Here is a 72,089-nt window from a genome sequence, read left to right on the forward strand (position 1 = left end):
GCAATGGGCCAAGGGATGTGGGCTGTCCCTAAAGGCTAGAGAAGGACAAGCAATGGATTCTCCCCTAGAGACCTGTGTGGGATTTCTAATCTATACAACGTAAAATAACGTATTTGTGTTGTTTAACACAAACCCTAGGTTTGTGGTGATGTTACTCAGCATTAAAAAACTAATAAATGTGTGGTACACACTTTTATTCAGTTGCAAGACCAACCAACCTCTGCCAATCTGAGCTGTTTAGAGGCCCTCCGGGAAGAACGGGAGCTGTCGATGCTCTTCTGTTAATTCAAGAAAGATTAACTACAAAAAGTTAACCCGCCACCCTCAAAACCTAAAGAAAAGGAGTGTCCCAGAATGTATTTCTGGGTTATTTAAATCCCCTTACCTGGTGTGTCTGTCCTCAGTGCCCCTGGGTGTGTAGGGCTCTTTGTGTAATCTTTGGTTAGAGTTCCACATTGCAAAATTTAGACTTTACCAATAGACTTAAAGTTATCAGTGGAATTTTTTTCCTTTCCCACCTTCATTAACACATTAGTTTGTAGTAGGCAGAATGACGACTTCCCAAAGCAGCCCAAGTCTAACCCCCAGAACCTGCGGACATCTTAGGTTACACAGTGGATGGAGCCCCTTAAGGTTGCTCGTCGGCCGACCTTTAAAAAGAAAAGATTGCCCTGAACCATCTGGGGGGCCCAGCGTGGTCCCAGGGTCCTTAGAGGCCGCGGCAGGTGCTCTGCCAGCTGACTCCTGGCCCCACCCCGGGAGTGTCCCCTGACCCCAGCCTCCCGGGCTTCTCTGAACAGGTGCTCGCCAGGCCCTCGCGCCGTCCTCCAGTCCCTCGCCCTTCCCGGCTCCCGCCCAGCAGCCCCTCGGCCGGGCCCGCGCTGGGCGGGAGAGGCGCTCATGCGCTCCGCCCGGCGGGGCAGCACGGGGAGCGGGGGCGTGGGAAGGCCGCTGGCGGGGAAGCACCCCCGCTCTGAGCGCCTGCGGCCCCTCTCGCCCGAGCCCGGCCAGCCCGGGGCACCGAGCCGCAGCCAGCGGTGCTGAGCGCTTCCCGCCTGTCCCTCCACCAGGCCAGGGGGCTTGACAAGGGGTCCGCGAGCGTGCACTGAAATTCAAAAAGGCCTCTTCGTGGGCCGGGCTGGCGACGGCGGGTGTACTTATTAAACACCACACAGTACGGTGTGGAGTAGGAAGGGGTCCGTGCTTTCCACCCGAGGGGCAAAGGGGAGGGCCACGAGCCCCGTCCCACGTCTGTGCCAGCGCAGGGCCCGCGCGCGGACGCGCCAGCCGACGCGGGCGCACGGGGCTGCCCCTGAGGTCCAGGCCCAGCTCAAACCTTCAGCCAGCACAGGGGCAGGCAGGCAGCGTGGGCAGGCAGGCAGCGTGGCCACCCACGCCACCCGAGGACAAGCCTCCGCCGGCCGGGGACGAGAGGAGGCCCGGCCGAGGGGCGCAGGGGCCCTGCGAGCGGGAGTTGGCGAGGCCGCGGGTCCTGCACGAGCCGGGGCGGGGGGGGGGGGGGGGCGCAGCGCGTCTACCTCCTCCAGCCAGACCGGCGCCAGGCCTCGGATCCAGGCTGTGGGGAGGGCACTGTGTGTAGTAACTTGTCCCAGCGGCAGTAAGTCGGGAAATCAGCTGGAAGAAGGCCTGCCATTCCGCGTCCCACTTGGAATGTATGGACAATCTGTTGGTAAAAATGACTCTGAGCTATAATTTCAGTTCTGTAGTTTTTTGTTGTTTTTAATCATTTTGTTACTGACACCTCCACTGAGAGGCCCTAAGAAAAATATGCTTTTCCCCCTTGCTGTTTCTGCAGTAGCAGAGGTTATCCAAGCAGGAACTGGACCACGGAGACCTGGTGAGGGATCAGGCATCTTTCTGGCAGTTCTGGGATAAAGGTTGCATGCCTTCCAAAGTCACGAATAGAGAGGCCCTGGAGTCTGGGGGTGGTTAAATCAATACTTTACAAGGGGGAAGCGGATGTGGCTCATCTGGTAGGGCGTCTGTCTACCATACCGAAGGTCCAGGGTTCAAATCCAGGGCCTCCTGGCCTGTGTGGTGAGCTGGCCCATGTGCAGAGCTGCCATGCACAAAGAGTGCTGTGCCATGCAGGGGTGTCCTCCATGTAGGGGTGCCCCACATGTAAGGAGTGCATCACACAAGGAGAGCTGCCCCCCACAAAAAACGAGAGCCCGGAGTGGTGCCAAACACACAGAGAGCTGACACAGCAAGATGAAGCAACAAGAGACAGGAATTTCTGGTGCTGCTGACAAGAATACAAGCAGATACAGAAGAACAAACAGCAAATGGACACAGAGTTGACAACAGGGGAAGGGGAGAGAAATAAAAATAAATCTTAAAAAATGCATAATAAAAAAAACAACTTTACAAGGAAAGCCCTTGAGAACAGGCACGTGGAAAGAGCGTGGCCAAGAGCCAGAGCACGCAGGAGCTCTCCAAGCAGCTGGGAGCCGGCGCTGCCACGGGCGTGCTTCTCTGGCTTGGTGGGCGGGTCGCCTACAACAAGCCCTTCACATTTATTTTTCATAACTTTTGTTTGATCCCCAAGGGCACTGGGAAACAATCCATGGTAGATGGCTTTGGTCTTTTAGGAACTAGAGTCCAGATACCTTACAACAGTGTAACAGGAATGTGTGTAGATTCCTGAGAATCTAGTACATGACAGGTATAAAAGAATTCTTACATATTTGTGGAAGAAAGGAAATGTTAAGTGTAGCCTAGTTTGTCTCCTTCTAAGGGAATGGGTGTGAAACTGAAACGAGGAGGGGGTGGGCAAATCTCAGAGAGTGCTTCTAGTGCCAGAAGTAATTGTCCATCCCAATCTCTGGCTGGGGCTTACAATGTAAATACACTTTACTTTGGTAATAGCCAGTTTTACTGGGTAAAATCTCAGTTTTAGTGAGTAGGAAAAAGTGAAAAATTTTCAGAAGGGACCCAGCCCTATACTTTGTTCACAATATTCGCAGGGGCAGGGTCCCACTCCAGTTTTGCCAAGAGTCACACCTGTTTTATGCGATCACTACTGGGTTGCCCGACCTGTACCCCTTTATTCCCAGGTATCAGTCTGTGCACCAGAATTAAGGTTATTAAACAATTTGATTTAATCGAAAAAAATTAATGCTTTTCTGTCTGGGTAATGTGGAGACATGGTGTGTACCTGAGGCGTGTGAGGTATGCACAGGAAGTTAATAGCCAAAGAACATTCTACCATGTTAAAAAAACACTTTAAAAACAAAGTTCTTATATTTACATTCCATTTGCAGGTATTACATAAACCTTTAGAATTAAGTAAAGCTCTTAGGATTTTGTTGAGGGAATAGTTTTTTTTTTTAAGATTTATTTATTTATTTATTTATCTCCCCTTCCTCCCCCCACCTCCCACCGTTGTCAGCTCTGTGTCCATTGGCTGTGTGTTCTTCTGTGTCCACTTGCATTCTTGTCAGTGGCACCCGGAATCTGTATCTTTTTGTTGCGTCATCTTGCTGCGTCAGCTCTCTGTGTGAGGTGCCACTCCTGGGTGGGCTGCGATTTTTTTGTGCTGGGTGGCTCTCCTCACGGGGTGCACTCCTTGTGTGTGGGGTCCCCTATGCAGAGGACATTCCTGTGTGGCATGGCACTCCTTGCGCATGTCAGCACTGCACGTGGGCCAGCTCATCACATGGGTCAGGAGGCCCTGGGTTTGAACCCTGGACCTCCCACGTGGTAGGCGGACACCCTATCGGTTGAGCCAAATCCGCTTCCCTCGAATACTTCTCTTGTGCTCACATCTTAAGTTTCCTCACAGATGTGAACCACTGAAGGGCCATGGTATTGATTTAATTTTTTTCCAGTGTGAGGGGACAAGATGGTTTAACATCTTTCAAAATTCAGTCACATGTCCAGAAATGGAATGGATAGTTAGACCATAACATTAAAACAGGGTTCTCAAAGCTACAAAAAAGGAAAACAACATTCTTAAGTCTGACCAGAAGGAAGAAGGGAATGGAAAATAAAGCAATCACACACTAAGTCTTGAAAATCCCTTTGTCACATTTTAAATGTATTACTAAGGGTAGGGGGATAAAAATATTAAAATCAACCCTTTCACTTTTGTTTCAGATAATCCCTGCCTTTGCAAGCATTCCTATTTTCTTTAAAGAATTCCTAGAGGAATCAACCATAGAAAAACTTAGCTAAAGATGTAATTGTTTACATATTCTGGTAATAATATAGCCTGTGCATGAATTCAAAATTATCTAATTCTGTATCCAAGTGTGCCTAGAAATCCAATTAAGTAATATAGGCCCTTTAGGCTTTGAATGTTCAGAAAGGATGTGTATTCAAGGTGGCATCCAGATGGAATGTGGGTGATATATTAATTCAAGCTTACCTGGAATGTGGGGAATATATTAATTCAAAACCTATCTGGTACTCAGACAAACACTTAGCAAAGAGTTGTTTTCTTTCATAAAAGCACCATTTAACTTCCCACCCTTATATCTTTTCTGTATAAAAGAGAATCCAAAATTCTATTCGGGGCTCGATTTTTGTCAGGATGGGAGTCTGCTGAGTCTGGCCAGTCGAAATAAATCATCTTCCTTCTCAGAGTTCTCGTGTCCTGGCCTTCGATACCGCGTACACCTGACTTCTCTGCTACTACAGTAACATCAATACTCTTTCAGGAAAGGACGACAAAAAGGTGGCAGTAGAAGTTGACATAAAACAAATCAGTTTACACCTTTAATAATTTACAGAGTAATCTAAATTCTACAGGTTGGGGGGAATTAATTTTTACAAATCTTGAGGGGCTAATATGCCTAAAGTGCTTGGCCCTGCCACTAATTCACTCTCTCGATTACATGTATTTTGTATCTAAGTCCAATCATTTTATGCCTTCCTATTTAGACTGTTGGTTTGTGTACTAATTGCAATGGTTTAAACCTGTGTCTTTTTTTCTTCGTTTTTTTAATACATATTTTTTATTAGAGAAGTAGTTGTGAGCTTACAAAACAATCATGCACAATGTGCAGCACTGCCATATATCACCTCTCCTCCAACATCTACACTGTTATGGAACATTTGTCACACATTATGAAAGAACACCATCAGACTACCACTAGCTAAGTTCCAAGGCATACACTTGGTATATTTTTTCCATACACCCTCTATTATTAATAATATAGCCTGTGCAAGAATTCAAACTTATCTAATTCTGTATCCAAGGGTGCCTTGTTTCTAGAAAGCCAATTAAGTGATATAGGCCCTATAGGCTTTAAATATTCAGAAAGGATGTAAACTAAAAGTGTATTCAAAGTTACATCCAAGAAAGCGGATTTGGCTCAACGGATAGAGCGTCTGCCTACCATATGGGAGGTCCAGGGTTCAAACCCAGGGCCTCCTGACCTGTGTGGTGAGCTGGCCCACGCACAGTGCTGATGCATGCAGGGAGTGCTGTGCCACACAGGGGTGACCCCAAGTAGAGGAGCCACATGTGCAAGGAGTGCGCCCTGCAAGGAGAGCTGCCCAGGAGTGGCAGCGCACACACGGGGAGCTGATGCAGTAAGATGACACAACAAAAAGAGACACAGATTCCCGGTGCCACTGACAAGAACATAAGCAGACACAGAAGAGCACTCAGCAAATGGACACAGAGAGCAGACAACTGGGGGTGGGGGAGGGGAGAGAAATAAAAAATAATCTTTAAAAACAAAAACAAAAAAAGTTACATCCAGACAGAATGTGGGCAATATGTTAATTCACACTTACCTGGCATGTGGGTGATATGCTAATTCAAGCTTAGCTGGTTTCAAACAAATGGCTAAACCCTAAAAAAACTAACAGAACGTCTTTTTGACCCCTAAACCTCTCCTGGCCCCATCACCTGTGTCTGTTGTACAAAAACAACTTAAAACCCCTCCTCAGGGATCCGCTCTTTGGACAGGAGTCTGCCAGGCCCTGCCAGTTGTAATAAATCTTCCTTCTCAGAATATCCTGAGTCCTAGTCTTCAGTACGCGATCACTGAATCCTCTTTGCTTCCACTCATTAACACTATGTGTTAGTATTGTATCTTTACTATTGTTCATGAGAGAACACTCTCATAGTTGTACTGTTACCCACAGTCCATCTTCCACCTAAACCTGTGTCTTATTTGGGTTACTAGCTATTCAAAACACTTTGGATTTAGCGCCAATAATTGAACTCACGCCTACAAGACATTCCTAGAGAAATAACTGTTTTCCTGGTTTGCTTTAATTTCCAATCCTTAATATTTATTAGAATCCTCACTTGCAAAACTATTTTCTTTACATAATTATTTTCTTCCAGTTCCAGGAAACAGAAAATGTCTGTTTATTGTGTCCCGGAATGAACAACTTAATACAAATAACAAACACTATATACCTTATGTTTATGTCCAATGTAAGAGCAAGACAAACATATCTCTAGAGTTAGTCAATTTATCAAGGGACTTAAAATATCAATAACAGATTTAGGATAGACTTTTCTTTTAAAAAGCTCATGCTTCAAATACAAGTGACAAGTGAGAAATAATGATTAGATTGCAGGATTTTCAAAAGACCTACAAATAGGCTCCAGGAATTTTAGCAAAGAGGTAAGACAGACCGTTATTCAGACTATCAGAGCCTTACAACTTAGCCAAGGAAAGCACACAAACGGCAAGACAACAGCGCCTTCTAGGGGCAGAATTTTTATTTTCACAACTTCCTCAGTAAATTAAAGGACAGGGAGCTAGCTCCCTCCACTCTGATTGCTAATAGTAGCTATTGTTATTAGTTCCCAAAGTACTAATAAGCCATGGTCAAGGAGCTAATTATTCAAGGCTAATGGCATAAAAGCTTTCTTTTCATGTCCTTTGTCTGTCTTACTGTTAGCGTTTTCATGAGTTATAGGAATAGTGATAAAACCCGACCATTATATTTCGCTTATTTGAAAAAAAAATTCTGATAAAATGAAGAGAAAAATTTGAAATTAATTTCAAGCATGAGGCTTAGACTTTAAATATAGATTTTTCTTTGCATTTTTCTTAGGACTTAGTTTTTTAATTAATTTTTTCCTCATTTTGGGAAAAAGTCAGTCAGTGATTCCCAGGCCTTTCAGATATGTAACCTAACCTATTTAGTTTAATCCTATTGGATAAAAATTAACTATTATAGCGTTTGCTGTGCAGAATTTTTAGGTTTCCTGCCCTGCTCTAAATCTGGTGTTAGTAGACATGCTCCACTACTACTTACTGTGTATATCCTAACACATCCCGAACTGTTTCACTGGGTCTCTTTTTCCCTTCCTTCATCCCAGATTAACCTGTTCATTTGTTAGTACCTGTTGAGTTCTAGAAAACGAAGTTAAGGACTGGATATTCTATTGTAAAATGTTAGCGAAATGGTTAGAAGCAATGTTACTTTTAAGTCCTATGTATTGAGATGCTGCCAATCCCTTAGGCCAAAATACACTTTACTTTGCTACTTTATAAAATTTTGGTAGAAATATGAGTATTCTATAGTTAAGTTGGCTTTCTAAAAAACTTAAGTAATTTACTATATTTGAAGGTTTTATTTTATCCTGCGGTTAATTTTTTTCAAATTTTATATCCAAGTCTGTTAGAAATGGACGACATTCCTTTAGCAAATGCTCGGATTTACGATGACGTTCAGTTTCGCCTGGTCTTTCCCTTACGGAAGATCAGCTTTAAGGTGGGGCCGCCATCCTACCCGGCCGGCGGAGGACAGCAGCAGGGCGGGCAGGAACCTTTGAAGTTGTCTGACACGGAACTAAACAAGAAAATAATTCCAGAGCACCGCAATATAGCAATTACTTAATGAGGAACTGACGGTTAATTCTCTCGGACATTCTAATAAGCAAGTTTCTTAACCTCCCTATGCCTATTTCTCCTCATCTGTCAGAGCAGAGGCCTAACGGAACCCACTTCAGCGTTGCTGGTGGGATGAGCCGGGCAGCCCACGGAAGCCCTGGGCCCCACGCGTGGCTCTTGGTACTCAGCGGCTGGGGGCACGGAACTTCCCAAGGCGCCCCCAGCGCCTGCAGCCCCCTCAATCTCGTCAGGAGTGGAGGAGCAGAGAGCTGGGGTTTATTCCTCTGTACCGGACACTTTACTATATAGACTTCCACTGACGACCCAGGCCGCCACACACACCTCCGCGCCCGCTCCCCCTCCTTCCCTCTATCCCGGATTTGCCTGGGTCCAAACCCAGGCCCGCGGCCCTCCTACCCTCTGCGCCTGCGCCGCTCGCGCGCCCTCTCCCCTCCGCGCCTGCGCCGCTCGCGCCTTCCTTCCCCGCGAGCCTCGGGCCTGCGGACGAGCCCCTCCCATTTCCCGCCGGGGACGCTGGGAAGCTGTCGGGGGCTGTGCTGCAAAAGCGTCGCGAAGCCGTCCGTCCTTGACGGCTCCGGGCCCCCTGGATAAGCGGGGCTCGCGGGCGCCCGAAGACCAGTATGGAGGCGCCCGGGGCCGAGCCCCCCCGGGGTCGCTGGAGCTCGGTGGAGAAGCGGGCCGTCGGTGCCCCGGGCTGCTGAGCTCGCGGGCCGCTGGGCCATGCTGGCGTCGCGCGTGGCGCGCGGCTCGTGGGGGGCCCTGCGCGGCGCCGCCTGGACGCGGGGGGCGCGGCCGGGCGAGAGGCGCGCCCGCGGGGCCCTACTACCGGGCCTGCGCGCGCCGTGCCGCCTGGGCTGCTTGCGCGCCCTCGCCCCGCGCTGGGGGCTGCGCCCGTTCGCGCTCGGCCCGCGGCTGCCCGGGGCCGGCCCGCGAGGCCACTGCTCGGGCGCGGGGAAGGCGGCCCCGGGGCCCGCGGCCGGAGGGGGCGCCGCCGCCGAGGCCCCGGGCGGCCGGTGGGGCCCGGCGAGCGCTGCCAGCCTGGTACGTACCGAGGAAGCAGGCGGAGGGCCGGGCCGGGGTCGCCGGCCCGCCCGAGGCCTGGTCCCGGGCGCGAGTAAAGCGCCGGGGTCGGTTCAGGCTGGACGCTTCCGCCTCAGAACTTCCAAACGGCCTCCCTGGAGAGAAGTTACGGGCAGGTCATTCGGTCGGAATGAATTTCAGGGGCGCCAACCGGGTCGGCCGTATGTTTGGTCACCTTCAGTCTCGGTGGTCGAGCTTGAACTCCTCCCCCCTTCTATCCGCACCCGTGGCTGGAAGGGCCTCTGGATATTGCATTGGTAAAAATGGCCTTCGCTTCTTGTCTTTAACCAAAAGTTCGTTTTTAAGTTTCCGAAGCGAATCCCTCATGTTTAGGGCAAGTGCGAGAATCTTCAAAAAGGTATGCGATCCTTTCTCTTTGCCTGCGCAGGTTTGGCTCAACATCATTTGTCCTTTGGCCACCTACGTATGCTGGATGGAGGGAATTAAAATTATTTAAGTCGTAGTTAAAAGATCTCTTAGTCTGGAATGAAAGAGGAAAATTTAAACTCTGTTCTTGAGGCAACGGAGGGAAGTATTTGTCCATTTAATTTCTCCTATTGCCTACCTTTTACCTGTTGAAATACTGCCCAAGCTAAAGACACCCGAGCAAGTGTGTGGGAGAGCTTTTGATGTCATGTTAGCTAGACTCATGCAATTATTACATCTTCAATTGTTATGTCTTCACTGGGCCCCTGCACTGCTATCATCAGATGTACAGCATGGGTTGAGGTGGCCACTTCCTGGCAGGGGTCTCAGCTCCACTAATAGCTAAAGCATGTCGCCGTTTGAATGCTGGCTGCTTTGAAGTTGCCTTATCCTGGCAGAAGTCCTTTCCAGAACGCCAGTAGTTGGTCGAGTATGCCACAGGTTATCTGGTTGTGTAATCTGAGATTAGCTCTCTTTAATTTTAATTTTGAAGCTTCTACAAATGTAGTAACTAGGAACTAATGAGGTACTTTATTTTAACGAATGTTTTATGGTGAGCTATAAACAACCACTTTCAGGTCAGCAGTATTCAGACCTGTTCCTTAACTCATCAGGTGAAGTGATCTGGCTGTTTATCTTGAGTTTTGCCCCCTGGGGTCTCTTTATTCTCACCTTTTGCTTTGTTATTCTTTTTTCTCTATCATGAACTACCTTGTTTGCCTCTATGAGTTGCTGTGATATTGGATCAGAATTTGACTTTTCTGTACCGTTGTATGGTCAGAGTCCATTGTCTGGACTCTGAAAATACTCTGCCCTTTGAACTTGAATTTGGAATATATTTCAAAAAAGCTTCCATTTAACTATATAATGGGGTCTACTTTCAATATAAGACTCTTGAATAGAAGTTTACTTCTTGATTGATGATTGTTCCTTGGAGAATTTTTGAGTTTTCCTGTAGCTTTCAATCACGGTGTTCTGCCACCTGACCCCAGCAGCAGCAACCCATTATCCCTCCAAGCTGCCTGAATATTTGCTCTTGCCAGATCCTATTTTTAAACACAACCTTCATATCTTTAGAGACCACCTTTTCTTACAGGGTAGTTCATGGAATTGGAAAAGCTGTCTTAGAAATGCTGACTGGCACTTTTCCCCCCCCCCCTTTTAACCCAAATTAAGGTTTAGGCAAGTTGGCTACTTATTAAGAAAGAGGTTAAGTAGGGTTCTGGTGAGGAAAATGTCCCGTGGGAAACTCAGTGGAGAAAATCCAGCCTTTAGTCAAAGGCATTTCCTTGGTGCTATTTCTGTACCCTTGTACAGGGTGTCTTAGCTCCGCTAGGATGAGGCTTTTTAAAGTTGAAATACCCTCTTGTCAAGGAAGGGATATTCTTGAGAGCACCTGCCAGAGAGCCCTTTTGTTAGTGCATCTTCAAACACCCTGCCTCAGAATGAGGTTTCAGGGACTCCTAAAGCCCTCATGTGGGAGCTGTGACGTCCTGGGTTTCTAGGGTTAACATTAGAGGCTTGCTGTTTTGAACAGACTGAAAAGATTTATTTCCTAAATTTCTCAATCCCTATTCCTAACTCCATTTTCTTCCAGCAGTTCTCCAACTTAGTGATAAGGTTATAGAATTAAATCTTGATTTTTTTTTTTTCTTTCATTTGGATCTCTATGAAGTATAGCATTCAACATTCCTTTGATAGGTGTAGCGTATTTGTGTAGGGGAGTGAGGGAGTTTATTTGCAATGAATGTTTTAAGCTGAAATGTATGAGTTTGATAATTTGGCTATTTCGTGACATATACTAAAGGTTTGAGTTTAATGAAGTAGATAATATGTTTTCTCTCTTTAGAAAAAGACTTCAATTTATCTAGTAGACGCCTTAGTCTGTATTTGGGTACGTGGTACATCATCTGTATTCTTGAAATACAGTTTTAGAGAGATGTTGTAAAAAAGATTAGAGTATGGATTTAAAAACTCAAAGTACTAAATTTAAAGACTATGTAAGTGTATTTTTCAAATGCGTTTAGTTATTTGAAGTGTGAATTTGTAGTATTTAATTTTAATTTTCTTGTCTTTGTGTTTTAGTATGAAAACCCATGGACAATCCCAAATATGTTGTCTATGACGAGAATTGGCTTGGCCCCAGTTTTGGGCTATTTGATTATTGAAGAAGATTTTAATATTGCACTAGGAGTTTTTGCTTTAGCGGGACTAACTGATTTGGTAAGTTGTAAATGTCCTCTGTGTTTTGTTCCCTTTCCAAATTCCAGGATCTCTGCTGCTACACTGCAATAGCATAGCCTTAGCCTGCTTTTCCTTGGTAGGAAATCCTTAAAATGAATGTGAACTAGTACTTTGTGTAAGGACTTGTCTTTAGCATTTATATGGGACTTTATCTTTACAGCAGTAGGAAGGCAGAGCCAGGGGTCTTTTAACTCTTGATTTTAAAGAACACCATTAGAAATCTGCACGAAGCTTAGTGCTTGCTTTGGGAATAGAAGTAAAAGAGAGAAGCTGTATAGCTGATTTCTACTTACTGTAAGTCAGGGTAGAGAGAAATATTCTGATCTGCAAAAACAGTTGGTTTTACCCAGTGGAGAAGGAAAGTGTGGGCTGGTTGTTTTGACCCAGGGAAGGTGCGTGTGACCAGGGAGCTTTTGGAGGCCGCGCTCTGCTCAGGTTTCTACTAGCAGGAGACCGGGGGCACCCCTCAGATTCAGTTCGGTTCCTGGTCCCTGCTCCACACCCCTGTGGCCACCCTAGGCTAAGCATCAGGTGTCCATCCTCCCTTCACTACCGCAGTAGATGGACAGGAGGAAAGAGGTCTTGGACACTACCATATCCGTTTTGGGGGAGGGGAAGATTGAGTCGATGTGTGTCAGATTAGAACTTGAGTTACAGCTTTGTGTGTTAAATAGACTTTTGTGGACTGACCAGACAGCTCCATCATCATGTATACCATTATTTGTATTTGTTACCCACCTTGTTTCATAAAGGATTTGAAATGGCTTACAAAACTACACACCCTGGAGCTATACAGTGAGGGAAGTAAGGAAAAAGTAGGGGAAACATTAAGAATCAGGGCACAGTTGGCATATAGGATTCAACACAAGGCTGCTCTCGAGTCCATGTGAGCGCCTGGGCTGGCAATATTGATTTGGCACCCCTTCATACTGACTATGTTTGAACAGCTTTGCTCAGTATTTACTTAGTGAGAATAGAGAGAAATTAATTTCTATTAATAAAAGTTGCATAGTCTCTTTTTTGGTAATGTCAGCTCCTCCTTTTGGGGTTCCTAGAACAAAATTCCACCTGTCCAGTAAGCATTGGTACGAGGTGTAAAATGAACTGAAGATTTTGGAGAATAAAGAGAGGAGAGCATTTGTGTTATATGGCATTTCAAAAAAGGCATTTAAAAATGGAGCCTCCAAATTAGCTCTCGCCTCTCTTTTCCCAGAGTTCAGCTTCTTCTGTCACCACCTTGCCCCACTCTCACAACCTCGGTCCTTCTCTTTTGCTCCTGCTTTTATCTCTGAAGCCTGTAGGCCTGTGTGCATTAGTAATGTGGTCTCCAAGTCTGCCCAAGGCCAGTACACTGATAGTGCAAACCTTTTTTTGCGAAAGAGCCAAGATCTTTGCCAGTTACTGGATTCGCTTTCTCTTCTTTTTTTTTTCCCCCTAGATTTTTGTGGTTGTTTTTTTTTAACTGCCACATGAGATTGCAATATTCACTGACTGTAAGGCCACATTTACATTTTTCTAATTATATAAAATAATGTATGTAGAAACCTGAGTTATCTGACACCATATTTCACAAAGGTTTTGATGCTTCTAGATTTGTCATTAGGCAGCTGACTACTAACTCACCTGGGATTTAAGCAGGAAAAAAAGAGGGCCTGAATTGTGCTGTATTTGGGGAATAGATTATAGGAAAGCAAGAGCTGAAGCAGAGAGCCCTGTTAGGAGGCTTGTAGTAATCTCTGGGAGCACTAGGGGTAGCTACCAGTGCCACCAAGCTACCACCCAAACTACAGGCTGGTAGTTTGGAGTTGGAGAGAAAGGGGTGGGTTTGAGAAGTGTTTTGAAGATAGAGTTGATTGTGGATGGATGTAGGGAGAAGAGTGGGTGAGAGAAAGAGGAATCAAGTATTAGGAGCACCAGGCTGTTTTCCTCCCTCCCAGCAAGCAGCACAGTGGAGAAAGAGCTAGTAAAGGGCACCAAGAAAGAATATCCAGTGGGAAAGGAAGAAGCTTGGCAATGGGACATCCTAGGCATTACGTGAAGAAAGTGCTTCAGTTATATGCAGTCAAGTAAACTGAAATACAGACTTCACGGGTGGCCTTTATGATCGCCATCTTGCAGGGGTGGGGGCAGGTGGAGAGGGGTGACCAGCAGATGTGAGGTGGTAATGACTACATGTCACTGAGGAAGTTTTACTTTGTAGGGTAATAGAGAAAGAGGGTCCAGGAAGGGTTGTTTTTAAAGATAAGCTATACGAGGGAGTTTTTTTGTCAGCTAACCAATGAATTAAATGATGAAGTAGAAAGATTAATGCTAAGGAGAGATAGGAGAGGAGGGAGGCACATCCTGGAAGGAATCAGGGAAGGCAGAAGGGAAGTGGATTTGGTGGTAGAACAGGAGGAAATTGTGACAAGCTGTTTCTTTTATCCTGAGGAAAATAAAGACATGGTCATCAGAAGGAGAAGGGCTGAGAAGGAGTGGGTCTGAAGTAAGGGCAGGCGGTGTGAGAAGAAAAGGTGGACACAGTAAGCAGGTGTGGGATTGCCAGGAAGTATTGCGTGCAGTCACGAATCTGAAGTAAGACCAACCAGCCTGTTTGTGTGTTTATCTTGAGCGGTGTTCAGTTGCTTGGTCGCAGTCTGGAGTTTAGGGATAGTTGTGTTTCAGCAGGGGTGAGGGAGTTACAGATGTTTACTGTGGAGTGACAGTGTGATGGCCTTGGAATCTCATGTGGGTTAGGGAATGATGGGGGGTAGTAAGACTGAGCACGTGGGAGGTTAAGGCTTCTCCAGTTGAAGCTGAACTGAAGCCTGGGTCTTCTAAGGCCCCAACTCCCAGTTCTAGGGTAGGTAAGAGGAAAATAGAATTTTGATTGCTCTAGTAATAGTAACTGATACTGAATAACTGAGGATTTACTATGTGCTGAGCATTGGTTAAATATTAAGCACATTATGTAATGAGGACAAATAACACTTTGAGGTAGATAATATATCTCTGGTTACAGATGAGGAAACTGAGGCTTAGTGAGGCTGAGTATCTTGCTCAGGGTTGCACAGCTAGTAAGTGGAACAGCCAGGATTTGCACTCAGTTCCGTTCAGTTTCAAAAACCATGTTCTTAACCACTGCCCTGTACTGCTCCTCTCTTATTGGAATGCTTGAGATACAGAGGATTTAGTTATCTCTTAAAATGTTCATATTTAATTGTCTAAATTAATCTTATCTTTTTCCTAGGAAAGAATAGAAAATTTAAATGTTTGTTGAAACCTGAAGTTAAAATAAGTAGAAGCCAGGTAGGGACTTGGGTAAACCAGAAAATGGCTACTGTGTATAATGAAATAGGTATTACTTGATTTCAGTGCATTTCGTGGCCCCAAGAGAGCCAAATCTTTCAATTTCTCACCTTAGGCTGGAGATCCACATTTCAGTGGGAAGACTTTGAATATATAAATAGTGGCAACTAGTTTATATTTTTAAGAGCTCTGGGCAAGTCAAACAAAACCAGCATGCAGGCCCCATTTGGCTTACTGGCAATCAGTCAAGTGTGACCTTGTTATTAAAATATAATTTGTTTCCAGGATTAGTGAAATAAGTAATTTAGGTATCAAAAATTTCAGCTAGGCCAGGTGCAGAGGAAGAGTCTTATTCAAGTACAGCTGTGGAATACAGTCAATATCTAATTAACAGTATTAAAACAGAACATTAACAGTTGTAATTTGAACAACTGGGTTATATTATGGGAAAGGTAGTAGGGGTCATGAAAGTTAGAGAGTCTTACAGCCAAAAGGAAATCCTTATAAGTACAAGCCACTGCTTTAGCTCTGAGGAAATCAGCCCGTGGGTCAGAAGATGGTGGTCCTAGCCCAGGCCCCGTCAGCTGGGCGTTCTGTGACTTTTGGAAGGGTTGTTTACAACTCTGAATTTGTGACTGGGTTTATCCCAAAAAAGAGCATTGTAAAATTATTGAGAAATACTGGGAAGACATTGAGAAAGAAAGTATAATAGAAATGAGAAAGTATGTTGACATTAAATATGAAAGTACAGTGATTATTCTGGTATCTCTTAAACTTCAAGATCTCTGCTCTGTACCTATTATGACATTTACTTAAAAAATAACTTCTGTTTTCAGTTGGATGGATTTATTGCTCGAAACTGGGCCAATCAGAAATCAGCTTTGGGAAGTGCTCTTGATCCACTTGCTGATAAAATACTTATCAGCATCTTGTATGTTAGCTTGACCTATGCAGATCTTATTCCAGGTAAGAACACAGTCCTGAGTTCTTGGAAAGAGTGCAGAGAAGAATGGCATTAGCCTAGAGTTTTTTCTGATTGAGAGGCTAAGACTTTTTATTCCAAAGATGTATATTTAAACTTTAAACTTTTGCCCAATTTTAAACTATTCGTTTGCTTGTCAAGCTCTTTTACTTTAGAAGTTATGCCCTTGTTACACTATTAGAATCAGTTGTTTTCTTAGTAAGACTGTTTAAAATTAAGCAAATATTTCACAACACTAATTCAAATTTCTCTAGCATGTTTTGAAGTTGTATATATTCTTTGTACCTAGTTTTTTGCAAGTATTTTAAAGTTTTCCTATGCCTATTATTATGTTTAAGTATTTTAATTAGAATTAAAGGGAACTTTGAATCCTGAGGATGTGTATAAACTCTTGCATTAGTATTATTATTTAGACACGTAGACAATTTTCAGATAACACAGTTTGTACATTATACAAATACTCTTCTAACAAAATTTTATGATCCTTTGTATTTTGCACGTGCTTTTTGATTGCTCATTTTCTATTTCTCAGTCAGTGTTTCTCCCTTAGTTTGGATTAAACTTTATTTCCAAGCATTAGAAATAGGACCTAAGAACAAAGAAGCTGCCAAGCTGTCCCTCAGTAATATGCACTTGTTGACATTTGAAAGAAAGACGTTGGTGGACTTGCACTCTAGTTTGCTCAAGCTGGAGACTCTCTCCTTTACCTTTAGGCCTTTAAGTTCCCATGCCAAATGAAAAATAAACTGGACTAGTGTTTGTGCTTCTTTGAAAGTCAAAATTGAGGCGTGTATGTGATTGGGGATTAATGGGGATTAAAAGAACCAAGAGAGCATTCTGTTGGCATCATGCGAAATTATTATTTTTTTGAGGTACCAGGGCTGGGGATTCAACCCAGATAGCCGGCGCTCAACCACTGAGCCACATTGGCTCCCCTAAGTTGGTTTTTCGTTTGTTTGTTTGTTTCTTGTTTCTTTGTTTTTAGGAGGCATGGGAAACCAAACCTTGGACCTCCCATGTGGGAAGCGGAGCTCAACCACTTGAGCCACATCTGCTTCCACAAAAATTTGTGTGTTTTCATACCTCCCGTTTCTCAGTTACATTATATTTTGTTGTGTTGCTTTACGAGGATTGGCTAGGTCACATCTCTTTTGTATAGAAATTGTTTCCACAGTTTTCCTAGTGTGGATGCTGTTGCTGTGAAGTTTACCCAAGTAGTAGACTTGGGCTTCTCTCCAAGCCTAAACCGTAACTGGGGCTTCCCTTCACTGAGGTTCTAGAATCTTCCATCTTCTGTGTCGGGCCTGTTGTTCCAGGCTTTCTGTCCTCCTCTTTGTTCGGGTTAAGGCGCTCCTTTTGTTAGCGTACACCCTGCACTTGTTTCCTCTGAAAGGGAGCCAGCATTGCAAGCCAGTACTTAGATGCCTTGCACAGTTAAAATGTCCTTACTCGACACTCAGGCTTGATTGCAGATTATTTTCATTCAGAATTTTGAAGACTGTATTCCAGTCCATCTCCCTATTGAGAAGCCCCATGTCATTCCAGTAACTTTTCCTTTGTGATTGTTTTGTAATAGAAAGCTTTTTACAATTTTTTACGTTATTCCTAGTTGATGTTTTTAAAAAGTGATCTCTCTCAGAAATTCATTTCCTGTTTGTGTGGTTCCTCATTATCCCAGCACTTTTTACTGAAAAGTCTGTTCTTCTCACATTCACCACAGTGTTCTCAATTAAACACATGGGTCTTTTTCTGGGTTGTCTAGTTTCCCCCTATAGATTTGTGTATCCTTGAGCCAGTACCCCCTTAACTACTATTGCTTTGTTAGAAATCTTGATGTCTGGTAGAGCAAGTTCTTCCACTTTAGATATTATTAACATAAAATTACCTTTTCAAATTCCATTGAAAAACTTTCAGGGATTGCATTGAATTATAGATCTTTTGGGTAGAATTGACACCTTTACAATATGAGCCTTCTAGTTGACGAACACTATATATTTATTCTAGTTAAGTCTTTTTTAATGACTCTCATAGTTGTATAGTTTTCTTCATAGGGGTCATATTGGTTAAGCCCTCTGTTGCAATGTTGAGTATGCTTGGTGATAGTAGGTGTCTGTCTTATTCTTGACTTCAGAGGGGAAGTGTTCTGCATTTCCATATTAAATATATATATCCTGTAGAATGTTTTTTTTTTTTTAAAGATTTATTTATTTATTTAATTTCCCCCCCTCCCCTGGTTGTCTGTTCTTGGTGTCTATTTGCTGCGTCTTGTTTCTTTGTCCGCTTCTGTTGTCGTCAGCGGCACGGGAAGTGTGGGCGGCGCCATTCCTGGGCAGGCTGCTCTTTCTTTTCACGCTGGGCGGCTCTCCTCACGGGCGCACTCCTTGCGCGTGGGGCTCCCCCACGCGGGGGACACCCCTGCGTGGCACGGCGCATCAGCGCTGCGCATGGCCAGCTCCACACGGGTCAAGGAGGCCCGGGGTTTGAACCGCAGACCTCCCATATGGTAGACGGACGCCCTAACCACTGGGCCAAAGTCCGTTTCCCTATCCTGTAGAATTTTGTAGATGCCATTTTTCAGGCTAAGGAAGTTCACTTCTGTTTGCAGTTTGCTAAGACATTTTAATCATAATTTGATACTGAATTTTATCAAACTGTTCTTCATGTATTATGATCATTGATCATTTGATTTTTTTCCCTTTAATCTGTTCATATGTGGTGAATTGCATTATTTATTTTCTGTCAGACCAACCTGCAAGTACTGGTATAAATACAACTTTGTCATAACATGTTATGAAGTTATTGCTGGATTTGGTCTGCTAATACTTTGTTGAAGATTTCATATTTAGATTCATGAGGTTGAACTGTAATTCTCTGAATAGTCTTGTTAAGTTTTGGTATTAGATTTATATAATAGCCTCATAAATGAGTTAGGGAGTATCATTCCCCGCCCCTCCATTTCTGGGAGATGTTGGAGATTGCAGTTATTCCTCCTTTCTACCTTTGGTAGAACTTATTGAAGCCACTGAAGCCTGGAGTTTTCTTGGGGGAGGGGGATAAAATTGGTGATTCAGTTTTCTTTCATAGTTGTAGGATAATTTAGGTTTTCTAGTTCATTTTGTGTCTGTTTTGTAAATAATGATGTTTTTCCAGGAATTTGCCCATTTTCATCTACATTTTTAAAAATTTTAACATAAATTATAATTCTCATTAACTTTTTGATGTCTGTAGAATATGCAGTGATAATCCCTCTTTTTCATCCTGGTTATTAGCTATTTGTCATTCCACACAGACACACTTTTTTTTTTTTATCTTGACGAGTCTTGCTAAAGGTTTGTCAGTTTTGTTTATCTTTTCAAAGTACCAACTTGGACCTTATTGAGACTTTCCTATGTGTGGTTTATACTTCATTAACTCTTTTTCTTATTTCTTTCTCTCTTTTGGGGAGGGGTTTGTTAAAGTTCCTTTTCTAGATTCTTTGGGGAGGGGTTTGTTAAAGTTCCTTTTCTAGATTCTTTAGATATGGGAACCACATATATACTTCTAAATTTTATAGTAGCTATGAAAAAGAAAAGGTGAAAATAATATTTAATGATTTATTTAACCCACTATCTCCAAAATATTATCATTTCAATATGTCATCTTTTTTTTTTTTTTTTAAAGATTTATTTATTTATTTAATTCCCCCCACCCCCCCCTGGTTGTCTGTTCTCGGTGTCTATTTGCTGTGTCTTGGTTCTTTATCCGCTTCTGTTGTCATCAGCGGCACGGGAAGTGTGGGCGGCGCCATTCCTGGGCAGGCTGCTCTTTCTTTTCACGCTGGGCGGCTTTCCTCTCGGGCGCACTCCTTGCGCGTGGGGCTCCCCCACACGGGGACACCCTTGCGTGGCAGGGCACTCCTTGCGCACATCAGCGCTGTGCATGGCCAGCTCCACACGGGTCAAGGAGGCCCGGGGTTTGAACCGCGGACCTCCCATATGGTAGACAGACGCCCTAACCACTGGGCCAAAGTCTGTTTCCCATCAACATGTCATCATTAAAAAATTACTTTAATGAGTTTTTTTAATATTATACCTTCAAGTTCTGTTGTGTGCATTCTGCACTTAGGGCACATCTCAGTTTGGATTTGTCACATTTTGAGTGCTTACTACTAAGCCACATATGGCAGTGGCTATGTTTTGGTCAATGCAACAGTAAATGGATACCAAACTCAGTACTTTTTAGCTTTTATTTTCTGCAGTTTTCATGTAAGGTTATACATTTCCCTCTAAGTTTATTTTCACTACATCTCATGTTAATATTAGTATTACTTATTTATTTTTATTCCTTTTTTTTGTTTTAAGGTACATGGATCACACAAAACGTTACATTAAAAAATATAAGAGGTTCCCATATACCCCACACCCCCCACTTCTCTCACATCGACAACTTCTTTCGTTAGTGTGGTGCATTCATTGCATTTGATGAGCACATTGTAGTTTACACTCTCTCCCAGTCCATTCAGTGGGTTATGGCAGGATATCTAGTGTCCTGCATCTGTCCCTGCAATATCATTGAGGACAATTCCAAGTCCCCAAAATGCCCCAATATCACACCTCTTTTCCCCTCTCCCTGCCTTCAGCAACTCCCGTGGGGATATTAGTATTTTTGTCATTATTCTAGTTAAAATATTTTCTTATTTCCATTATGATTCTTTCTTGACCTTTGGGGTTGATAGAAATGTATTTCTTAATTTTTCAACAATTTGTAAACATTTCATGGCTACTTCAAATGAATGCATATTCTCAGTTGTTGGATGTGATGCTCTGTCACCTTTTTATGTCAGTTATGAAGAGTGAGTTAAAATTTCTCACCGTGTTTATAGTTTCCCATTATCTTACTTTGTAGTTCTTATTTTTGCTTTGAAGTCATGCTATTAAGTGTGTTTAAATTTATAATTATATCTTCTTGGTGAATTGAACATTTTTATGATGTGGTCTTCCATATTTTTTTTCCTTAATGTCTGATTTTTTAGATGTTACTGTACCTACACTAGCTTACTTTCAGTGTTTGCATGATCTGTCTCTTTTTCTTTATTTTTATTTTCAACTCTTCTATATCCATATATTTTAGTTTTCTCCTGTAAACAGCACATGGAGGATTTTCTTTCTTTTATCCAGTCTTACAATCTGTATTTTTTAAACCAGAACATTTAATCCATTACCATTTATGATGATTATTAATATTTGCATTTGTCTTCCATTTATTTTATGTGTTGCTTGTCCCATATGTTCTTTCCTACTTTTGTCACATTTTTTTCCTCATACCAGTGTTTTGATGTTTAGTTTTGGGGATAACTAAATGATATTTCCATTTAGTTATCCTCAAAATTACAACATCCGTATCTAATTAAAGTTTAATGTTAATAACTTTGTGAACATTCTGGACACTGAAAGGACCTTAGAATAATTTAACTCCATTTACTCCTTTTTTTTTTTTTTAAGATTTATTTTTTATTCATTTATTTCCCCTTGTCCCACCCCCCCCCCCTCAGTTGTCTGCTCTCTGTGTCCATTTGCTGTGTGTTCCTCTGCGACCGCTTCTATCCTTATCAGCGGCAATGGGAATCTGTGTTTCTTTTTGTTGTGTCATCTTCCTGTGTCAGCTCTCCGTGTGTGTGGCACCATTCCTGGGCAGGCTGCACTTTCTTTCGCGCTGGGCTGCTCTCCTTAACGAGGCACACTCCTTGCGCGTGGGGCTCCCCTATGCGGGGTCACCCCTGTGTGGCAGGACACTCCTTGCGTGCATCAGCACTGGGCATGGGCCAGCTCCACACGAGTCAGGGAGGCCCGGGGTTTGAACTGTGGACCTCCCATGTGGTAGGCGGACGCCCTATCCATTAGGCCAAGTCCGCTTCCCCATTTACTGTTCTCTTACCTTATGTTATTGCTGTCATACTTTAAACAAGTTTTATTATTTTTCAAGAGGTACTGGGGATTGAACCTGGGACCATGTACGTGGGACGCAGGTGCTCAAACATGGAGCTATGCCTGCTTCTTTTCTGTCATCCTTTAATTTTATATATTTCTTAAAGCCACATGTTTATACAGTCAGTGTTCATTGATTTATCTTTATATTTGCTACTGTTTTCTAGTCTATATTTGATGTGTTTCAGATCTTCCATCTGGGGTCATTTTCCTTTGTCTGAATATATCTTCTAGAAATTTTTTTTTTTTATTTAAAAACTTTTTATTGCTGTAATTCGTCTAATTTCACATTACAATAAAATATAACAATACAGAGAAAATCACTTATAAAATTATAGGTAAACAAACGTTGTGAAACAGGTCCTTTCAATTTGCTTACAAGTATAGTCTCTCAAACTTGTGAAGAATGTTTCCAATGCTGAGAGATAATTTAGATGCTTTTGAAGAGAAAGTGCCACATTTCTGGTGTATTCCAGGTAGCGAATAGTCTCCATTTCAGAGAGGATTGACCATGGAGAATCTTAATTTGGTGTTCCAGGTTTAAAGTTGGGGGAACTCCAGCCCATAGTTGGAGTTCTTCTGGATCCACTGACCTCAGTGACACTCAGATAGAGGACAGAGTGGGCGAAAGCACCTGGCAGGTTGAGGGAACTTGTGCTGTGGTGGTTTTCATGACTCTTCGAGTGTCTTCAGTGCTTTTAGCATCTTCACCATTTCCTCTTCTTGTAGGAATTGTTTGGATCTTTCTTCAGTTAGTTCATGGACCATCAAAGTTAACTTTTTGTACAGCATCACCTTCTTTCTCTTTGCCTTTCCACAGGTGTCTATTCTAGAAATTCTTTTAATAAAGATCTAGTGGTCAAGTTCTCTCTCTCGCTTTGTGTGTGTGTGTGTGTGTATGTGTTTCCACAGCTCTTGATATTTGGTTCAACTTCTTCTAAGTCTTTAAAATTGCCTGGCTTAAGTTACCAGAATCAGGCCAGGGACTCACTAATGGGGTGCAGGTTTTCTCGCATTCTCCTTGCACTTTCTTGGCCAGCCAGCAGATGGTGCTCATCCCCAACCTTTCCACAAGGTGTTTCTTTCAGTTTCTGCTTTCCAGTGTTTTTTTTTTTTTAAGGTTTTTATTTATTTCTCTCCCCTTCCTCCCCGCCCCAGTTGTCTATTCTCTGTGTCTATTTGCTGCGTATTCTTCTTTGTCCGCTTCTGTTGTCAGCAGCACAGGAATCTGTGTTTCTTTTGTTGCGTCATCTTGTTGTGTCAGCTCTCCGTGTGTGTGGCGCCATTCCTGGGCAGGCTGCACTTTCTTTCGCCCTGGGCGGCTCTCCTTACGGGGCACACTCCTTGCATGTGGGGCTCCCCTACGTGGGGGACACCCCTGCGTGGCAGGGCACTCCTTGCGCGCATCAGCACTGTGCATGGGCCAGCTCCACATGGGTCAAGGAGGCCTGGGGTTTGAACCGCGGACCTCCCATGTGGTAGGCGGATGCCCTATCCATTGGGCCAAGTCTGCTTCCCTCCAGTGTTTCTGATTTCGCCAAAGCTGAGATTCAAAGCATCTTCTCTGGCTGAATTAATTGAAGAGAAGCCATTCCCCACCCTCCAACACCCTCCCTCTTCCCTTGTAACAGCTGACAAGGAGGAAGATGTCTGTTCTCTTCTCGGTCCACTGCAGTGAGCCAGTGGTTTTTCCCAGGCTTAATGTCTTGAGGTTGGGGGGGAACCCTTCCAGCCGCTGGGGGGGTTTGGTAACTTAAGTTTGTCGTTTCGGGTTCTTTGTCTCTCTGTCCCTCTCCCATCTGCGGATTTCGCTGCACTGTCCTGGTCTGCTGGCCCCCAGAGCAGGTCCCTGGGACAGCTTTTGGCCCTTTCTCCGTTGTTTTTGTGAGAGAGTTGAGGCCCACCTGCCTACTTTGATGCCATCTCCTTGGAATTTAATTTTAACAGAAAGAAAATCAAATAAGCAAAGCAAGTTTTTGTTTTTTAATGTCCTCCTTTCTTTGTTTCCTTAGAAGGGGGCTGTTCTAAATTACTTCACCAGATATTAATGGAAACCAAACTCTAGGATGTTCCCATTTCTCTATTATATGTTTGATAATTTCCTATACACTAATTTCTTGGTTCTGTCCATCTGGAATTCTTTTTCAAAATTGAGCTTTGTGGATTTATTCTCATATTTTCTCTTATTTATTTATTTATCTACTCACTCTCGGTTTTCTCTTTCTGGTGAGATTTCCTCAACTTTGTCATTCAGCCCTTCTCTTGCCATTTTTTTTTCCCCACTATTCTAATTTCTGAGAGTTCTGGTTATAAGTGTGTTTAATTTATAATTATTATTTCATGGGTGAGTATCATCATTCAGGGTATTTATATATAAATATTTATATATTTATGTTTACTTACAAGTTTTCTTTTGACCCCTCCATTTCCTGAATTCCTTCCTCCCTCCCTCCTTCCCTCCCTCCCTCGCCCACTGGAGGTCTCACTCAGTGTCTCGTGGTCCTTGGCCTGCTCCTGGTTTCTGGGCATTGATGGAACTTGTGGGTAGTATGCTGCTTTTTAGGGTGCCTGGCAGAGTCCTGGTCGTCAGAGGGCTCCCCACCTTGAGGGCTGTTCCCTAGATAACAGGTCTCTCTCTCCTGCCTGGGGATTGTGGTGCTCTGGCTAGCAGTGTTTTAGGGCCTAAGCTGTGGAAGGACTCCGGGGGCTCTCGGTGCTTGGTATGTAGACCTTCGTTTAATCTCTCTCTACCCCAGTGCCCCTCAGTTCCAGAGAGTAACAGGTATGGCAGGGGCTGGTGAGTGTGTTCTGTAAGGGCCAGGGTCAGGGGCCGTGCGGTCACTGCCCCGACTGCCCAGCTCTGCTGATGGGGTGTGAGCACAGCTGGGAGCAGCACATCCCGGCAGGAGTGTGCTGGTGTCCAGTGAAACTTCACTTGAGGACGCAGAAATTTGAATTTCATGTGATTTTTCAGGTGTCAAAAAATAACATTCTTTTGAGTTTTTTTCCCAAACATTTAAAAACGTGAAAACCATTCTTGGCTGCAGGATGCCACAGCCCTGGTGCAGTCTTGGCTGCAGGATGCCTTGGGCGAGTGGGGCGGGGGTCTCATGGCTTGTTCTGACTTCCTGGGCATCCCTGCCCAAGGACTAGGGGTCGGTCCTCCCCCTCTGTTAGGGTATTTGTTACCAGTAAACTTAGTCAAAACTTTGGTATTTGTCTCCTTTCTCTGTTCTCTTTGTCTCTGTGACTTTATACGTTTCATTCCTTTTCTGTCATTTTAGAAGGGCTTTGGAGAGTAGAGAGAAGTACATACATGCAGTCTTGCATCTCCTTTTTATGGTGCATTTTTGTAAAATTTCAAATCCACCTTGATTTGAAGATTCTTGTTTCTTAAAAAGTAAAAATTATATTTTCTTCATTAGCTAGGATAATAAATCATTGTGTGTTTCTTTTCTTGTTCTTTTTATGAGTGGGGAAGGGATGAAAACGTATTCTTTGATTTGTTACATTTGTAGCAGTGTGAAATGTGAATCAAAGCTAAGCACCCCTTATGTGATTTGTGCCGTGTTTACCAAATAGTAATAATAGTAGTTCTTTCATTAGATTATTCCTGGTTTATCATATAGTAAATTCTTACTGCTGGTTTGAGTCAATTTCTAGACTATTCTGTTCAATTTATTGTTTGAAATGCAGTAGCCTGTGAGTGGTGGTGATTAGTTGTTTTTTTTTTAAGATTTATTATTTATTTCTCCCCACCCCCTTGTTGTTTATACTTGCTGTGTCTGTTCATCTTCCTGGTTTCTTTTAGGAGGCACTAGGAACCGAACCCAGTGTAGGAGGGAGGCGCTTAATCACTTGAGCCACCTCCATTTCCTGCTTTGTTGTATTTCTCATAATGTTTTTCTTCTTGTGTCTCATGTTGCGTCAGCTTGTTGCATCAGCTTGGTGTGCCTGTCCGTTGCGCCAGCTCACTGTCTTTAGGAGACAATGGGAACTGAACCAGGGACCTCCCATGTGGTAGGTGGGAGCTCAATCGCTTGAGCCACATCTACTTCCTGATGATTAGTTTTGATATGTAAGAGAGACTTTATTAATTATTTCCCTTTAATACTAACAAGATTTGGCTATGGTATACCTCCTTGTTGGTAAACATTAACTGTATTTCAGAGTTAGCAAGTGGGAAGAAAAACCTTGAAGCAATCCTTGACATATTTTATACCCCTTACCTGCTGCTTACACGCTGTCACTGTCTGATAAGCAAAGTGAAAACAACTTTACCCCTGAAAGAAAAGGGAAGGGAGGGCTGGAAGAAAGTAGGATCAGTTAGAAGATACAAGAGCCAACGAACTGGATAAAATTGCCCAGTGAACCAAAGTGAGAGCATTTATACTGTCAGTTGGCAGGGGTCTTCGTGCAGCACAGGGACATTTCTTCTGTGCTTTGAAGACGCTCTCCCGAGGTGATTCTGTGATGGGCAGCCAGCTTTGGAAGCCACTGATTATGTTACCACTTCTTTGCCCACAAGAGTGGACTGAGTTAAGAGATGTTGGTTGCCTATAGTCACATTGGGGTGAGCCCAAAGCACTGGCCCAGGCGTAGGCCGTGCGCGCCACGCTTGTCCAGTCCAGGCTGTGTGCTGCATGCCAACTGGGCGGGCCGGTTCACGTCACCTGCTGACTGGGCAGTGGGATGGGGCGGTTTACATCACCTGCTTGAAGCTTGTTTTCGTCACTTGTACAATAGTGACTGGTCGTTTGTATTTCAGGGAGCTGATATGTAGATTAAGTGACATAATGTATGTAAAATGCTTAACAGTGCCATTATTTCAAAAGAACCAGAACCCACGTCTTTGCAGTATATTGAATGGCCTCGTGTCCTCTTTAGAATCAAGTTGTTGTTGTTGTTTGAGATGCTGGAAATTGAACCTTAGACCTCGCACATGGGAAGCAGGCGCTTAATTACTGAGCTACACCTGCTCCCCCTAAGTTGTTTTTTTTTTTCTACCATAGTGATAAAATATGTTTACAGGTTTAATTTCTTCTACAGTCCTGTTTAGGAAGTTTACTATATGTAATTTATATGGGTTTACTGCATTTTTTTTTTTAAAGCTTTATTTTTATTTATTTCTCTCCCCTTCTCCCTGCCCCCGTCCCAGTTGTCTTCTCTATGTCCATTAATTGTGTGTTCCTCAGTGTCCACTTCTATTCTTGTCGGCGGCACCAGGAATCTGTGTGCCGTTTTGTTGCGTCATCTTGTGTGTCAGCTCTCCATGTGTGTGGCCCCACTCCTGGCCATGCTGCACTTTTTTCGCGCTGGGCGGCTCTTCTTACGGGGCGCACTCCTTGCGCGTGGGGCTCCCCTATGCAGGGGACACCCCTGTGTGGCAGGGCATTCCTTGTGCCCATCAGCACTGCACATGGGCCAGCTCCACACGGGTCAAGGAGGCCCGGGGTTTGAAACGTGGACCTCCCATGTGGTAGACGGATGCCCTATCCATTGGGCCAAGTCCGCTTCCCTGGGTTTACTGCATTTTAAAGTGTGATTGTTGTTAGTCTTTGCCAGCTAATGATTACTGTAGAAAAATATGCTTTTCAGATATAGAAATGCCCCTAAAAGCTCACTTGTTTTGTTGTTTGACTCAGAGCTTTATCTTCTGTTTGTCCCAAATACCGTGACTTGAGTGAATAAGCGTCTTCTCTTTGGAATAGCATTGTCATTGAGAATTAGGCCAGGGATCAGCAGTTAAGTCACAGCTATGGCCAACAGAGATTTCAATTTTAAATCCTTAAACTGTGAGGTTTTGTTCAAGTTGCAGAGTTATAGAATGTTAAAACTTGAGAGGATCACCTACATGCAGCCTCAAAAGTAATTTATAAAAAGTTTTGTAAAGTATTATGGGAAAGATGCACATGGTCCTTTTATTTTAATAATTGAGACATTTTGTACTGTTAGCCTCAAGATTTTCTGCATTAATTTTTTTTTCTTTGTAAGTGATTAATGTTCATAGTAAACACTTCTTACAATGCAGAAGGATGTAAAAAGTAAAGAGCAGGACTTCTTTCTACACCAAGGGAATAGGAGTTCCTGGGGAATCCCCCTCGAATATCCTTCTGTGGGCTCCGGCTCTGGTGCCATGCTGTAGCACTGAGGAGTAGTTAGAAAACTGTTGACAAGGTGAATTCATGTTTAACTAGAATTCATAGAATGCATGGGGCGAGGGGGGGGAAATAATTGCCTGGGTAGGAACTGAGTGAAAAAGAATGAAAATATTTTATTTCTCGCAAGTGGTACGTACATTCATTTCGCTCTTCTGATGGTCTAGAATGCAGAGGCAAGCGGTCAGCGCGTCTGAGACTCCGGGGCTCGGGGCCTCCAGCCTCCTCCTCAGCCTCGTCGCCGTCCCTTCCCATTAATTCTGTATTGAATGGCCTTTTTCACAAACTCACAAAACTGCGAAGTAGCACAGGAGATAGTGAAGGGTGAATAGAACTGACACAGGAATCCTAACTGCAGAATTATAGCTTAAAAACACGCGCAAAAGAAAAACCAAAAAGAGGACAGAGGATCAACATTGTGAAAGGCAGGCGAATTAAAAAAGCCATAGTCTATATTTTACTTTCTCTTGAGGTCAGGTTAAAGAACAATATAAAAATCAGTGGTTCATTATGATGACTCTTACCCATCAATAAGTGCTAATCTATTATAAAACTTTCGCATATACAAAACACCAATTTTTTGAATGGTAATTCTAAGTGAATGAAGTTTTCTTGTATTCATACTGTACTGGTAATTTTCAGAATCCCAATCAAAATTATTTTATATTTGATTTTCAGTTTCACTTACTTATATGATCATTTCAAGAGATGTAATGTTGATTGCAGCTGTTTTTTACGTCAGGTATAGAACTCTTCCAACACCGGTGAGTTTGTTTTTAAAAAAAATTTTTTTTTAATAATATATGACAAAAAAACCCCATGTGTAAAGATTCACTTTGTTGTGTAAAGATTCACTTTGTTGTGTACTGACTTTAACTTAATGAGAATCATTTATGATAGTTATTTTTTGATCCATTTACCAAGAATTTTTAAAAATCACATAGCTATCTTCTTGTTATCTGAATCACCGGGTAAGGTAATTGAACACATGAAAAAGCAATTTTAAAAAGCACATTTTTCTGTCTTAAATCACAGTCTTTTCAGTTGGCATAGCACATGAAAGCCCACTGGCCCCGGCCCCAGCCACAAGCTCTGTTAGGAGTGCGGCACATAGACCAAAAAGTCCGTTCGCTGTCTAACTTAGCTTCTACCATGGATTGTCTTGACTTGGTTTTTAAAATCAAAATTATATGAGTGTGAAATGGTTTATCCGTGTATTTGTTCCTTGGCTCTACAGATATTTGAGTGTATAAGTATAGCATAATGACCTCATCTTTTGGTTCCCAGTACAGTGAAAATACAGCTATATTTTTATTCATTATTCGTTTTATGTTTTTAATCTATTAAAAGAAATAGTGGTAAGTTTTATCGAATTTATTTAGTAAAGGATGTGAACAAGCAGACCATTAATAGCTGTTGCTGTTAGAATTTTATAGGAATTGAGAAGTATATCTATAAATTTTTTTTAACAGTCTATTTCCAGTAGCTGTTGAAGGGAAGGTTTTTATAACTGGTTTATGAAGATTGCAGATACTGCTTAGTTAGCAAAATAAAAGAAAATGCACAGAAAGGGCTTAACCTAGCATAGAGCATGACATGTGGTCAACCTCAGTAGCTATTTTCGACAAATAAAAACAAAATATTTGTTTTAAACCTGAACAATAAATTGAATACTTTTTTTTTTCTTTTTTTCTTTTTTCTTTTGGTCATTTGCCAGCGAACCCTTGCTAAATATTTCAATCCTTGCTATGCCACTGCTAGGTTAAAACCAACGTTCATCAGCAAGGTAAGAGACATACAACATCCTTATTTCTTTGCAGATTTTTAGTATGATGAATATAAACTTCAGTCTGAAACAGCTGAAAATGAAACAAATTGAAATACCCTGACTGTAGAAGGTGGAGAGGGATTCATGCAGACAGCTTTAACCCAGTTCTTTTGTGCCAAGCTTTTTGGCTCTTTATCATTGTGCTTTGTGTTTGAAGTCTCAGAATGAGACAATAGGGTCATTGTTTAGGGAAGGTCAAGGGGTAGTGAAGCTTCTTGCTTGGGATTCAGGGAGCCAATGACAATTCCCTTCTGTGTTCATTCTTTCCCTCCCTGTGGGGAAAACACCGTGTAATTAAGGGCCTTTGATCTTCAAGAGTGGCCATGGAGGGAAGGGGCTGGGGACAGCTCTAGTCACCAGTGAGCACCTGCTGCTCTCAGCCCTCCATTCTGGTTTCCTGAACCTGCTTCCAGACAATTAGTTGCCCATCTTTGCGCACAGAGAGCACACTGTCAGTGCCTCTCAAAGCATGTTTGTTTTTCTGGTAGCCTTGGTAAGTTGACTGGAATCACTCTTTTGTCCCATCCTTTGGCAGTGGTTTAATGGGTTATGGATGCAGATCACCTGTGGGACAGGGGTGCGCGCTTTTATACCAGAGACTCCCTGGGGTGGGCTTTTACCTGCCTACATCAAATGATTTCGTCCTGTGGCAGTGTGAGTGTAGTGTTACATAGTAAGTGGCCTAAGGATGTGCAGGGAAAATGCCCCAAACCCTTGTCCTTGTAGGAAGGCCTCCAGGCAGAGTTTATTCATTTTTTTAAATGAAGTGGAATCCTTATCAGTTGGCTGCAAACTGGAAGAGAGAGCACATCATCCCGTTTCATACTTCACAGACTTCCACAGAATGCTGCTTATGATGAGTAGAGGGGGTCCCCAACCTATTTCTGGTTCTGTTTTCTTCCTTTTTCTCCTAGGGAAGCCTCCTCATTCCTCCGGAAAGCCTCTTTCCTGGAGAAGCATGCACTTCAGTTTTCTGACCTCATAGGTTTTGCCTGCCTTGCATGAGGTTCCAGGAGATCTGGATTCTAGGTTTGGTTTCTAGGCAGCTAAAGGTCACTTAACTCATTACCTTTTCCCTTACGAAGAGGCTGCTTAAGTATGGAAATAGGGCTGTTTTAGTGGGCAACTTAAAGGAAAGGCCAAGAATTTTGCAACATTGTTCAGTTGCTGTGGAAATTCCAGGTGGTGATATTTTCTGACAGTGGCCATTGCCCTCACCATAAAGAGCAGCTGTGAAGGCTTTTGGGCCAGGTAGTGAGGTTGACCCGTTTCTGAGTTCTGACTGTGGAGGCCAGCTTCTCTGGCAGGGATGTTACAGATGGACACCAGCCTGCTGGGGGAAGGACCTTCCTGTCCAGCCTGATGGTCCACCACCGTTGTCTCGTGAGCTGTAACAGGATCTGGTTGGCACTGTTCATTCCTGACTTCTTTTTATTAGGTAAACACAGCAGTCCAGTTAATCTTGGTGGCAGCTTCTTTGGCAGCTCCAGTTTTCAATTACGCTGACAGCATTTATCTTCAGATACTTTGGTAAGCTAAATTTAGAATCATCCCCAGAGAATGTCAACGAAATGGCTTATTGCAGCAGTCCTTGGATTACTTTGTTCTTTCGGTGTTTATTAAGCACTGGCTGGGTAAAGCTGTGGGGTGTATTTTAGCTTTGACACCAGCCTTCAGATTAATATTATACTAACTGTCATGCAAGTTAAAAGGGTAAGAGGTACAGATAGTGTTGGGGGTATCCAAGAAGGAAAACTACCAGGTGGGAAGAAGAGAGAAAGCTTCAGGGAGGAAGTGGCATTTCAGCCTAGAAGTCCAGGTGGATTTTATACAGGGGGAGACGGAGAGGTGGCGAGGCAGCCACTTGAGGTGAAAGATGGGCCCTTAGCTACGTTGGAGATGTGGAAGAGTGGCCATGGGCAATAAGTCAGCCATGCGCCTGGGGTCTTACTAGAGGAGAGGCTGTACTGGAGAGAAACCTGGAGGGAGGACTTTGAATTCTGTTTTCTTATGCTTATTATGTATTTACAGCCTTGAAAATGTGTCACATTCAAGCTTCCAGAGTTCAAAAAGTGCCATATTGATACTGAAATAAATTGCTCTATTTTAGTACACTTTTAACTCTGTAATTCAAGCCTGCTTGCTTGATGCAAGAAAATGGTTAATCAGTGAGTGAAGCCAAAGAATCTTTTAAAATGCCACATACTCTGAACATGTTATTTTAATCTACAGTATATAATTTAATGTATGATATGCAAGTGTGCTTTCATTCTGTTCATCCCACAACTTCTGATCTCTGATTTTCGTTTTGGCTTCTTTGATGTGATGTAACAATTTAAGATATTTGCAAAGCCACATGTGTAGGAATCTTCTTGATTTTTACCATTTTTCTCTACTCTTAGCAGTCCTTTTGCCTACTTATTTTCATAGTAATTTTTTAGCAGCTCACTTTTATCAAGTCTTTCCAAAGTACCGACCTTAGTTTGCTAGAAATGTCAACTCTTCCTGCATGTATATTTCACTGGTTTGTGTTTAGAATATCAAACTGGCATAAACAGATCTGGGATGAACAGAAATGAATCTCAATGAGCCTCAGCCTCACTGGTGGAAGCGGAAGGGCAGGGGTGCACGAAGTGTAGCCTGTTGGCTGTGGTCATTCACCAGTCGTGAGCGTCTCTCATTATTTCAGAGGGAGTCAAGAGGCTTGGTTTGTCTGATAATTCACTTAAGGATAAATCAGTAAAGAAAACGGAAATTTATTTAAAAAGACTCAGATATCCTAGGAGTCCTCACAATCTGCAGGAAATAGGTTTCAGTGCTCTGAGCAGCACGGAGCAGTGGAAAGAGCACGGGGCTTCAGAGTGACACCAGGCCAGGCTCAGACGCACATCTGTGGCCCTGAGCAGGTTTCCCGGTCTCCATTTCCACCTGTCAGTTGAAGTTGTTAGGAGAATAAAATGAGAACATAAAACAGCTAGAATAATACATACATGAAATGAGAATTGCTAGTATTTTTAAGGGTTCATTAATGAGATTAATTTTGTTTGACATTAGTAATTCAAATGAAGTCTTAAAAGGAGTGTGTTTTTTTTTTTGTAATTAAAAAGTACTACACAGCCCTTTTTTTTTTTTTGAGTGAAAGGAAAGATAAATCATTTCAAAATGTGAACAGGCAGCCTTTTTACCTCTTAAATAACTTTTTAAAGGAATATCTAATTGTTTTTCATCTGGTCCTTGGAAAAGGAGGGACTGAAATTTCTCTTTATGATGCTCACTGTTACAGTTTTCTCAACTTGAAAACTAAATTTCATTTCTTTCCTTCCATCCAAGGTGTTTTACAGCTTTCACCACAGCTGCATCAGCTTACAGTTACTATCATTATGGTCGGAAAACTGTTCAAGTGATAAAAGGCAGATGAAACTCTTCCACCACCATTAGCAGGGAAGCAGCACACATCACTGGTAGTAGGGCCTGTGGGAAATCCACAAGTTTCCCCATGTGATGTTCAGCTTGAAAAAGGACTTGTCAGAACAAACCATGTCATCAGAATTGAAGTGATTACATTGAAAATAAGCTTGATCATGGGCATATGCGGAATTTCCTTTGTATTTTTAAATACAAATAAAAGTATAATTTGGAATTTTTTATCTTAGGTTTCTTGATTAATTTATAAAATACCAATTATTGTCAGTCATTTTTTTAATGCCTTTTTTAAGAGTAGTCCAGAGCATGGAAACTGAAGAATTGCCACCTCTCTTTAAGTAGAATTTAGATTGCTCACAAAGCACTAGGGAATTTCCTGGGTTTAAATACATATCTCCTATACAACTTGACTAGTCTTATGGTTTTTAGGACTGTGTACACATAGTTCACATGGTTAATATCTTGATCATTTAGAATAATGACAGAATAAAGGTAGCTGTTGATGAAGTTTGTAAAGAGATTTAAAATGCAGTGAGTTTTGAAAATAATAAGATAAATAAAATAGAAGGCATTGGAATTCATTTTCTGTCACGTCTTCCACCCTCTCAGGCACCTACCGTTTCTGTATTAGGATAATGAGCAGTACAGGTGGCTGGGATATGAGGGCATGTCTGTCACCTGTCACCGAGAGGCAGTGCTTATGTCCTGCCTCTCCTCTGCATTTCTAAGATAGCAGTGTTTGTATGGCTTTGGAACCTGTACTCAAGTTATATGTAAATATGAAACTGTATATTTTTCAAAGGTTTTTTTAAACTTTGGAAAATCTTTCCTTAAGATGTTTAAAGAATAAAAGAGCTGGAAGTAATACTTTGTTTTCCTGATATCAAGGTTATTGACCAATTGGCAAATCCCCTTTTCACGTACCCCAGTGCCTGGAGCGGTGGAGCTCAGCTGCTGATGGCTGTGGGGGACACCAGGTCACCTTCTTCCTGAAGGTCACACACTTCAGACTGGGAGTTTTCTTTGGGACTGATCTCCTTTCCTTTCAACCTGTTTATCCCCGTCTAAAACGTATGGCTTGTAACGAACAAGGAGGCTGAAAAAGGCTTCAGAAAAGGTCTCAAACTGCTTTTGTTTCGTAGATTCAGCTTTTTTTTTTTTCTTCATGTTTTCTGTGGTGCCTGAGAGAGCAAAGGATGTTCAAAGTGATAGTTGTGCTGACATTATCGGTGGTTGACATTTACTGCACAGCGAATTTGTGCCTCTTTGTCTCCACAAATACCAGGCCTTCGAGACTGAGACTTAGAGGTTCTGAAACTCTCATAAGGTCACAGATCTAGGACATTAGCCATGGCTGAGAGGTCCCCTTCATTTCTGACATTCACATTGATGACACTTGGGAAAGACTATGTATGAATGTTTCATAATAAAGGAAAGACGTGTTAAGGAATCTTCATCCTATTAAAACCCTCCGTGGTACCTGTAGCTCCTCTACTGATGACAGCATTTTAAGTTACAAGGTGCTGTCCCTCTGTTTAATTCTGGACAAATAGGACTATTTAATTGTTGGAAATTAAACTCCTCACTTTTTTCCCATGCTCTGATATTTTTATCACCTCATTTTTAATGCTGATGTGTTGTCACATCTAAGAAAAAGGAAACATCTTGTATTTTAAAAATGAGGCTGTTACTAGGAACTCAGTTCTTTTATTCTGGTTTTACGTTTTGTTTGACCTAAGTGTTTTAACATAAGAACGAACATCCTTGATGGTGGCCAGTGACTGGTGGTTAGTTTGGCTTCCCTGGCCCGGGGCATGGTGCCAAGGGTCTGCTGGTGAAGCCCAGGTCAGGAGCTGACGTCCTCTGGTTGGTTCATTTCACAGGCCGGGAAGCCCAGGTGCTGCTGTCCGTCCTGAACTTACCCGTCAATTGGGGTGAGAGGCGTTTGCAGGAGAACGGCAGTACATCGGTGCAGCATCCCTACTTCCAGAAGAACAGCTCTCACTGTAGCTCATACTGGTGGTACTTTATTCCTATCAGATTGGCAGCATATGTTTACTTATTTAAATTAGGTGTTTTTTTTTGCATTTGAATAAAAGATTTATTTTCTCAGGAAAAACAGGAAGTTAGGGAAACACACTACACATTTTACAACCCACATTTGTAGTTGGTCCTAACCCTTCCTGGCACAGCTGTCAGCAGTAGGTTAACCAGGACGGAGGTGCTCACACACCCCTGCTGGATGCACACGGACAGCACTAGAGGACCACACGTTTTTCCCTGAGAGAAGCGTAGGACAAACAGAAGCTGCTAAGAGCACCATCTTTCCAAGTGGCCCCTCCCTTCCCATTTTGGAAAATTTGCCTGAACTATGCAGCTAATCAGCACTTAGACCACGTGCCTTCCACTATAATAAATTAGTTAAATGCAACAACACTCAGTAACCAGTTGGAACAGTGTGAAAATCGTTAGGAACCATATTTGTGATGACCTTAAAACTAGATATTTAAAACGTGGAAAGTAGACGTGGCTAAAGCGGTAACGCCTCCGCCTACCATATGGGAAGAGAAGGTGTGCCTGTGTGGTGAGCTGAGTGCCTGTGCACTGAGCCAAGTGCTCGCGTGGTGAGCCAAGCGCCCACGCGGGTGCCTGCGTGGTGAGCCGAGTGCCTGTGCCGTGAACCAGTGCCCGCACAAGTGAGTCAGCAGCAAGATGATGCGGCAAAAGAGAGACGAAGGGGAGAGTCAGGGTGAAGCAGAGCAGAGACCAGGAACTGAGGTGGTGCACACATCATAGGTTCCCAGCATCGAATCCTGGTGAATCCTAGAGGAGAAAGATAAGACAAAAAGAGAAATAGATACAGAAGATCACAAAGTGAATGGGCACAGCAAAAACAGCAGGGAGGGGGAGAGGAAGAAAAAGAGAAAGATGGTTTAAAAACTATTAAAAAATTATGGTTGTGTGTGTGTGTGTGTGTGTGTGTGTGTGTGTGTGTGTGTGTCTTGGGGTGAGGGGACAGGGCTCATTACAATGCACCAAAGAGCAGTGCCATAAATAAAAAGCAGTTTCCTACTTTAAAAATTTGCACATGATCCTTATCTGTCAAAGGAAAACATTTGCCTAATAGCTTTAGTGGCTCTTTTATATAAGTATTTGTACAAAATGTGCAACAATATACTCAATCATTTGCTTAGAAGATGTTTCTACCAAATGAGTGTGACTGGGGGATTTAAAAAATTTTTTTTAATTTCTGAAGAGGGAAAAATGAGCACAGAATGTATAAGCATTTTATGGACTCTGTTAAGTCTAAGAAATTAGGAAGGAAAATAAATTTGCCTTCTGGTCTACCTGTCAGTGTCTGCGGATGACTTCACTGAGCATCTTTGTGATTATGGACGTGTTTAAAGGTATAGTGAGCAAGTATTTTACAAAATTGTGTGTTTCTTAATATTTATCTCATATATTCTGTAAATTTCATGGGCTTAAATATTTTGGGAAACAGTAAGATGTCATTATCAGGTCCCAGGACTTTATCTCCAGGGGATAAACTGCATAAACCAGAACCTGGAAATAGGGGATGGACAAAGGAGTGAAAGCTGGCTGTCTCCAGAAAGAATCTGAGAAGGATAAGTATGTGTGCGGGGCTTGAAAGGCAAATTAGGACACACTGATAAATTGGCTTCACAGTCTTATAGTGGGAAGTGCTTAAGCAAAATCAAGGCAACAAATTTCAAGCTAAGTGAGATTTTAAAAGAAAAAGATGAGTGAGCACATGTTATATGAAGTCTGTGCAAAGAGCTAAATGAAGAGTACCTCGTAGGTTCCCCAGAGCTTTTCTCCTAGAAAACGACAAGGTGAGTTGGGTGCAGAGCAGTAGTATGCAGGAAATGTTACGAGGTGGTGGGAATGGTGTGGGAACAGTACATCAGAACAATAGCCGCTCAGCATTTTGTGGAGCACTTTCTTTGGGTTGTGTGCATTATAGGCATTAGAGAAAGTTGCATAATATAGTCTTTGTACATATATCTGCTCTTATTTAAAATAAATTACAATTGGGACTTCCTGGAAGATGGCAGACTAGAAAGACACAGGACCCTCTTCTCCAGAAAAATAGCTAAAGGACAGACTGAAACAGCCTGGAAAAAAGATCGTTTGGGGTTTATGACACCAGGTAAAGGCTGAACACTGCCCAGAGCAGAAAGGGACAAAGGAGAACTGTGAGCTGAAACTAGTGGCTGCTGCTGCTGGCACCTTCCTCCAAACTAAAGACATTTCAGAGTTCTCGGGCCTCTGGGCTGGTTGCTACAGACAAAGGGAACCCATCTCCCAGGAAAGGGGAGAAAGAGGGACATAGCGTAAGGCTGACTCAGCTTCTGACCCATAAATTTGATCTGCTGTATCCCACCAGGCCAGTTTTGAGCAACTAGCAGGGACAATCTTAATCCAGGTCAAGCCAAGAATCTAAGAGCCGTGGTAACACACAGCCTCCTGCCACTAAACCCCTACAATAGAGAGATTGAGCATCTGAGTAAACTACATCCTAATCAGATGCCTAAACACCATCAAAAAATTATGAGCCATATTAAGAAAATGGAGGATATATTCCTTTTCTTGAAGAGACATAGGATTTGAGAGAACTAATTAGTGAGATGTGCACAAATTTCCAAAATCAAATTAATGAGTTGAAAGGCAACATGGCTAAGAGATGATATCAAGAAGACATTGAAGGAAATGGATGTGGCTCATGAAGTTGGGCTCCTGTCTCCCATATAGGCAGTCCAGAGTTTGATGCCTAGGGCCTCCTGGTGAAGGTGAACTGACCCAAGCAGCGAGCTGTCCCACGCGGAGTGCCGGCCCACGTGGGAGTGCCACCCTGTGCAGGAGTGCTGGCCATCATGGAGAGCTGGCACAGCAAGATGGTGCAACAAGAGACACAGAGGAGAGACAATAAGAGATGTAGCAGAACAGGGAGCTGAGGTGGTGTAAAGATGGTCACCTCTCTCCCACTCCGGAAGGTCCCAGGATGGGTTCCCAGAGCCACCTAAAGAGAATATAAACAGACACAGAAGAACACACAGTGAATTGACACAGAGCAGACGGGGGGAGGGGGGGAGGAGAAATAAATAAAATCTTTTAAAAAAAAAGACATTGACCACAAAGAATTTGAAATCCTGAACAGAAAAGTAACAGAGCTCATGGGAATGAAAGACACTATACGTGAGATCAAAAATACATTAGAGGGCTCAAGTGGTTGGGCTCCTGTCCAGTGTTCAATTCCCAGGGCCCCTTGGTGAAAGGCAAACTGGCCCATGTGGAGCACTGGTCCATGCAGGAGTGTTGGCCTGCACAGAGAGCTGGCACAGCAAGATGACACACCAAAAAGAGACACAGGAGATAAAATAAGAGACTCAGCAGACCAGGGAGCTGAGGTGGTGCAAAAGATTGAGCGCCTGTCTTCCACTCTGGAAGTTCCCAGGATCAGTTCCCAGTGCCACCTAAAGAGAAGACAAGCAGACACAGAACACAGAGCAGACAGAGCACAAAATGGGAGGGTGAATAAATAAAATAAACCTTAAAAAAAAAATTAGGTATACAACAGTAGACTCGAAATGACAGAAGAAAGAATAAGTGATTTGGAGGGCAGAACAGCTGAAATTAAAGAGAGAAAAGAATGAAAAAAATTGAACAGGGGCTCAGAGACTTGAATGACAACATGAAACTCAACAACATACGTGTCATGGGAGTTCCTGAAGGAGAAAAGAAGGGAAAAGGGGCATAAAGAGTATTTGAGGAAATAATCACTGAAAATTTCCCAACTTTCATGAAAGAAATTGTATTAGTCAGCCAAGGGGGTGCTGATGCAAAATACCAGGAGCCTGTTGGCTTTTATAAAGGATATTTCTTTGTGGTCAGAGCTTACAGATACAGGCTGCTGAGACCAGCTAAGCACCACAAAGGGAAGGTGACACAGAACTGAAAAAATTAAAGGGCAGAAAGAACGACACAAAACAGGAAACAAAGATAGGACCAGGGGACTTCACAGCTTCTGAAACTGAGAGCCTGAACACTAGTTTCCACATTGTGTTTATTCAGAAATGAACAATCAGCTGTTTGCTGTCAGAACTGCAACATCATCTACGATAACAGGAAGGAACTGCAACATCTACAATAAGGCCTCATTTACAATAACAGGAAGAAACAAATATGGAACAGTTAAGCCAGTTCCCCACAACACCAAGCCATAAAGCATGGGTTACTTCCTTCTCCAAAGTCTATTTCCACATGTTGGAGCAAGATGTCTGCCGATGTCTTCCAGGATTCAGGCTTCCTGGGTTCCTCTCTTCCCAGGTCTTGCTTTTCTCTGGGCTCAGGGTTCCTCTCTTCCCAGGTGTGATGGTTAGGCTAATGTGTCAACTTGGCCAGATAACTGTGCTCAGATGTTTGGTCAAGCAAGCACTGGGCTAACTGTAATACAAGGGCATTTATGGACTTTAGTCACCATTGACTTTACTGCAGTGGTAAATCATAGATGGCTGGTTACAATTACATCAATCAGAGAGATTGCCATCAGCAGTGAGCAATGCTTTATCCAATCAGTCAAATGCCTTAAAAGGGCAAGTGATTCCAGCTTTGAGTGAGAATTTCCCAGGTTATCTTTGGACAGCCAGCATCTCCCAGAACACATCAGGAACCTTCACTGGACTTTCATTGGAGGCCCTGGTCGCAGCCTGCCTGCGGAACCTTGACTTTTGCATCCCCACTGTCACATGAGAGACTCTCATAAAATTGCATACTATTGACAGATTATCTCTTGTTGATTCTGTTTCCCTAGAGAACCAGGGCTGACTTCTTTCTGGGCTCAGGGTTCCTCTCCTCCTGTAGCTTACTTCTCTTTTCTCCGTGTGCTTATTTCCTGGGCTCCAGCTTAAGACTTCAGCATCCATATGGGAAATGGACTTGGCCCAGTGGTTAGGGCATCCGCCTACCACATGGGAGGTCCGCAGTTCAAACCCTGGGCCTTCTTGACCCGTGTGGAGCTGGCCAATGCCCAGTACTGATGCGTGCAATGAGTGCCTTGCCACGCAGGAGTGTCCCCGTGTAGCCCCACGCGCAAGGAGTGTGCCCGTAAGGAGAGCCGCCCAGCGTGAAAGAAAGTGCAGCCTGCCCAGGAATGGCTCCGCCCACACTTCCTGTGCCGCTCATGACAACAGAATCGGACAAAGAAACAAGACGCAGCAAATAGACACAGAGAACAGACAATGGGGGGGGGGGTGTTTAAATAAATAAATAAATCTTAAAAAAAAAAAAAGACTTCAGCATCCAACTCCAATATCAAAACTCCAACATTAACCTCCCCCCAGCTCTGTCCCTTGCCATGCCTTTTATCTGTGAACCAACACCCCACTGACATGGCCCACTCAAAGCCCTAATCATAACTTAATCATGCCCAGGTACAGACTGGTTTTTAAACATAACCCAGTATCTATTTTAGGAATTCATAACTATATCAAACTGCTACACTCCACCCTCTGAATTCCAAAAAGACATTACAATATTAAAGCAAACCTTAAATTAGCAAAAATGCAAGTACTAAATCACAATTTAAAGAAATACAGTTTGTCTTGGGGAAAGCCCCAGCTGCTATAAACTTCTGAAACTTACAAAATAATTTGCTTCCAATACACAAATGGACAAAGGATAAACATTTTCATTACAATAAGGAGAAAATGAGAGGGAAACGTGAGTTACAGGTCCTCTACAGTTTAGTAAACCTGCAGGGCATACTTCATTAGATGTCAAAGTCTGAGAGTCATTTTTAAGATGGTGGTTTCTTCTTGGGGCCTTATGGGAACTCACCCTTTCCACTGGCTTGCCCAATGGCCATGTTCTTGGTTCCACCCTCATCAAGCATTTGGGTGTCAACCAAGCTCCAGACCTCACCCTCCGAGTGTTGGGGTGATTGCCACAACTTACCCAATCTTTGGGTTAGAGTCTTAACACCCCTAGGACAGTGATGTGAAGACAACATTCCCCCTAACCTTTCGCATACAGGCTCAACCCTCTCAGAGCAACGAGTTGACCACCTGGCCTTTACTAACTATTGGCGTGCAGGCTCAGCCTTCTCAGAGCATCAAGTTGACCACCTGACCTTCCTTAATCCGTGGGGGACAGGTCCACCTCTCTCAGACCTGTGGGATGCTGACCTTAACTGCCCTAATCCTTGGACAATGTGTTTTACTCTGTACCCTGGGGCAACAAAACTCTCAGAACATTGGGCAGGAACATCCACCCTCTTCAACTTCTGGGGCAAACTCAACCTCTCTGTACACATGGGTGGGGTTCCTCTTTTGGCCCAAGGTGATTTCTTAGTTCCAGATCTCACCTTCCATGGTTTTCCTCTTGAAGTTGTTTCCTTTTCAATTTCTCTTTTTTATGTCCTTTTTATTCCAGGCTGACAGTGGTTTTATTCATACAGCTCTCTTAGAAAATCTGTTGGTTTAGCATGCAGGAAGCAGGGGTCCATGCCATCAGACAGTAAGATTTTCCACAAGTCTTTCTGAGATAAATGCATCTTCAATCCTGATTTGCAAGTCCTAAGTTAATTAAGTCCTTAAATGGGGCACTTTCTTCTGGGAACTTGATTTCCAGAGGCTTGGAATTTCCAGAATCAGTTTCTGTTTTCTTTGTGCTTAACAGTTCAGTCCTCAGTGCATTTCTCTTGCCTAGCATTTTATGATAACTTGCAAGTTGAAGTCAAGACACATTCTAAAGGTTTATTCTGGAAAGTTTTTCAGCTAAATGCCCAGGCTTGCCATTTTCAAATTTTTCCTTCCACAAAACTTCAGGAGTTAGTCTTGCTAAGTTCTCTGCAACTTTAAAACACGGATTGCCTTTCCTCCAGTTTCCAATTATAGTTTCATCATTTACTTCTAAGGCAACATAAAAAGACTCTTTTGCATCCATATAGCTATCAACACTCTCTTCAAAGTGGTTTAGGCCTTGTCCATCAAGCATTTCACAATTCTTCCAAAAAATACCCCTTACCCATTTATAAACTGTTTTCAGCATTTTGGTAATTGCAAAAGCACTACTCCACTCCTGGTACCAAATTCTGTATTAGCCAAAGGGGTGCTGATGCAAAATAGCAGAAATTGGTTGATTTTTATAAAGGGTATTTATTTGGGGTAGGAGCTTACTGATACCAGGCCATAAAGCATAAGTTACTTCCCTCATCAAAGGCTATTTCCATGTGTTGGAGCAAGATGGCTGCCGACATCTGTGAGGATTCAGGCTTCCTGCGTTCCTCTCTTCCCAGGTCTTGCTTTTCTCCAGGCTCAGGGTTCTTCTCTTCTGAGGGCTTGCTTCTCTTTTCTCTGTGTGCTTACTTCCCAGGGCTCCAGCTTAAGACTTTAGCATCGGGAAATGGACTTGGCCCAGTGGTTAGGGCATCCGTCTACCACATGGGAGGTCCGCAGGTTCAAACCCCGGGCCTCCTTGACCCGTGAGGAGCTGGCCCATGCGCAGTGCTGATGCGTGCAAGGAGTGCCCTACCACAAAGGGGTGTCCCCCGCGTAGGGGAGCCCCATGCTCAAGGAGTGCACCCCGTAAGAGCTGCACAGCGCTAAAGAAGGTGCAGCCTGCCGATGGTGCCACCCACACTTCCCGTGCCGCTGACGACAACAGAAGCGGACAAAGAAACAAGACGCAGCAAATAGACACAGAGAACAGACAACCAGGGGAGGGGGGCGGAATTAAATAAAATAAATCTTAAAAAAAAAAAGACTTCAGCATCAAACTCCAACATCAAAACTCCAACATTAAAAACTTTCAACTCAGTCCTTTGCCATGTCTTTTGTCTGTGAGTCCGCACCCAACAAGGGAACTACTGATGTGGCCCATTCAAAGCCCTAATCATAATTTAATCATGCCTAGGTATAGACCAGTTTACAAATATAATCCAATATCTATTTTTGGAATTCATAACCATATCAAACAGCTACAGAAATGAACTTACATGTCCAAGAAGCACACTATAACTAAATCGGAATAAATCCAAATAGATCTACTCCAAGACAGATACTACTCAGAATGTCAAATGTAAACGATAGAAAATTCTCAGCATCAAGGGAGAAGGAAACCATTACTTAATATAAAGGATGCCCTATAAGACTTAGCACAGTTTCTCTTCAGAAACTATGGAGGTAAGTAGACAGTGGTATGATACTATTAAGATACCAAAAGAGTAAAACTGCCAGCCAAGAATTCTTTATCCAGTAAAATTGTCCTTCAAATATGAAGGTGGGTATAAAATATCTACAAACAAACAGAAACTAAGAGAGTTTGCAAAAAAGAATCCACCTTTGCAGGAAATACTAAAGGAGGCCTTAAAATCTGAAATAAAAAGGAGAGGACTGGAGGAGAGTATAGAAGAAAGAATAGAGAAAGGATAGCCAAAAGAGTAAAAAGACAGGCAAAAATATATGCCTTATTAAAACCAAAGAATAAAACAGTGGAAGTAAACAATGCATTTACAGTAATATCATTGAATGTGAATGGATTAAATTCCCCAGTCAAAAGATACAGGCTGACAAAATGGATTAAAAAAAAAACACAAGCCATCCATATGTGCCAACAAGAGACTCATCTTAGACCCAGGGATACAAACTGGCTAAAAAGTGAAAGGTTGGAAAAAGATACTCCATGCAAACCATAACCAAAAAAGAGCAGGGGTAGCTATACTAATATCAGACAAAACAGACTTTAAATGCAAAAAGTTATAAGAGATACAGAAGGCCATTATATATTAATAAAAGGGACAATTCACCAGGAAGATATAGCAGTCATAAATAATCTATGTACCTCACCAAAATATATGAGACAAAGTCTGGGAAAACTGAAGGGAGAAATAGACATCTCTACAATAACAGTTGGAGACTTTAACACCCCACTCACATCATTTGATAGAACAACTAGACAAAGATCAACAAGGAAACAGAACTTGAACAATATGATAAATGAGTTAGACCTAACAGACATATACAGAACGCTGCATCCAAACTCAGCAGGTTATACATTCTTCTCAAGTGCCCATGGATCTTTCTCCAGGATAGACCACATGTTAGGGCACAATGCAGCTCTCAATAAATACAAAAAAAAAAAAAAAAAAATTGAAATTATGTAAAGCACCTTCTTAGATCATAACAGAATAAAAATGCAAATCAATAATAGGAAAGAAGTAAATCTACAAGTGCGTGGAGGCCGAACAACACACTCCTAAATAATCAGTGGGTCAAAGAAGAAATTGCAAGTGAAATTGAGACATGAAAATGAGAACACAATTTATCAAAACTTATGGGATACAATGAAAGCAGGCCTGAGAGGGAAATTTATAGCCCTAAATGCCTATGTTAAGAAAGAACTAAATTCAAAGATTTAGCTGAGCAACTAGAGAAACTAGAAGAAGAACAGCAAACCAATCACAAAGCAAGCAGAAGGAAAGAAATAATAAAAATTAGAGCAGAAATAAATGGAATTCAGAAAAAAAAGAGAAAATCAACAAAACCAAAAGCTGTTTTTTTGAGATCAATAAAATTGACAAACCCATAGCTAGACTGACAAAGGAAAAAAGAGACATGATGCAAATAAATACAATCAGAAATGAAAAGGGGGAAGTTAGACTGACCTCACAGAAATAAAAGGGATCATAAGAGGGTATTATGACAAACTGTATGCCAACAAACTAGACAACCTAGTTGAATGGACAAATTCCTAGAAATGCACAAACAACTTACACCAACGCTACAAGAAATACAAGAACTTAACAAACAAAATCACATTTAAAGAGATTGAATCCATCATCAAAAATCTCCCAGCAAAAAAAGTGACTTCACAGGTGAATTCTGTCAAGCATTTTGAAAAGAATTAACATCAATTCTGTTTAAACTCTTACAAAAAATTGAAGAGGATGGAAAATTACCCAACACATTTTGGGAAGCCAACATCACCCTAATACCAAAGACAGATAAAGATACTATATGAAAAGAAAATTAAAGACCAATCTCTCCAATGAACATAGATGCAAAAATTCTCAACAAAATACTAGCAAATACAACCCAACAGCTTATCAAGAGACTTATACATCAGAACCAAGTGGGCTTTATTCCTGGTATGCAAGGCTGGTTCCACATAAGAAAATCAGCCAATGTAATACACCACATTAACAAATTGAAGGAAAAAACCCACATGATCATCTCAATCAATGCGAAAAAGGCATTCAACAAAATCCAGCTTCCTTTTTTGATAAAAACACTTCAAAAGATAGGAATAGAAGGAAAAGTCCTCAATCTGATGAAAGGCATATATGAAAAAACCCAGCCAACATTGTATGCAATGGGGAAAGTTTGAAAACTATCCCTCTAGGATTGGAACAATACAAGGATGCCCATTGTCACCACTGTTATTCAACATTGTCCTTGAAGTTCTAGCTAGGGCAATTAGACAAGAAGAAAAAAGAAAAAAGAAAAAGAAAGGCATTCAAATAGGAAAAGAGGAAGTAAAACTCATGCTCTTTGCTGATGACATAATCCTGTACTTAGAAAATTGCGAAGTATCCACTAGAAAGCTACTTGAGCTAATGAGTTCAGCAAAGTGGCAGGATACAAGATCAATATGCAAAAATCAGTACTGTTTTTGTACACTAGTACTTAATCTGAGGAGGAAATCAGGGGGGAAATTCCGTTTACAAAAGCAACAAAAACTCAACTAGGAATTAATTTAAAGAAGTATAGGACCTACAATGAAGAAAACTACAAATGGTGCTTAAAGAAATTTTTACAAAGATCTAAAAAAATGGAAAGACATTCTGTGTTCATGGATTGGAAGACTAAATATTGTGAAGATGTCTTGCGTAAACTGATTTATAGATCCAATACAACACCCATCAAAATTCCAACAGCCTACTTTACAGAATTAGAAAAGGCAATTACCAAATTCATTTGGAAGGGAAAGTGCACCCGAATAGCCAGAAGTATTCTAAAGAAAAAGAGCAATGTGGAAGGAATTTCACTGCCTGACCTTGAAATATATTACAAAGCTACAGTGGTCCAAACAGCATGATACTGGCATAAAGGTAGACACATCAATCAGTGGAATAGAATTGAGAATCCTGAAATAAACCCTCACCTGTGGTCAACTGGTTTTTGACAAACCGACCAAGTCCATGTTAATGGGATAAAACTGGGAGAGCTGGACAGCTGTAACCAAAAGAAGTGAGCTTCCTATACAAGATTCAACGCAAGAGAGATCAAAGACCTAAATATAAAAACCAGGACCATAAAACTACTAGAAGAAAATATAGGGAAACATCTTCAAGATCTTGTGGTAGGTGGTGGTTTTTTGGACCTTACACCCAAAGCATACACAACAAAAGAAAAAATAGATAAATGGGACTTGCTCAAAATTAAAATTAAACACTTTTGCACCTACAGGACTTTGTCAAAAGGGTAAAAAGGCAGTTGACTCAATGGGAGAAAATATTTGGAAATCACGTGTCCAACAATAGTTTAATATTGAGGATATATAAAGAGGTGCTACATCTCAACAATAAAAAGACAAATGACCCAATTAAAAAATAGGCAAAAGACTTGAACAGACATTTGTCCAGAGAAGAAATACAAATGGCAAAAGAAAAAAAGAAAAAACAAATGAAAAAATGCTCAACATCACTAATGATTAGGGAAATGCAAATCAAAACTATAATGAGATGTCATTTACCACCATCAGAATGGCCACTATTAAAAAGACAGAGAAGTACAAGTGTTGGAGAGGATGTGGAGAGATAGGAACCCTTATTCACGGTTGGTGGGAATGCAGAATGGTACAGCCACTGTGGAGGACTGTTTGGCAGTTCCTAAAGAAGTTGAATATAGATTTGCCATGAGACCCTGCAATACTACTACCAGGTGTATTCCCAGAAGAACTGAGAGCAGTGACATGAGCAGACATCTGCACACTAATGTTCATAGTGGCTTTATACTTGATTGCCAAAAGTTGGGAACAACCCAGGTGTCCATCAACCTATGAATGGATAAACACACTATGATCTATTCACACAGTGGAATATTATGCAGCTGTCTTATTTTCACCCCTCCTTTCTGGAGCCCTAGAAGACTTTTTGTGTGTTTGCTTTAGCATTGTCAGCATGGCCTTGACTGCAAGGTTGTCTTCTAAATTTTCGCTCACTTAATTCTCACAGGGGTGTTACAGGTTATTCCCATTTCAGAAGTAGAAACATGAGGCTTGGAGGAATTAGTTTGCCAAGATCACCAGCTAATTCTTGGCAGACTCAGGACATGAGTCCGTATCTGGTTACAGACCCAGGGCTCTGAACCACTATGATGTATTGCCTCCTAGTCATTTCTGCTTCTTTGGATGGTAAATTATTACATCACATTGGGGGATTAATGTAGACTATTTCTATGAGGTTATGGTACAGTAAAGAAAAGTAAAGGTTTAAGTAAAGAGTATACTTTCAACTTGATCCTCTGCTGCTGACAAAATTTTCTGGTTCGTAAAGTCCATTCAGATATAACAACAACAAGGCCATAAAGAGTATATTACCTCCCTCACCAAAGTTTCTTGCTACATGTTGGAGCAGAATGGCTGCCGGCTGAGGGATCAGCCTTCCTCTTCCTCTTAAGACTCTGTGGTTCCAGCTTCTGGTCTCAGCTGTAGGCTGGTATAAGGTGCATCTCTCTCCCCAGGGCCCGCTTTCTGGCCTCAGCTTCACAAAGTCAGCTGTAGACTAGCAGGCTTTCTCTATTCCCTGGGCCTCTGCTGTGTCTATGCGGCCATCCAAGGAATCTGCCTTGGGGTCAGCAGACCAGGACAGGACCGCACAACTCCCAGGAGGGTGAGGGGCAGAGAGACAAAGAAGCCGAGATGACAAACATGAGTTACCAAGCCCCATGGCAGCCGGGAAGGGGCTCCCAAGATATTAAGCTGGGGTAAAACCCCTGGCTCACTGCTGACTGAGGGGGAACAGACATCTTCCTCACTGTCAGCTATTTCAAGGGAAAAGGGCGGGAAGGTTGGGATGCTTTTCTTCAGTGAATTCAGTCAACAGAGCCCACTTTGAATCTGCAATCTGGAGAACACAGGATAGCTGAGACTGAAATACCTGCATGGAAAGGTGCTTTGACTAGCGCCATCTGCTGGCCAGTCTGGAAATTGCATGGACAAACCCTTTGCTCTCTGTATTCAACCCATGGGAGAAAATCTGCACCCCACTAGTGAGTCCCTGGCCTGATTTTGAAAACTTAAGCTGGGAAATTTTAAGGACTGAGAATAAGTTGAAACAAATATCAAAGAAGAGGTGTGGGGGGATGTATTAGTTAGCCAAAGGGGTGCTGATGCAAAATACCAGAAATGGGTTGGTTTTTCTAAAGGGTATTTATTTGGGGTAGGAGCTTACAGATACCAGGCCATAAAGTACAAATTACTTCCCTCACCAAAGTCTATTTCCACATGTTGGAGCAAGATGGCAAGATCTGCCAGGGTTCAGGTTCAGGCTTCCTGGGTTCCTCTGGGCTCACCTCCTCTGTTTCCTCCACAAGGTCAGTTGTAGACTGAGGCTGTCTAGGCTCTGCCTCTCTCCACAAGGTCAGCTGTAGACTATCAGGTGAACGGCTCTGTCTCTTTCTCCCTGGGGCTCCAGCTTCAGCATCAAACTCCAACATCAGAACTCTGACATTAAAAGCCTCAATTCTGACTTTTGCCATGACTTTTATCTGTGAGTCCCCATCCACCAAGGGGTGGGGACTCAATTCTCTAATGACATGGCCCAATCAAAGCCCCAATCATAACTCAAACACGCCCAGGTACAAAACAGATTACAAACAAAATCCAATGTCTGTTTTTGGAATTCATAGCCATATTAAACTGCTACAGGGGAAAAATAGGCAAGAGAGAAATTAGCAACCAGAGTAAATTCATCAACATATTCAGATGCCTAGACATCAGCAAAAAATTACAAGCCATACTAGGTGTATTAGTTAGCCAAAGGGGTACTGATGCAAAATACCAAAAATGGGTTGGTTTTTATAAAGGGTATTTATTTAGGGTAGGAACTTACAGATACCAGGCCATAAAGCATAAGTTACTTCCCTCACCAAAGTCTATTTGGAGCAAGATGGCTGCCAACGTCTGTGAGGGTTCAGGCTTTCTGTGTTCCTCTGTTCCTGGGACTTGATTTTCTCTGGATTCAAGGTTCTTTCCTTCCTGGGGCTGCTTCTCTTTCCTCTGCATGCTGACTTCCCAGGGCTCCAGTTTAAGTTTTCAGCATCACAGTCCAAAATCAAAACTCCAACCTTAAAAGCCCTCACATCCAAAGCTCCAACTCTGTCCTTTGCCATGCCTTTTATCACCCTAATGATGTGGCCCAATCAAAGCCATTAATCATAACTCAATCATGCCCAGTAATAGACTAGATTACAAACATAATACAATATCTGTTTTTGGAATTCATAATTACATCAAACTGCTACACTAGGAAACAGAGAGATGGCCCAGAGAAAAGAACAAAACAAATATTTTAAGAGATGCAGGATTTAATACAATTGATCAGTGTTAATCACTCAACTCTCCTAAATCACTTCAAAGAATTTAAAGAAAATATGACTAGAGAAATGAAGGAAGGAAGTGGATTTAGCTCAACGGATAGAGTCTGCCTACCACATGGGAGGTCCAGGGTTCAAACTCAGGGCCTCCTGAACCATGTGACGAGCTGGCCCACAAGCAGTGCTGATGCACACAAGGAGTGTCATGCCATGTAGGGGTGTCCCCTGCATAGGGGAGCCCCATGCGCAAGGAGTGTGCCCCATAAGGAGAGCCACCCAGTGTGAAAAAAATTGCAGCCTGCCCAGGAGTGGTGGTGCTGCACACACGGAGAGCTGACACAGCAAGATAATGCAACAAAAAGAGACACAGATTACCAGTGCTGCTGACAAGAATATAAGCAGACACAGAAGAACACACAGCAAATGGACACAGAGAGCAGACAACTGGGGAGTGGGGGGAAGGGAAGAGAAATAAATAAATAAATCTTTAAAAAAAAAAAAAAGGATATTAAGACACTGGGAGAGCATAAAGTACAATTTGAAAGCCTGTGAAGAAAAGTAACAGACCTGATGGGAATGAAAGACACAATGGATGCGATTAAAAATACATTAGAGGCACATAGGAGCAGATTTGAATTGCCCAAAGACAGAGTTAGTGCTCCTGAAGACAGAACATCTGAACTGGAAAAAACAGGAAAAGAGAAAGAGAAGAGAATGGAAAAAATGGAACAGTCTCAGGGAATTGAATGACAATGCAAAACACACATTCTCATTGTTGGTGTCACAGAAGGAGAAGCTAATGGAAAAGGGGCAGAAAGAATATTTGAGGAAATAATGACTGAAAACTTTCCTACCCTTATGGAAGACATAAATATCAATGTCCAAGAAGGACAATGCACCCAAATGGAATAAACATGACTAGACCTGCTCTGAGACATCTACTATTCAGAATGACAAATATCAGAGATCAAGGGAGAATTCTGAAAGCAGCACAAGAATAGCAAAACATCACATACAGGGGAAACTCAATAAGATTAAGTGCTGACCTCTCATCAGAAGCCACGGAGGAGAGAAGAAAGTGGTATGATATATTTAAGATACTGAAAGAGAAAAACTGCCAGCCAAGAATTCTGTATCTGGCAAAGCTGTCCTTCAAAAAATTAGGGTGAGTTTAAAGTCTTCACAGACAATAAACTGATAGAGTATGTTACCAAACGACCAGTTGTGAGGCGGCAGACTTGGCTCAATGGTTAGGGTGTCCGTCTACCACATGGGAGGTCTGCGGTTCAAACCCTGGGCCTTCTTGACCCATGTGGACCTGGCCCATGTGCAGTGCTGATGCGTGCAAGGAGTGCCGTGCCACGCAGGGTGTCCCCCATGTAGGGGAGCCCCACTTGCAAGGAGTGCGCCCCGTAAGGAGAGCTGCCCAGCACGAAAGAAAGTACAGCCTGCCCAGGAATGGCGCCACACACACGGAGAGCTGACACAAGATGATGCAACAAAAAGAAACAGATTTCCATGCCGTTGACAGCCAACAGAAGCGGACAAAGAAGACACAGCAAATAAACACAGAGAACAGACAACAGGAGTGGGGGGGAGGGGAGAGAAATAAATAAATCTTAAAAAAAAAAAAAGACCAGATGTGCAAGAGATACTAAAGGGAGTGCTGCAGCCTGAAAGGAAAAAATAAGGGTGAGGGATTTGGAGAAGAGTTTAGAAATGAAGATTATTAGGAAGGGTAAACTAAAGGATAAGAAGACAGACAACAGAACAATATGACAACAGAGAGCCAAAGGACAAAATGTATGAAGTAAGCAATGTCTTTACATAATGACATTGAAAGTTAATGGATTGAACTCCACAATCAAAAGACAGACTGATAGAATGAATTTAAAAAAATATGAACTGTCTATATGTTGTCTACAAGAGACCCACCTCAGATGTAAGGACACAACCAGGTTAAAAGTGAAAGGTTGGAAAAAGGTATTCCCTGTAAATAGTAACCAAAAAAGAGCTGGAGTAGACCAGATAAATGTAAAATAGCAGCCTTTAGTATATGAACAATAATTACTCTGTGCAACTGGCGAATTGTTCTTGTGATCAGCATTGTATCATTATTTTCATACAAAATAAACACTTGCTTTTAGTAGAGGAAGGCTGGAGAAGAGATATATTTTTGGATACTTCATTTTTTAAAATGCTTTTTTATTCATACTCTTTAATTAAAATAATCCATCAGAATCAACAATGATTTAGCATGACTACTACTGAACAAGATTTTGAGTTTTTCTGCCTCATAAAATCATGAGTTGGCAAATTGTTATTTGCTGTAATTCATTCCAATAAGTTGTGAAAAATTCCCAAATAAGAATTTGATTATCTAAAAAGAATTATGGCCTAAATGGAAATTAAATAACTAAGCCAATAATTCTTAGAGATTGTGTCCAATAGTCAGAGCTATAATATAAAAATTAGAATTATGTTATAATTAATCTCCACTATACTTGCATTATTATTATTATTATTATTATTATTGCATTATTATTTACATTTATAAATGCTTGTTGCTATGCATCTATTTTTTTAAATAATTGATTATATTAAATCTAACCTGGTCTTGCACTCTCTTTTTTTGTTTGTTTCTTTTTTTAATTGTTTTTTTAAAAGATAAACAGATCACACAAAAAGCATTCTCTTTTAAAATTTGTAATTTCTTTCAATCTATTTTTCTATTTATTTTACAATTTTACAATTTTACAATTAAGGACTTTTTAATAGCTAACAAAAAGCCATTGATTATACATTTTGGATAGATATGATATGTGAATATGTCTCAATGAAACTGCTTAATAAACAAATAATTGTGCAAGAATAACCAGAAATAGCAGCTACATAAAGCAGGGGAAACAGAGAGATTGAGAGGTGAGGAATTTTCTTATTTGTTTGGTTGCCTGTTGTTTTGTTTATTATTATTATTGAAATAATGTAAATGCTTTAATAATGATTGAAGTGATGAATGCACAACTATGTAATTATACCGTGTATCATTGATTGTACACTTTTAAAAAATTATATGCTTTAGTAATGTGTATCAATAAAATTGTTTTTAAAAAAGTAAATAAGTAAGAGAGACTATTTCTGCCCTTCATAGCTTCCCTTCCCAAGGCCCTTGGAAGCAGGTCCACAACCCATTACTGGGTCTAGGGCCCAGAACTGAGCAACTAACAGGGACAATCTTAAAGACCTACAACAGGTTGAACGAAGAATTAATGATTTTTGTGATCTTTGTAGCTTAAAAATAAAAAAGACAATTAAAAAACAAAGAATGCATGGGAAGCTGATGTGGCTCAGTGGTTGAGTGCTGGCTTCCCACATATGAGGTCCTGGGTTCAATCCCTGGCCCTGGTACCTAAAGAAAAAAAGAAAAGAATCAAAGAATAACAATAACACAGTCTCCTGCCATTAAATCCCTAGAAAAGAGAGAACTTGAGTATCAGAGTAAACTCACATCATAATCAGCTGCATAGACATCAGCAAAAAATTACAAGCCATCCTAAGAAAATGAAAGACGTGGTTTAAGAAAAGGGATATATCAAAGCCCTAGATAAGACACAGGATTTGAGACAACTAATCAACAAAATTCAAACAAACTTCCAAAATCAAGTTAATGAGTTGAAAGACAATATGGATAAAAAGAAAAAGGACACTAAGAAGACACTGAGTGAGTACAAAGAAGAATTTGAAAATCTGAGTAGAAAAATAATAGCACATGGGAATGAAAGACATGATAGGCGATATAAAGAACATGTAAGAGGGAAGTGGATTTGGCTTAACTAATAGAGTGTCTGCCTAACACATGGGAGGTCCAGGGTTCAAACCCAGGGCCTCCTGACCCATGTGATGAGCTGGCCCATGCGCGGTGCTGATGCGTGCAAGGAGTGCTGTGCCATGCATGGGTGTCCCCCACATAGGGGAGCCCCATGCACAAGGAGTGCGCCCCTCAAGGAGATCCACCCCATGCAAAGAAAGTGCACCCTGCCCAGGAGTGGCCCTGCACACATGGAGAGCTGACCAGCAAGATGGCCAACAGAAAGAGACACAGATTCCCAGTACTGCTGACAAGAACACAAGCGGACCCAGAAGAACACACAGTGAATGGAACCAGAGAGCAGACAACAGGGTGGGGGACAGGAAAGGAGAGAGAAATAAATAAATAAATAATCTTAAAAAAAAAAAAAAGGGAAACGGATTTGGCCCAGTGGTTAGGGCGTCCATCTACCACATGGGAGGTCCATGGTTCAAACCCTGGGCCTCCTTGACCCGTGTGGAGCTGGCCCGTGCGCAGTGCTGATGCGCGCAAGGAGTGCCGCGCCATGCAGGGGTGTCCCCCGCGTAGGGGAGCCCCACACGCAAAGATTGCACCCATAAGGAGAGCCGCCCAGCGTGAAAGAAAGTGCAGCCTGCCCAGGAATGGCGCCACCCACACTTCCCGTGCCGCTGAGGTCAACAGAAGCGGACAAAGAAACAAGACGCAGCAAATAGACATAGAGAACAGACAACCAGAGGAGCGGGGGAATTAAATAAATAAATCTTTAAAAAAAAAAAGAACACGTAAGAGGAAAGTGGATGTGGCTCAAGCAGTTGGGCACCCACCTACCACATGGGAGGTCCTGGGTTCGGTTCCTGGTGCCTCCTAAAGAAGGCAAGCAAGACAGTGAGCTGAAGTGATGGGCTGATGCGATGGGTTGACATAGCGAGAAGATGCAACAAGATGATGCAACAAGTTGATGCAGTAAGATGTCACTCCGAAGATGTCACTCCGAAGCAAGGAAACACAATGAGAGACACAACAAGCAGGGGGTGGAGGTGGTTCAAGTGATTGGGTGCCTCCCTCCCACATGGGAGGTTCTGAGTTCAGTTCCTGGTGCCTCCTAAAAGAAGGTGAACAGAGAACAGACAGCAAGCACAAACAATGGGGGGAGGGAGGAGAAATAAGTAAATAAAATAAATCTTTTTAAAAAGTTAACAAAAAAACACTCAAGAGTCATACAACAGCAGACTTGAAGACAAAAGAAAGAAAAAGTGATACAGAAGACAGAACAACTGAAATTGAAAAGAACAGAGGAAAAAAATGGGAAAAATTGAACCAGGGCTCAGGGAACTGAATGACAGTATGAAATGCAACAACATGCATGTCATGGGAGTTCCACAGGAAGAATGGAAGGGAAAGGGAGCAAAAAGAGTATTTGAGGAAATAATGACTGAAAATTTCCCAACTCTCATGAAAGAAATGAACACACATGTCCAAAAAGTGCAGCACACCCTAATCAGAAAAAATCCAAATAGATGTATTCCAAGACACATACTACACAGATGTCAAACATCAAAGAGAAAGAGAAAATTCTGAGAGCAGCAAGGGAGAAGCAAACCATCATGTACAAGGGACATCCAGTAAGACTTAGTGCAGATTTCTCATCTGAAATCATGGAGGCAAGAAGATGATATAATTAGGATACTGAAAGAGAAAAATTGCTAGCCAAGAATTCTTTATGTGGCAAAATTATTTTTCAAATATGAAAGTGAGTTTGACATAGTAAAAAACAAACAAACTAAGGGGATTCATAAAAAGAAATCTGCCTTTGCAGATAGTATTAAAGGGAGTCTTACAGTCAGGAAAAGAAAACATAGGAGAGAGAGGCTTGGAAGAGAGTATAGAAGGCAAGACTAACAGAAAGGGATAACCAAAAAAGTAAAAAGACAGACGAAAATAAAATATGACAATTGTGGGAACACAGTGTTGGATTAGGCAGATAAGGTTCAAAACTCTCACAAAAACAGAGTGAGACTGAAGCTGGCAGAGGGACCTGCTTTGGGGGTCAGCAGAGCAGGACAGCACTTCACAACCCCCAGGAGGGTGAGGGACAGAGAGAGGAAGAAGCCGAAACAACTAGCTGTGAGTTATCAAACCTCCAGCCACCGGGAAGGGCTCCCCTTCCCCACCCCCAAGATATGCAGCAGTGGTAAACTGTGGCACACTGAAGTTGAGACGGGAGCAGATGTTTTCCTTCCTGCCAACTTTTACAAGGGAAGAGGGAGGGGGAGTCAGGGTGCTTTTCTTCAGTGAATTTGGCCAGCGGAGCCCACTTTGAATCTCAGGTCTGGCCAGATGAAAACAAAGGAAAGCCGAAGGAGATACACCTCTGTGGAAATGTGTGCCAATGAGCACCATGTACTGGCCAGTCTGGAAATTACATGGACAGAAACTGCTTTTAGAGCTCTCTTTACCCACCCCTGGAAGAAACCCCATTAGTGAGTCCCTGGCACAAATTTTGGTAAATTAAGCTGGGCAATTTTAAAGACTTAGGATAAATTGAACCAATTATTCAAGAGCTGTGAAAAATAATAAAAATTGGCAAGGGAGAGAAATTGTCCATTAAAGTAAACTCACCAACATATCAGATGTCGAGATATCAGCAAAAATTTCCATGCCATAATAGGAGACAGGAAGAGGTGGCCCTGCCAAAGGAACAAACCAAATATCTTGAAGAGACTCCGGATATAAGACAGTTAATCCCTGGTAATCACACAGCATTCATAAATCAAAAGAAAATACGACTAAAGACATAAAGGATATTAAGACACTAGGTAAGCATAAAAAACAATTTGAATTTCAGCAAAGAAAAGTAACAGACCTAATGGGAATGAATGACACAATGGATGAGATTAAAAGAATATGAGAGGCACATAAGAGCAGATTTGAACTGCTTGAAGACTGAATTAGTAATTTTGAAGACAAAACATCTGAACTGGAAAAGATAGGAAAACAGAGAAGAGAATGGAAAATATGGAACAGGGTCTCAAGGAAATGCAAAAAACATATGCATGATCAGCATCCCAGAAGGGAAAGAAAATGGAAAAGGGGCAGAAAGAATATTTGAGGAAATAATGACTGAAAACCTCCCTATCCTTACGAAAGACATAAATATCAATGTCCAAGAAGGACAACGTACCCCAAACAGAATAAACATGACTAGACCTGCTCTGAGACATCTACTATTCAGAAAGACAAATACCAGAGATCAAGAGAGGATTCTGAAAGCAGCATGAGAAAAGCAGAGCATCACATACAAAGGAACCTTGATAAGATTAAGTGCTTACCTCTCATTGGAAAGCATAAAGAAGAGAAGAAAGTGGTATGATGTATTTAAGGTATTGAAAGAGAAAAACTGCCAGCCAAGAGTTCTGTATCTGGCACAGCTGTCCTTCAAAAATGAAGGGGAGTTCAAAGCCTTCACAGACAAACAATAAACTGATGGAATATGTTACCAAAGGACCAAATTACAAGAGATACTAAAGGGAGTGCTGTAGCCTGAAAGGAAAAAAACAAGGGTGAGAGACTTGGAGAAGAAGTGAAGAATATTAGAAAGGGTAAAAAACAGACTATAGTGTGTTCTGACAACTGAAAGCCAGAGGTCAAGATGGATGAAGTAAGCTTTGCATTTACAGTTATAACATTGAATGTTAATGACTTGAACTCCCCAATCAAAAAATACAGACTGATAGAATATATTTAAAAATATGACCCATCTTTATGTTGTCTCCAAGACATTCTCCTCAGATGTAAGGACACAACCAGTTTAAAAGTGAAAGTTTGGAAAAAGATAAGATATGACATATGAAAGTCAAAGAATAAAATGGTGGAAATAAATATGCATTTACAGTAATATCATTGACTGTGAATGGATTAAATTCTCCAATCAAAAGATGTAGGCTGACACAAAGATAAAAAAAAAAACCATGAGCCATCCGTATGCTGCCAACAAGAGACTCATTTTAGATCCAAGGATACAAACCGGCTGAAAGTGAATGGTTGGAAAAAGATGCTCCATGCGAATAGTAATCATGAAAGAGCGGGGGTAGCTATACTGATATCAGACAAAACAATGCAAAAACCTTTATAAGACATACAGAAGGCCATTATATATTAACAAAAGGGACAATCCACCAGGAAGATATAGCAGCCATAAATGTCTATGCACCTAACCAGGTGCCCCAAAATATATGAGACAAACTGGCAAAACTGAGGGGAGAAAAAGACATCTCTGTAATAATAGTTGGAAACTTCAACATAACACTCATATCATTAGGTAGAACTAGACAGAAGATCAACAAGGAAACAAAGAACTTGAACAATATGGTAAACTAGCTAGACCTATCAGATAAATACAGAACATTGCACCCAAACTCGGTGGATTATATATTCTTCTCAAGTGCTCATGGATTTTTCTCCAGGATAGACCACATGTTAGGGCACAAGGCAAGTCTCAATAAATATAAAAAGACTGAATTTATACAAAGCACCTTTTCAGATCATAATGGAATTAAACTGGAAAAATTTTTTTTTTAAAGATTTATTTATTTATTTAATTTCCCCCCCTCCCCTGGTTGTCTGTTCTTGGTGTCTATTTGTTGCGTCTTGTTTCTTTGTCTGCTTTTGTTTCTTTGTCCGCTTCTGTTGTCGTCAGCGGCACAGGAAGTGTGGGCGGCGCCATTCCTGGGCAGGCTGCACTTTCTTTTCACGCTGGGCGGCTTTCCTCACGGGCGCACTCCTTGCGCGTGGGGGCTCCCCCACGCGGGGGACACCCTTGCGTGGCACGGCACTCCTTGCGCGCATCAGCACTGCGCATGGCCAGCTCCACATGGGTCAAGGAGGCCCGGCATTTGAACCGCGGACCTCCCATATGGTAGACGGACGCCCTAACCGCTGGGCCAAAGTCCGTTTCCCTAAACTGGAAATTAATAGCAGATGAGAAAGGGGGAAATTTGCAAATGTGTAGAAGCTAACAACACAGTCCTAAAAAATTAGTGGGTCAAAGAAGAAATTGCAAGAGAAATTAGTAGATACCTCAAGATAATGAAATAAAAAGACAACTTATCAAAACTTACATGGCACAGTATAAGGCAGTGCTGAGAGGGATATTTATAGCCCTAAATTCCTGTATTTGAAAAAAAAAAGTGAGCAGATGTAGCTCAGTGGTCGAGCACCTGCTTCCAGTATGAGACTCTGGTTTCAACCCCCAGTACTTAAAAAAAAGAATAATAATAAGAAGAAAGAGGTAAAATCAAAGATCTAACTGAACAACTGGAGAAACTAGAAAAAGAAAAGCAAACCACTCCCAAAGTAAGCAGTAGGAAAGAAATAATAAAGATTAGAGCAGAAATAAATGAAATTGAGAACAACAACAATAACAATAGAGAAAATCAACAAGACCAAAAAGCTACTTTATTATTATTATTATTTTTTTAAATATTACATTCAAAAAATATGAAGTCCCATTCAACTCCACCACCCCCACCCCCCACTCCCCCACAGCAACACTCTCTCCCATCATCATGACACATCCATTGCATTCGGTATGTACATCTCTGGGCATCGCTGCACCTCATGCTCAATGGTCCACATCATAGCCCATACTCTCCCACGTTCCATCCAGTGGGCCCTGGGAGGATCTACAATGTCTGGTAATTGTCCCTGAAGCACCACCCAGGACAACTCCAAGTCCCGAAAACGCCTCCACATCTCATCTCTTCCTCTCATTCCCATACCCAGCAGCCACCATGGCCACCCTTCCCACACCAATGCCACATTTTCTCTGTGGACCTTGGATTGGTTGTGTCCATTGCACTTCTATGTCAAGAGGGGGCTTAGATTCCACATGGATACTGGATGCAATCCTCCTGCTTTCAGTTGTAGGCACTCTAGGCTCCATGGTGTGGTGGTTGACATTCTTCAACTCCATGTTAGCTGAGTGGGGTAAGTCAAATAAATCAGAGTGTAGGAGTTGAAGTCTGTTGAGGTTCAGGGCGTGGCTATCATAGTGTCAGTCCAGAGATTCAAATCCCTAGATATATCTTAAACCCCAGCACCAACTACAATTCCAATAAAGTAACATGAAAGTCCCATGAAAAGAGATCCCATCTGAGTCCAGTTCCATCATGCAGAAACACCAGCTCCAAAGAAGGGCCAACTGACATGGCAGTGAACCCCATCTGCCATGACCATAGAACCCATGGGTCTCTTTAGCCCTCAAAAGAACCAAAACCTGGGGTTGTATCTACTTTATCTGTCTCTGAGACTCTGCTCAGGTGTGCATAAGGGCAATCCTTCTGACAACTTCCAGACTCTTTTTTAGAGACTCATAGCCATATAAACTCATTTCTTCTTTCCATTTCCCCCTTACATTAGGTCAAACAGCATTTTAAAGTCCTGTTATTATATGTAGACAGGGACATTCTGCTGGTCTGCGTTGAACCTTTAATTCAAGGTCATTTTCTAGTTGCATCATCAGCTGGTACTTGGTAGTGATCCCTCGGTGCCAGGGAGGCTCATCCCCGGGTGTCATGTCCCACGCTGGGGGGAATGCATTGCATTTACATGCTGAGTTTGGCTTCGAGACTGGCCACATTTGAGTAACATGAAGGCTGTCAGGAGGAAACTCCCAGGCACAGTGCTGCTCTAGGCCTTGTTCTTATTTCAGGCGTATAGGCTCACAAGCATAGTCATTAGTATCAGGGGCTCACTGTTGGACCCTCATTCCTTCCTGGTTCTTACCGTTGCACCTGGGGGACTGCTGCTGCTCCCCTAGGGACCACGATAGAGCACCCCCGGCCAGGAACCCAGGACCCCCCCTCAGCTGTTGTTTTTAATTGTTTCCACTATGAGTATATCCAAACATTACCATGCACCCTGGACACATGCCCTGTATAACTCCCTGTCAACCATATATCGCCTGTCTATAACATCACAAACCAGTATTCCTCCACCGCCATTGTTGAACCACTCTGTGATCCAAAACTTCCTGAAAAGTGAAGCCCAATATAATGTCAGGTTCCCTTACTAGTAAAATGGAATATAGCGATGAGTTTAAAGGTTAGATCTAGAATACGTATTGATTTGGAAAAATTCTACATCCTATCTTTTTCTTTTCTTTTTTCCTAATTATTGAGCTTCTCTTCACAAGAGCCCTAGATCACATTAATTCATATATACAATATACAGTACTCCCACACATCCACCATAAAATCTTTTCCCTTCCACAGCGATAATCTTATAACTTATTTATATCATATTTACGTAAACTGATGTACAGACTCTGAGACAATAGCTTTCAAACAAGGTGACATCTGTGCTTACATTGTGGTCCATACTTTAGGATACACAGTTTTCTAAATTTTTAGTTCTCCTATGATTTACATTATGGTTTACATTATTAGTCTGTCGTACCCTATATGTTTTTGGTGTAATATTACATGTTTTATATCCATCCTTGTGTTCTTTGAGAAGATCAATAAAATTGACAACCCCCTAGCTAGACTAACAAAGAAAAAAAGAGAATATGCAAATAAATATAATCAGAAATGAAAGGGGGGAACTTACAACTGACCCCACAGATATAAAAAGGATCATAAAAGGATATTATGAGCAACTGTATGCCAACAAATTAAACAACCTAGATGAAATGGACAAATTTCTAGAAACACACAAAGAACCAACACTGACTCTACAATAAATACAGGAAACTAACAACCCAGTCATATATAAAAAGATTGAATTGGTCAGCAAAAATTTCCCAGAAAAGTAAAGTTCAGGACCCGATGCTTCACAGGTGAATTCTACCAAGCATTTTGAGAAGAATTAACACCAATTCTGTTTAAACTCTTCCAAAAAATTGAAGAGGAGGGAAAGTTACCCAATATATTTTAAGAAGCCAACATCACTCTGATAACAAAGTCAGATAAATACACTACAAGAGAGAGCAGATATAGCTCAAGGGGTTGAGTGCCTGCTTCCCATGTACGAAGTCCTGGGTTTGATCCCTGGTACCTCCTAAAAACAAACAACAACAACAAACACAAATAAATGAGAAAAGAAAACCAGCTCTCATTGGGGAGCAGATGTAGCTCAGTGACTGAGCACCTGCTTCCCTTATATGAGGTTCTGGATTCAATCCCTAGTAACTCCCAAAAAGAAAAAAGTCTTTGGGGAGCCAGTGTAGCTCAGTGGTTGAGCACCAGCTTCCAACATACAAGGATTCAGGTTCAATCCCCGGCCCCAGTACCTCCAAAAAAAAGCATACTAAAAGAAAAGAAAATTACAGACCAATCTCTAATGAATGCAGATGCAAAAATTGTCAACAAAATATTTTTGCAAATTGAATCCAACAGCATATCAAAAGAATCTTACACCACGACCATGTGGGATTTATTCCTGGTATGCAAGGGTTGTTCAACATAAGAAAATCAATTAATGTAATAAAACACATTAACAAATTGAAGGACAAAAAAAAATCACATGATCATCTCAATCAATGTGCAAAAGGTGTTTGACAAGATCCAGCATCCTTTCCTGATAAAAACACTTTGAAAGATAGGAATCTTAGGAAAATTCCTCATTATGATAAAGGGCGTATATGAAAACCCACAGGCAATAATGTATTGAATGGGGAAATGTTGAAAGCTTTCCCTCTAAGTCTGGCAACAGACAAGGATGCCAACTGTTACCACTATTATTCAATATTGTACTAAAAGTTCTAGCTTGAGCAACTAGACAAGAAAAAAATAAAAGGCATCCAAATAGGAAAAAAGGAAATGAAACTCTCACTTCATTTGCAGATGGCATGAACATATTTTTAGAAAATTCTGAAATGTCTATCATAAAACTCTTGAGCTAATAAGTGTTTTAGCAAAGTGGCAGGATACAAGCTCAGCACACAAAAATCAGTAATGTTTCTGTACACTAGTGTTGAACAATCTGAGGAGGAAATCAGGGGGAAAATCCTATTTACAAAAGCAACAAAAGACTCAAATACCTAGGAATTGATTTAACCAAGGAGGTATAGGGCCTATATGCAGAAAACTATAAAATAATGCTAAAAGAAATAAAAAATGACCTAAACAAATGGAAAGACATTCTGTGTTCATGAACTGGAAGACTAAATATCATGACAATGTCAATCTTACCCAAACTAATTTATAGAGTCAATCCAATACCAGTCAAAATTCCAACAGCCTATTTTACAGAAATAGAAAAGGCAATTACCAAATTCATTTGGAAAGGAAAGTGCTCCCAAATAGCCAAAAGCATTCTAAAGAAGAAGAGCATTGTGGGAGGAATTTCACTGTCTGACCTTGAAATGTATTACAAAGCTACAGTGGCCCAAACAGTGTGGTACTAGCATAAAGATAGATACATTGATCAGTGGAATAGATTTGAAAATCCAGAAATCAACCCTCTCCTATACAGTCAACTGGGTTTTGACAAAACTACCAAGTCCATGTCAATGGGACAGAACAGGCTATTCAACAAATGGTCCTGGGAGGACTTGGTATCTATAACCAGAAGAATGAAAGAGGACCCCTATCTCACTCCCTATACAAGAATCAACTCAAAATGAACCAAAGACCTAAATATAAAACCAGGACCATAAAACAACTAGAAGAAAATGTAGGGAAATATCTTATCGATGTTGTGGTGGTTGGTAGTTTCTTGGACCTTACACCCAAAGCACGAGCAACAAAAGAAAAACTAGATAAATGGGACCCCCTCAAAATTAAACTCTTTTGCACCTCACAGCACTTTGTTAAAAGGGTAAAAAGGCAACCAACTCAATGGGAGAAAATATGTGGATATCACATATATGATATGGTTTAATATCCATGATATCCATGATATATAAAGAGATGCTACAGCTCAACAATAAAAAGAGAAACAACCCAATTGAAAAATGGACAAAAGACTTGAATAGACATTTTTCCAAAGAAGAAATACAAATGATGAAAAAAATACATGGAAAAAAAAAATGTTCAGTATCACTAGCAATTAGAGAAATGTAAATGAAAGTTACAAGATGTCATTTCACACCTATTAGAATGGCCACTATTAAAAAGACAGAGAGTTACAAGTGTTGGAGAGGATGTGGAGAGGTAGAAACACTTATTCACTGTTGGTGGGAATGCAGAATGGTACAGCCACTGTGGAGGACTGTTTTCTAGTTCCTAAAGCATCTGAGTAATGCTTTGCCATGTGACCTGGCAATACCACTACTCGGTACATATTTAGAAGAAGTGAAAGTAGTGACATGAACATCTGCACACGGATGTTCATAGTCGTGTTATTCACAATTGCCGAAAGTTGGAGACAACCCAGGTATCCATCAACCAATGAACGAATAAATGAACTGTGGTATATTTGCATGATGGAATATTATGCAGCTGTAAGAAGAAATGAAGCTATGAAACATATGACAATATGGATGAATGTGGAGGACATTATGTTGAGTTAAGCAAGCTAGACACAAAAGGACGAATACAGTATGATTGTGCTATTATGAACTAAATATAGCATGCAAACTCATGGAGTTAATAACTAGAATATGGGCCACCAGAAAATAGAATGAGGTTAGAGAAAGGAAAGCTGAGAGTTAAGTTGTGCAGAACTGGTTAAAAAGTGTATTAATCTTTGGAAATGAATAGAAAAGGTGAAAGCACAAAGTAATGTAACTAGCAGAGCTGTTATATGGGCATGACAGTGGTAGAAAGGGAAAGTCTAAGGTCATGTACATCATTAAAATAAAAGGTAAAAAATTGTAGCATGGGGTAGTGGATGTGGCTTAAGCATTTGAGCACCCACCCACCACATGGGAGGTCCCAGGTTCAGTTCCTGGTGCCTCCTAGAGAAGATGAGCAAGACAGTAGGTGACCCAATGGGCTGGTGCGGTGAGCTGATGCATGAAGATGATGCAACAAGGAGACACAAAGAGGAAACACAATGAGAGACACAACAAAGCAGGGAGAGGAGGTGGCTTAAGCGATTGAGAGCCTCTCTCCCACATGGGAGGTCCTAGGTTCAGTTCCCAGTGCCTCCTAAAGAGAAGATGAGCGCACAATGTATGGGCACAGAGCAGACAGCAAGTGCAGTGGGGGGAGGGAGAATAAATAAAATTTTAAAAATGTAGCATGGAACTGTAAAGCATAGTAAATCCTCATGTGACATATGAGTATGGGTAATATTACATATATATGACTGTTTTTCTTTGAAACTGAACAAATGTTATATATGTTAATGTCACAAGATGTTAATATCAGACAAAAATTATGCTAAGTGAAAGAAATCAGACACAGAGTACTCCATATTGTATGATTCCATTTATATAAAACGTCAATATAAATCAATTTATAAGGATGGAATTAGGTTAGTGCTTGTGTAGGGCTGGGAAGGATGGAGGCTGTTCCAGCCCAAATCCTGATGGTCACGGGTTGGAGTATCTACAAGACCAAAGAATGCACCTGACACTGAGTCTGACGCGAGCTTCATTTGGACCTACAGACAGGAGAGGGTCTCTGGTGGTGGCAGTCCAGAGAATGAAGCGTGCGCTTTCCAAAGAGACGGGAAAATGAGGGGTGAAATAAGCGTTTCAGAATGTAGGCATTCCATAGGGTGTGAGAACAGAGCTCCTGCAGGTCCCATGGTGGCCCAAATGCGGTCTGGTGGTGAGAGCAGCACTGATGCAGGAATGAGGTTTTACCACTCTGAGGAGGCCTGGTTTACGAAACCACCTGTACTCTCTCCCCGGGGAGGGTTGGTCACCTTCACCTTGTGTCCAGGTCACACAGGCGGCCACGTGCTGAGGGCTTGGGGAGCCCAGGCCCTGGGTCCCCACAGTCCTCCCCCACAGCTGCCCACGTCGACCATGGACAAGCATTGCACCCACATCCCCGGCCACAGTGTGAAAGACAAGAGGAGGACGGGGGCCCTCCAGCCAGGAGGCCTACGGAAACATGTCGCCAGGGCCAAGGAAAGGGACTAGACCCACCGGAGAGGGCTCCAGAGTCGCCGTGTCGGTGTGCTCCATGTGCTCCTGCGGGATTCAGAGCTTGGGAAATGTCATGGGAGGGGTCAGGAATCCACGCAACACTGAGCGTTAGTGAGGGCTCAGGCCTATTTCGTAGAACTTCCTTTCCTAGTTGGGTAGTGTCTTCGTTCAGTAAGGGAGTTGCTACTTTGGAGTCAGAAGCCCTGAGCAGGGACTGGCTAAAGCTGTTAGGTGTTTTTCGGGGACAACTGCAGCACCACCCGGCACAAAAACAGCCAATGGGTAGAAGCACCGGGGGCTGCGTGGTACTATATCTAGTCCTGATCATTTCCCAAGCACGTGGAGTGTGAGGTAAGGAGTCATATAGGCTGGCAGGGACATAGGGCTGTCCCAGTGTGCATCATCTGTTCAGATTATAGGGCAAATGCAGCCACTGTTTTGCCAAGTCCACAACCATCCTTTAGGGAATAGGGAAGCCCCCATTAATGAGTGGTAAGAGGCTTGTCATTGGAGAAGACTATCATTTTTTAGCTTTCCATTAAAATTACACAACTCAGGGTACCCACCCCACATCACTGATTCCCTCCTGTCATTCCATGAAAACAGGGGCAATGCGATCTAAGGTGACAGCCCCAGCCATTAACATCCTAAACCATCGTGTACAGCATATCCTAACAAAGGCCTGGGCTTATTCGCCTGTTCCCCTATAAGGAAAAAATATAATTACGAGTCTCTTTGAAAGACGGCAGCTGGAAGTAAATGAGAAGGTCTCGTTGCAGACGTGTGCATGCGTCGTGGTCTGCCACGCCAGCAAGGGTTCCACGCCGTGCAGCAGTGATGGTCCAAGGGAGGCGAGTAGCACCGAGATGGTCAGTCTGTGCAACCACCACTGGGTGCGATTGTGGACAGGGGCTGCTGCCGATGCCCACTGCGGGAAGGCACCGGCTAGGGCTCTATGGGGGGAAAAGAAGGGGGTTTCTGGGGAACAGCAAGGGCAGATGGTGCTGGTCGAGCGGCACACGGCAGCATTCCCACCAGCGTATTCCAAAGCACCAGGCAGGGGAGTCCAATGGGAGGCATCCAGCACCATCCATCTCCTCCTTCCAAATTCTCTGAGCTTTGGGGATGACCTGAAAAACTAGTGTATGTAAGGAGAGTCCACACAGACACATCTAGGGCCCCAGTGGGAATAGGAGACCCCAGTTATTAATAAAGATTTTTACTGCACTTTTGGTATAAATTGTTGTTTTATCACAACATTTTGGGTGACTCCTACTCCCCATGGGCTTAAGATTCCCAACCAGCGAGGCTGCAGAGGCTAGTACAGTGGCCAAAGGTCCTCATTTCCCAGTTTCCATGGTCTGAGGCATAGGCAACAACAGATCATAGTTACTTCCCCGTGGAAAGCTGGCCCTTCAACTTGTTTTCTCAGGCCTGCACGGTCCTGCTGTGAGCACTTCAGCTGGAGCAGGGGCGGCAGCCCAAGGGCTGAGTTAAGCACGTCAAGCCTGGATACGGCCTCTTAGTCCAGCGTTGTCAAGATCCCCCATCGCCTTTCATTTGTTCCTTTAAAAGGCCGTTCGTCCTTCTATAAGGCCTGTGCCAGTGGGGTTGTAGGGCAAATGGGGAGTCCAAGTCATCCAAGACTGCGTGAGGTGAGCAGTAACTGGAGTTCCTCAGCCACTGTCAGTTTGGCTGGGACCCCATACAGGACTCTCACCTCCCTACTGGGAAGGCCAGCAGGAGGCCCATGGCAGTGTCGGGGCAGTGAAGGCAAACCTTGACCCCTCCATGGGGGGGGAGGACCCACCTTGACCCCTCCAGGGGGGCGGACCCACCTTGACCCCTCCAGGGGGGCGGACCCACCTTGACCCCTCCAGGGGGGGGGAACCCACCTTGCCCCTTCCAAGAGGGGGAGGGGTCCAATGGAATCCACTTGCCATCGTGCGACTGGAGTTTGTGCTCAGCCAATGTGGCCATCCGGTGGGGTACTGGCCACGGTCAGCAGAGTGAGCAAGACGGGCACTTGTGGGTGATGGCCACGGGCTGCTGGCGAGTGGCTTCAGCTGGAACTGCGGGGCTGGGCAGCACGGGGGTCTGGTAGCCATGACGTCTGCTTTCCCTGCGGAGCCACTCCACCTTTTCTCGGTCTTAGAGGTGTGGCTCAGGACCCTCTTGAGGGCATCTGCCTCGACATCCCTGAGGGGGTGTTGGAGGAGTGGGCAGGGATGTGATAGCTCCCTGACACCGCTGGCAGGCCTCCCAGATGTCCACCCTCAGACCTCCCCACAGAGGGTGGCCTCGACGGTCCACTGTCCTGTTTCCACGTTGCCGTCCAGCTGGTGAGGCCCCTGTACACCGCCCACCGTGGGTGCAGGTTGGTGACACGCTCCTGGGCCCGTGTGCTGTGACCACCCTCACGGCTCCTACTCAGCACTGACCGATCTGCGTGGTGCCCGTTCCACCAATAGCTCAGCGTTGGCTGCACAGTCACGGCCAGCCCACGCGGGGAGGCCGGCCCACTAGCCAAACCGTCTACACTGTGTGTTCTCTGGAACTTCCCGAGCCTTCCTGAGTGGGCATTAAGGCACAGTGGGGGTTGTCATTCGGGCTGGAGAATGGTCCCCCTAAGACCCTGGGCCCGCATCGCGTGCCTTTCGGTACTTAGAGGGCTGGTGTTGACGACTCGGAGCTGCAGCAGGTCGGGGTTCCGCTTGGCTAAGGCCCTTCACTGCACACTGCCGGGGCCAGGCTCGTCCCAGCATCTGCACCCACCCTGGGACAGGGGCGGCAGTCTTCAGGATGACGGGGCACCTTGGGGCTAAAGCTCTGACTTGCAGCAGTGTGTGGTGCGCTGCACAGAGCTGCTTCTCTAAGGGGCTACGTCGTAACTCAGCCCCTGTCCATAATTGTGGCCAAATCCCCAAGGGCACTCACTTAGAATGCCTGCCTTCACCACAAACCCCAGCCGAAGCCAGCATGGGTGCTGGCCACCTCCAACTCACAGGGCGAGTCGGGGGTCCACCCTCAGCGCTCGAGCCTGGGCTATCGCCCGCTTTGCCTCTTCAAAGACAGCCTGCTGGGGGGTGCTCCCAGTCCCATGTACGGACTTTCCTGATTAGCACCGTGATGGTCAGGTTATTGTGCCAACTCGGCCAGGTTAACTGTGCCCAGTTGTGTGGTCAGGCAAGCACTGGGCTATAATACAAGGGCATTTATGGACTTTTGTCACCATTGACTTTACCGCAGTAGTAAATCATAGATAGCTGGTTACAATGACATCAGTCAGGGAGACTGCCATCAGCAATGAGTGACATTTTATCCAATCAGCTGAATGCCTTAAAAGGGGAAGTGACTCCAGCATTGAGAGAGAATATCCCAGGTCGTCTTTGGACAACCAACGTCTCCCAGAACTCAGCAAGAACCTTCACTGGACTGTCATTGCAGCCCTGGCTGCAGCCTGCCTGCGGAACCTGGACTTGGGCATCCCGATGGCTGTGTGAGAGACTCTTTTAGACTCGCATGCTATTGACAGATATCTCTTATTGATTCTGTTTCCCTAGAGAAAGCTGAAAAATACAGTTTGGTACCGGGAGTGGTTCTTGAGGAAAAGAGTTTTAAACATGGGCTGTCGGAGGTGGTTCTGGGAGTTCTGCAATTGTCTCTCTAATTGGACTCAAGGGTACTGACGACTCCCTTTCCAGTAACGAAGAGGCTGCTAACTGTCCATGGCACAAGCTGGCAATCAAGATATGCAAAATAGCATCACTGGATTCCCATACTTCATGCTTATAAGAAGCAAGGATCTGGGTGAGAGTGTTTTCAACACCTTAACAGAGTCCTGTGGAGTCAAAGGGTACAATGATGTTGGCTGGCTCCTCCTAGATACTCTGGATACTGTTGCCAAAGAAGGAGAAGAGTTAAAGACTTCAAATTTGAAACCTAAACACCAAATAGATGATGCAAAAATTTCTATGTGTGCTCTGAAAGGAAATCTTGTCTCCTATAGCCAAAGGCTGGAAATATCTGAAAACCAAACTCAGTCTCTCATTGTACAAGTAGTGGAGTTACAAAGGAGAAACTAAAATCTCAACCCTGCAGGGTGTCTGAAGTTAAAGTGAAGGCATTGATTGGAAAAGAGTGGAATCCAGAGATTTGGGGTGGAGACATGTGGGATGATGATGATATTGATGGAGACACTGGAACCCTGAATTCTGCTGAGACTTTACCAGATAAGCCTGCTATGGCCTGCCCTGCCCAGGCCACACCTTGTCAGCCTTGTATCATCCAGCCCCCAGCCTGCCCCATGAGTCTGAAACAACATCCAGTCCTGAGGTGGGGACCAGCCAAACTGAAGCCTGCCCTGCCCAGCCTCAGGCCTGCCCCAGGGAGTCTGGACCTCCTTCCAGCCCCAAGGCGCGTACCAGCCAAACTTCAGCACGCACTGCCAAGCATCCGTTTTGCCCTGAGGAAACTGCCTTCCAACCCCTGCCTGAAGAGATTAATCCTGTCTCACCAGAAGAAAATGCAAGGGAATGCCCTGAGGTCAGTATCTCACAAGACATTTCTATTCCTTCTCCTTACCCACCCCCACCACCTCTCTTGTCTTGGAGACCTATTACTAGACTAAAATCACAACAAGCCCCCAAAGTGAAATACAAAATTTGACCCATTAGGAAGTAAGGTATACTCAGCTTTCTGAGAATAACTGCATAAGTTTTCCAACTTATATAGACACAAATCAGAGGAAAATGTGTGGGAATGGATACTGAAGGTATAGGATAATGGTGGAAGGAATATAAAGTTTGGTCAGGCTGAATTTATTGATATGGTTCCACTAACCAGAAATTCTGCATTCAACGCTGTACCTTGAGGGATTAGAAAAGGTTCTAACAGTTTGTTTGGGTGGCAGATTTTAAAATGGGCCAAAAGATGGCCTTAGCATGCCTGACATTGAGATGCCCAATTTGCCCTGGTACACAGTAGAAGAAGGAATTCAAAGGCTTGGGGAGATTGGGATGGTAGAATGGATTTACTCTGTGAGAACTGCTCACCCGCCCCAGAAATGTCTAGAGGACACTCCTTTAACCAGGACTGTGAGGAATAAATTTGTAAGACTAACTCCTTCTTCCCTGATGTCCAGATATTACTGTAGGGAGGGCTGTGGTGGAATTAGAATCCTTAAACATTATGGGGGTGATTGGATGTTGGTATGGTAAAAGCCAAGTATTGGCAGTTAATCATCAAAGTCAAGGTGGGCATGGCTACTGCAATGAAAGGCAGACTCAAAAAAGCACTCAAAATAGTCTTAGTAGTGTAGAGTTACGGTGTTGGCTAATACATCATGGGGTACCCAGCAGTGAAATATATAGGCCGTCTACTAAATTTCTTCTGGATCTCTGTAAACAGAAGAATTCTAGGTCAAGGGAATGAAACCCTAACTCAGATTACAGACACAGAGAATCACAGCCCCTTATTCAATTCCCAGACTTGAGAGAGTTTACAGACCCAGAGTCCCTTGAATGAGGAGGAGGCCAGGTCTCCTTGGGGAAGGATCCTGTTAAACAGCCCAAGATTTATACTGTTAATCTTCCTCCCACCTTTCCCCAAGGAGATCTATGACCTTTTACCAGAGTAACTGTGCACTGGGGAAAAGGAAGTGATCAGACATTTTGGGGATTATTAGACACTGGCTCAGAAGTGACATTAATTCTAGGAGACCCAAAACATCACTCTGGCCCACCAGTCAGATTGGGGCTTATGGAAGTCAGGTGATTAATGGAGTTTTAGCTCAGGTCCATCTCACAGTTGGTCCAGTGAGTCTCTGGACCCATTCTGTGGTCATTTCCCCAGTTCCAGAATGCATAATTGGAATAGACATACTCAGTAATTGGTAGAATCCCTGCTTTGGATCCCTGACTTGTGGAGTGAGGGCTATTATGGTTGGAAAGGCCAGTGGAAGCCACTAGAATTGCCCCTACCCAGTAAAATAGTAAATCAAAAGCAATACTAGATTCCTTGAGGGACGGCAGAAATTAGTGCCACCATCAAGGATTTGAAGGATGCAGGGGTGGTGATGCCCATCACATCCCCATTCAACTCTCCTATTTGGCCTGTGCAGAAAACAGATGGGTCTTGGAGGATGACAGTAGATTATCATAAACTTAATCAGGTGGTGACTTGAACTGAAGCTGCTGTCCCAGATGTGGTATCATTGCTTGAGCAAATCAACATGTCCCCTGGTACCTGGTATGCAGCTGTTGACTGGCGAATGCTTTTTTCTCAATTGCTATTAGTAGGACCACCTGAAACAGTTTGCTTTCAGCTGGCAAGGCCAGCAGTATACCTTCACAGTCCTG

The 72,089-nt window shown here is 42.8% G+C and overlaps 1 protein-coding gene across 3 annotated transcripts; it reads left to right on the forward strand.

Annotated features, from left to right (window-relative positions):
• Positions 1–8,374: 8,374 nt before the first annotated feature.
• CRLS1 (cardiolipin synthase 1) lies at positions 8,375–53,343 on the forward strand. Of its 3 annotated transcripts, none has more exons than XM_071211540.1 (7): positions 8,375–8,891; positions 11,442–11,579; positions 15,725–15,854; positions 28,670–28,755; positions 29,753–29,777; positions 31,258–31,349; positions 35,126–53,343. In XM_071211540.1, the coding sequence occupies exons 1-6, from the start codon at positions 8,571–8,573 to the stop codon at positions 31,323–31,325; spliced, it is 768 nt and encodes a 255-aa protein (XP_071067641.1). In that variant the 5' UTR covers positions 8,375–8,570; the 3' UTR covers positions 31,326–31,349; positions 35,126–53,343. The 3 variants fall into 3 exon arrangements, with proteins under 3 accessions (XP_071067641.1, XP_071067640.1, XP_058143521.1); XM_071211539.1 differs by having other exon boundaries at positions 8,376–8,891; positions 29,709–29,777; XM_058287538.2 differs by lacking the exon at positions 35,126–53,343 and adding an exon at positions 33,150–34,107 and having other exon boundaries at positions 8,412–8,891; positions 29,709–29,777.
• Positions 53,344–72,089: the final 18,746 nt, after the last annotated feature.

The sequence above is a fragment of the Dasypus novemcinctus genome, chromosome 24 (genome assembly GCF_030445035.2).
Source record: "Dasypus novemcinctus isolate mDasNov1 chromosome 24, mDasNov1.1.hap2, whole genome shotgun sequence".
Classification (NCBI taxonomy): Eukaryota; Metazoa; Chordata; class Mammalia; order Cingulata; family Dasypodidae; genus Dasypus; species Dasypus novemcinctus.

Excerpts from the sequence above, each read along its gene's own strand:
- CRLS1 (XM_058287538.2), top strand. The coding sequence starts at position 8,571 with ATGCTGGCGTCGCGCGTGGCGCGCGGCTCGTGGGGGGCCCTGCGCGGC. Across the intron at positions 8,892-11,441 it reads CGGCGAGCGCTGCCAGCCTG|TATGAAAACCCATGGACAAT; the intron begins GTACGTACCGAG and ends TTTGTGTTTTAG. Across the intron at positions 31,350-33,149 it reads ATTTATCTTCAGATACTTTG|GTGTTTTACAGCTTTCACCA; the intron begins GTAAGCTAAATT and ends CTTCCATCCAAG.